At 43.7% G+C, this 72,089-nt stretch overlaps 1 protein-coding gene across 1 annotated transcript; it reads left to right on the plus strand.

Moving 5' to 3' along the window:
- The first annotated feature begins 31,664 nt into the window (after window positions 1-31,664).
- On the plus strand, window positions 31,665-37,534 carry CCK (cholecystokinin). Its single transcript, XM_042956487.1, has 3 exons — window positions 31,665-31,714; window positions 32,980-33,195; window positions 37,134-37,534. The coding sequence occupies exons 2-3, from the start codon at window positions 32,982-32,984 to the stop codon at window positions 37,265-37,267; spliced, it is 348 nt and encodes a 115-aa protein (XP_042812421.1). The 5' UTR covers window positions 31,665-31,714; window positions 32,980-32,981; the 3' UTR covers window positions 37,268-37,534.
- The last annotated feature ends 34,555 nt before the right edge of the window (window positions 37,535-72,089 follow it).

A 72,089-nucleotide genomic window follows, 5' to 3' on the forward strand; every position in this document is an offset into this window, starting at 1 on the left:
TAGCAAGGGTGCAGGGACAGCAGCTTTTTGGAGGACAACTGGGCTGTGTCTTTCTATTCGAATACCCACATGCGCTTGGAAACGCCGAGTCCAAGTGTGAGAGAAGCACTCACACACCTGCACAAGGAGGTTAAATGCCCATCAGTGGGGACACAATACATCAATAAGGTAGAATTTCCATTCAGCCACTAAATAAAGATGAAGAAAATGTATGTTAGGAAATTCTCCCAAAAACATTGTTAGCTGATTTAAAAAAGCAAGTTGAAAACAGTACTATAATACAGTATGACCTTATTTATTTAAATATCAAAACCAACGCAAAACCAAATTATTTGTGTCTATATAACTACAGTAATGTCAGAGGAGAGAAATGAGATTGGAGGATAATAGAATCAACGTGGAATTCATTTTATTAGTTTTGCTATTTTGCAATGAGAATATACTCATGTATCATTTGGGCATTGAATTTTGTCTTTAGAATGAGAACTGCCAGCCTGGTAATGCCTGCATGATACAGCTCTCCCCTCCTCTTTTCGCAAATGTCACATAAAACTCCATTTTAAGCAAAACTAGACTCCTACCGTCCTTACCCCAAATTCAGCAGTTTTCAATAAATAAATGCTCCTCAATTTGTTGCTTGTCTTTGGTCTATTTCTAAGCCCTGAAACAATTATTGCTTTGCAATAATTATCTTGTCCAGTTTTATAGTTGTTTTTGGAAAAGAGGATTTACCAACATTTTTATTGGCCATTGCTTTTTTCATTTTTACCTGAGTTTATTTTCTTTCTGAGCTAATGTTTTCAATCTATGGAGTCTATATAGTTTCCTGGAGCTGCCTTAACAAGGTACCCAAAACTGGGTGACTTAAAACAAATACAGTTTTCACAGTTAAGGATACCAGAAGTCAGAAATCAAAGTGTTGGCAAGGCCATGCTCTCTCTGAAGGCTCTAAGAGAGAATCTGTTCCATGCCTTTCTTTTAGCTTCTGGTGTTGCTGGCAATCATTGGCATTTTTTTGGCTTATAGATAGATCACTCCAGTCTCTGTCTCTGTAGTCACGTGAGGTTCTCCTTGTGTGTCTTCACATCATCTTCCCTCTGTGTATGTCTCTCTCTGTGTCTCTTCTCTTCTTATAAGAACACCAGCCATATTGGATCAGGACCTACCTTAATGACTTTTTCTTAACTTGATTATATCTGCAAAGACCTTATTTCCAGATAAGGTCACATTTGAAAGTACCTGTGATTAGGACTTCCATGTATCTTCTTGAGGTACATAATTCAATCTATAATAGTTAAATATATCAATCTTTTATCTTATGGTGCCCATGTATTGACTTCTGCCTAAGAAAGGTCTCCTTCATCCCTTTATGGATAAATATATTTTTATGATGTAATTGTTTACGTTTAAATTTCTGAGACATCTGAAATTATTTTGGTGTAAGGAATGAGGTAAAGACTTGACTTTATATTTTCCATGCTCTAAAATGGTTTATTAAGCAATCCATTCTCTCTCATTGCTTCAAAATGGCACACATAGGACCCGAGAGTCAGAGGAGCTGAAGAACTAGATGCAGTGGGAGCCCAACTTTGGCTCTGAGCCAACCTGGTTTTTCAGCAAATTGATGACAACATACATGAGAGCCACCAGGGTGCCTCATGTCCTACATTAGCCTCCCCAGTATGAGGAAACATGGTTATTCCTTCCCATCAGCCTTCTAAATTTTGTGCAAAATGTCTCTGGTGGTCCACGGCAACGTGTGACTATGCAGATAAAGGAATTCTTAGCTAGAATGACATAATAGGGTTTGAATGGAAGAATGATGTGATCTAACTTAAATTTAAAAAAAATTTAATGTTTATTTTTTACAGAGAGAGAAAGATAGAGTGTGAGTGGTGAGGGGCAGAGAGAGAGGGAGACACAGAATCTGAAGCAGGCTCTAGGCTCTGAGCTGTCAGCACAGAACCCAATGTGGGGCTTGAAGTCATGAACCATGAGATCATGATCTGAGCTGAAGTTGTATGCTTAACCAATTGAGCCACCCAGGCTCCTCTAAGTTAAATTTTTAAAGGATCACATTGGCTGCTTTTGCATAATCCAAGTGAGACATACATGTATCTTAGACCAGGGAGTACTGAGAAGTGGTCATATATTTAAAGAAGAAGCAGGGGCAACTGGGTGGCTCGGTTGGTTGAGCAACTGATTCTTGATTTTAGCTCAGGTCATGATCTTATGGTTCATGAAATTGAGCCCTGCCCGAGGCTCTGCACTGACAGCAGGGATCCTTCTTGGAATTCTCTCTCTCCCTTTCTCACTGCCCCTTCCTTGGGCTCTCTCTCTCTCTCCCTCTCAAAAATAAATAAATTAACTAAATAAATAAATAAATAAATAAATAAATAAACAAACAAACCTAACAAATTAAAAATAATAAAAGGACTTCCTTATAGATTGGATATTGTATGTGAAGGATGACTCCAAGATTTTTTTGGCACAAGCAGCCTGAAGAATGGGATTGCCATTAATGGAGGTTGGGAGACTCAAGGAAGATCCAAATTTGGGAGACTAGTTAAGAACTGGGTTTTTGGGGCACCTGAGTGGTTCAGTTGGTTAAGCGTCTGACACTTGATTTTAGCCCAGGTCATGATCTCAGGGTTGTGAGATCAAGCCCGGAGTCAGGCTCCTCACTGGGCATGGGGTCTAATTAAGATCCTCTCTCTCTTCCTCTACTACTCACGTGCTCTCTCTCAGAAGAAGAAGAAGAAGAAGAAGAAGAAGAAGAAGAAGAAGAAGAAGAAGAAAGAACTGTGGGTTGGTTAGGATAGATTTGAGGTAATTACTAGACCCCTAAGTGGAGGTGTTACAACCTTGGACTTAGAGATAGATGGTCACTACTCCTTGGGATGGAGCAAGTGTATTCCACGTGTGGGGAGAATGGTGCATAGGGAAATTTGGGTACACTGAGTGGTAGATTGTAGCAGAGAATGCTATGACTATCAATACCCAGCCTCATTTTCTTTCTTTAATAAGAAAATCCTGGGGTACCTGGGTTGCTTAGTCAGTGGAGTGTCTAACTCCGGCTCAGGTCATGATTTCACAGTTTGTGGGTTCAAGCCCAGCATCGGGCCTGCTGCTGTCAGCACGGAGCCCACTTCAGATCCTCTGCCCCCCATCTCTGCCCCTCCCTGCTTTCTCTCTCTCTCAAATAAATAACTAAACATTTTTTAAAAAAAGAAAAAAATCTTGAGTTTTAGTTGGACACAGGACTTTTCAACAAGAGTTGACCCCTTCCAGCATTCCTTTCAGCTTTCTGAAATCATACAATCTGGTTTTAGCTAATAGACGATGGCAAAAATAATGTAAGTCACCTCAGGTCATACTTTTAAAAGGAATGAGAATAAATCACACTTGATCATAGTGAACAACTCTTTTAATATACTGTTGGATTCAATTTGCTAGTATTTTGTTGATAATTTTTACATCCATGTTCATCAGGAATATTGGCCTGTAATTCTCCTTTTTAGTGGGTTCATTGTCTGGTTTTGGAATCAAGGTAATGCTGGCCTTGTCAAATAAGTCTGGAAGTTTTCTTTCCTTTTCTATTTCTTTGGAACAGTTTGAAAAGAAGAGGTATTAACTCTTCTGTAAATATTTGGTAGAATTCCTTCCCCTGGGAAGCCATCTGACCCTGGACTTTTGTTTGTTGGGAGATTTTTGATTACTGATTAAATTTCTTTGTTGGTTATGGGTCTGTTCAAATTTTCTTTATCTTCCTGTGTCAGTTTTCATAGTTTGTATGTTTCTAGGATTTATCCATTTCTTCCAGATTGCCCAATTTGTTGATATATAATTTTTCATAATACTCTCATATAATTGTTTGTATTTCTGTGGTGTTGTTTGTGATCTCTCCTCTGCATTTGCGATTTTATTTATTTGAGTCCTTTCTCTTTTCTTTTTTTATAAGTTGGACTAAGGGGTTTATCAATTTTATTAATTCTTTCAAAGAACCAGCTCCTCGTTTCATTGATCTATTCTGTTATGTGTGTGTGTGTGTTTGTGTGTGTGTGTGTGTGTGTGTATCATTTATTTCTGCTCTAATCTTTGTTATTTCCGTTCTTCTGCCAACTTTATGCTTTATTTGCTGTTACTTTTCTAGTTCCTTTAGGTGTAAGCTTAGGTTGTATATTTGAGACTTTTCTTGCTTCTTTAGGTAAGTCTGTATCGATATAAACTTTCCTCTTATAACTGCCTTTGCTGCATCCCAAATGTTATGGACTGCTGTGTTTTCACTTTCATTTACTTCCATGTATCTTTTAATTTGTTCTTTAATTTCCTGATTGACCCATTCATTCTTTAGTAGGATATTCTTTAACCTCCATGTATTTGAGGGCCCTCCAAATTTTTTCTTGTGGTTGACTTCAAGCCTCATAGCATCATGGTCTGAAAATATTCATGCTATGATCTCAATCTTTTTTACTTGTTGAGACCTGATTTGTGGCCTGATTTGTTGAGACCAGAACAGTTTGTGAACTGTTCTGGAGAATGTTCCATGTGCACTTGAAAAGAATGTGTATTCTGCTGTTTTAGGATAAAATGTTCTAAATATATCTGTTAAGTACATCTGGTCCAGTGTGTCATTCAAAGCTATTGTTTTCTTATTGATTTTATGCTTAAATGATCTGTCCATTGTTGTAAGTGGAGTGTTAAAGTCCTCCACTATAATTATATTATTATCAATTATTTTTTAATGTTTGTTATTGATTGAATTATATATTTGGGTGTTCTAAGTTGGGGTCATAAATATTTACTATTGATAGTTCTTGTTGGGTAGACCCCTTTATTATGATTTAGTGCCCTTCTTCATCTCATTACAGTCTTTGGTTTAAATCTAGTTTGTCTGATATAAGTATGGGTACTCTGGCGCTTTTTTTTTTCTTTGACATCCATTAGCATGATAGATGGTTCTCCACCCCCTCACTTTCAATCTTTCGGTAACTTTAGGTATAATGAGTCTCTTCTAGGTAGCATATTGATGGGTCTTGATTTTTTATCCAATCTGATACCCTATGTTTTTTTATAAGAGCAGTTAAATTCATTTATAGTTTTTTTTATTTATATTCATTTATATTTATATTTATATTTATATTTATATTTATATTCAGAGTAATTATTGATAGATATGAAATCAATGCCATTGTATTACTGGTAAGTCATTGTTTCTGAAGATTTTCTCTCTTTCTTTCTAGTCTTTGTCACTTTTGGTCTTTATTTCCCACTCAGGGTCCCTTTTAACATTTCTTTCACAGCTGCATTAGTGGTCACAAACTCCTTTAGTTTTTGTTTGTCTGAGAAACTCTTTATCTCTCCTATTCTGAATGACAGCTTTGTTAGATAAAGTATTCTTGGCTGCATTTTTTTCCCATTCAGCATGTTGAATATATCATGTCACTTCCTTTTGGCATGCCAGGTTTCTGTGAGGAGACCTGCTGCTAACCTGATTTGTCTTCCCTTGTAGGTTAGGGATTTCTTTTCCCATGCTGCTTTCAGGATTCTTTCCTTATCTCTGTATTTTGCAAATTCTACTATGATATGTCTTTGTGTTGGCCAGCTTTTGTTGATTGAAAAAAATTTTTTTTAAGTTTATTTATTTATTTTGAGAGAGACAGAGATAGCATGAGAGGTGGAGGGGCAGAGAGAGAGAAAGAGAAAGAGAATCCCAAGCAGGATCTGCACTGTCAACACAGAGCCTGATGTAGGGCTCAAACCCACGAACTGTGAGATTGTGACCTGAACCAAAACCAAGAATCTGACCCTTAACCAACTGAGCCACCCAGGCGTCCCTAGCTTTTGTTGATTTTGGTGGGAATTCTCTGCCTCCTGGACTTGGAGGTCTGTTACTTTCCCCATATTAGGGAAGTTTTCAACTATAATTTTCTCAAATAAACCTTTTGCCCCCTTTCCCCTCTCTTCTTCTTCTGAGACTCATATGATATGAATGTTATTACGCTTTATGGAATTGCTGAATTTCCTAAGTCTACATTCATGACTCAATATTTTTCCTTCCTGCTTCTTTTTGGCTTCATTATTTTACATAATTTTATCTTCTATATCACTTTTTCACTCTTCTACTTCGTCCATCCTTGCGGTCATGATATCCAGTCAGTTTTACATCTCAGTTATAGCATTTTTATTTTGGCCTGACTACTTTTTAGATCTTTTATCTCAGTGGTAAGGGCGTCTCTGGTTTCTCTTACGCTTTTCTCAAGCCTGGCTTGTATCGTTATGATTGCTATTTTAAATTCCGGTTCAGGCATATTACTTATATCTATTTTGATTAGCTCCCTGGCCATGACCTCTTCTTGTTCTTCCTTTTGGGATGAATTCCTCCATCTTGGCATTTTGTCTAGGTCTCTGTCTCGTGTGTTAGGAAAGCCTGTGGCTGGTCCTATTTCCACTAGAGCTGAAGCTTTTTAGCACTCTATGATCAGTACACCTGGTGCATGCAGCGGGCTCGTGATGGTCTTTTGGGGAGGGGCCTATTGCTGCTCTAGCTCTTAATCACACTTATTATAAAAGGCACCTATAGAGTTCAGGGGGCGGGGCTTTGTGTAAGAGGCTCAAGCCTTCTCTGCATGTGCTATACTGGGCACTGAAGTCCATCCGTGCTGATGGGAGGGGTGAAAAATGGAAACACCCCAATCTCTTCCCTGCAGAGGGGAATTGGTTCAGGAAGCCCTCACAGAAGAGTGAACAATGTCCCATTTTGTTTCCCAGGCTTCTGTCACATCCCTGACTTCACCCTGTCTGCATCTGTAGTACTCCTGTGTTTTATCTCAGGCACGTGGCTGGGTTTCAAAACTCCAAATTTGAGGCACCAGTGTCCCTAAAATGAGAGGTGGATCCACTCTGATCTTCTGGTTGAGGATCTCACCATGCTATGGCTGGTACTGGTTTGTCCCAGAAAAGCCATCACATGACTGTGCAGAGGCTTGGATTTTATGATGAAGCACAACAAAAGCTGGCATCCAGGTTAGCTGCCCTCAGCACATGTATGCTCATATGCTAATAAACAGGGCAACTCAATGGTGCCTGCCAGCTCTTTTGTCGCCTGAGAAGCAGTACCACCTCTCCCAAATCCACTCCAAGAAGGGGAGCTGTCTTTCCCCACATGACCCAGAGGATCCTCAGAGCACTCTGTCTGTTCCCAATCTTCTTCCTTCCTTCTTCGCAGGAGCACTGATACGCTCACAAGGCTCCTCCTGGCTCTGGGGTGGACTTCTAAAACTTCAGCTCCACTTTGTGTAAACGAGATAATTAGCCCCTGTGATTTTCCCAATCAATGGTTTTGGGGAAGTGTTTCTTTTGTGTAATCCCTTGTGTGCTGCTTTCTCTCTGTTTTTCTCTCTCTATCCTCTCTCCATGATCAGGGATCCCTCCTTTCCACACTACCTGTGATTCTTTTCTCCCCCAAATCACATCTCTACACCTCCTACCTTCCACAATGTAGACTCTTTTCTCCCTCTAGTTGTGCAGTTTGTTCTCTCAGTCCTCAGATCGATTTCCTGGGTGTTTAGAATGATTTTATGATTATCTAACTGTGGTCAGGGGATGAGGCAAGCATAAGGTCCTCCTACTACTCCACCATCTTAACCCTTCTCTCCATAGGTCATTTTTCTACATAACCAAAGTATCAGGATCATAATTAACAAAGTTAGTAATAATTTCTTAATATGTTATCTCATATTCATTCCATATTTGTATTTCTCCAATTGTCCCCTAAATGACTTTTAAACTAATTTTCTTGAATCAGGATGCTATTCTGATCCTGATTCAGGATCCTGATACAAGATCCATTGTATTTGTTGTTATGTCTTTTAAATCTCCTTTCATCTATAACAACCTCACTCCCCTTTTTATTCTTTCATGACAGTGACCAATTGAAGACACATGGTCAGATGTCCTATAAGATGACTCATCTTTTAAGACTAAAAGTCAGTTCTAAAATTAGGTTAAATTTTGGGGCAAGAGCATGTCATAGATAGCACTGTGTACTTAATATTACGTCACATCAAGAAGCATAAACAGTCTGGCTATCCCTTTATTAGAGATGCTAAAATTGTAAATTTATTTCAAAATCACTTTTTAAAACAATATAAAATAGGTAAGAAAGGTGAAAAGACATTGGCGTACTTTAATCCAATAATCCAATTCATGGAACTCTGCTTTAAGGGAAAAATGAACCCAAAGTTTTATGAATATATTAGGCCCTTACCTGTTTTTAAAAAACTGGAAATAATATGAATGTTAAACAGTAGTAACTCTGATTTATTCATTATTTTATTTAATATTTATTTTTCTATTACTATGTGTTAGACACTGGGTAGGGCCTAGGAACTTAAAGACCAATATGGTATGGCCCCTACCTCAGGATCTGCTGGGGGACCATGCAAGCACATAGACATTTACTTCATAATGTGAGGAAGACCATATGGGGGAAATTTCCCATCTTTAATGATTTCAGTACACTTCCTTCAGTGCCCTTCCATCTCCCCAGATCAGGAGGCATTCATAGATTTCCGATTCATTCGACATTAATGCCTAATATAATTGCAACATGGTTTTATAGAAGATAAGCAAAATGATTTTTCAGGTAACACATATTGATCACCTATAACCCTGAAACAATGAAGAGTCCCAAGATAGGAGAGATGATATTTGTTCAATAACAGAATTGCATCCATCATGTTTTAATGGCCTGAGAGAGAATGTAGGAGGGGAAAATGAGCATGGTTTATTTGTAGATGTAAATCATATCAGCTTTTAATGATTTTTTTTTGCTGTCTCCAAACCTAAAATTATGTCCCAAAGCTTACTCCATGGCAGCGGTGGGTCATATGTACTGCACCACCAGTCCCAGGGTAGCAGCAGGACAAGCACACAGGCGCAGGTGTGTAAACAGACCCATGTTCTACATCAGAGGACTTGCACATGCTGACCCTTCTCAACACAAAGGTTTACTGCCACAATCTCAAAGTAAAGATTGTCAAGTTAGGCTATGATATTTTTAAATGTTCACCTGTTAAGCTACCCTTCAAAGTTTTTTTCTATAAAACACTTTACAACTTTATGATTAAATCAGACCTGAATGAGAATTTAAGGTCTTCTTAGTCCATCCCTTTAACTTTTCACTGGACCATGACTCAGCCCATAAAGTAAGAATTTATTTTATTTTTTAAAAAATCAGAAATAATGATAAATGCCTCAAGGAGTAATTTCACCATTTCTGCTACTAATTGGCTCTGTTATTTACAGACGTTGGCATTTAAGGGCACCCTCCTGCTTTTCTTGTGCTTCAGTTTAAACTTAGTTCCTTTGGTTCTAAATCTTGGCTAAGATTAAGTGCCCAGGATCAGTCCCTTGCCCACTCTCATCCTCCACTTTATCCACCTAATATCCCTGGCTCTACTTGGCTAACTCCGATTGCAAAATATCCAAATCACTTGCCACCACAGGTTAGCATATGGTTCATTTTTCAAGGGACTGTGAGAGGAAAATTTCTAGAAATGTATGCTGGGCACAGAGCCTCTGCTCCCAACTTGACTAGCTCAGGGGACCTTTCCCCACCTGTTTTGAGGAGGCAGAATTGTCTTATGGAGATACATTTTTAACCTACTTTAAAATTCTTATTAGCAATTCCAGAAAATGGAAACAAATCTATAGTGACAAAAACAGATCAGTGGTTGCCTGGGGATGGGGAGGGAAAGAGGAAAGGGACACCAGGAAACTTTTGGGGGAAATGGAAATGTTCATTATCTTGATTGTGGTGATGGCTTCAAGGTTGTGTGCATATGTCAAATGCGATCAAGTTATACATGCTAAATATATGCAGTTTATTGTACATTAATTATACCCCAGTAAAGTTTTCAATGAATTCTTATTAACTCTTAGTTCAACTTCTTTCACGCCCAGCCTAATTGCAGAAACCCTGACTTACTAATTTTCAAAGCCAGATCCCTCAGTCAATACCATGTTCCTTCAATCCCCAGGGCTGGAAACCACAGCAGTAACATCTTGACACAAGCCCTGCTATATAAATCACTGTTAGTTCCCTGTAATCATGTGATCATTTCACTATCAATGGGGCTCAAAAAATTAAGTTGATTACAGTTTGTTCCTGCCATGCTTGCTGTTCAGCTGTGTGTGGGCTGCTCTGTGACATTGGAGGGGCAGACCTTGCTTAGTACAATGAATATTTCATAGATGAATATTCTGAAGAGTACATTCGACTTTATGTAAATGGACCATCACCCCCATCAAGACCTCCTCAAGGCCATGACTAAGACTTGTCCATTCTGAATGTGTTTGGTGCTTTGGGGCTGCTTTGGGGTTCACCCAGTGTCTCCTTCCCAGCAGTATCCCAGCTGTGTTTTAAAAGGAAGACAATCTAAGACTCTCTCTTCCACATCAGTCCCCACCAACCCTTTTCCTCTCTCCCCTTCTTGAGGGAGGAGTGAAGAGAGATTGTGGGAACACTGAGCATCTCAGAACAACTCCAGAGCCTTCCAGAGCAAAGACTCTGATCACATTTAACTCCAAGCCAAGGCAGAAGAGAGGAGAAGATTAAAAAATACATGTATCCACATCTGAACTGCCTTTTCCAAGAAAGAGTGTGGGTCTTTGGTTCTAATCACAAATAACTTTCCTACCCCAGGGAAAAAAAATACTTCTTCTTCCATTCACCTGGGTAAACTAGACAGGACAGAGTTTTTAAAAGTCAGGTTCGGACTTAATTAAATGTGACAGAATCCTGGCTCAAAAAAAGCCTATATAGAATAGGAATTTATTGACTACTGTCACTTGGAGATCCAGCAGTGGGTCTCCTCGGGAACAGATGGATTCTGATGTTAAAGGGTGCTGTCTGGCCTCTGTCTCTTTCTCTCTCCTACCTCATTCTCAATCTTCTGTGATGGCTGCATTCTCAGGCAGACTCTGGCCTTTTCATGGAAGCATGATCACCCACAGCTCTTGATTACAAGGATCCCTAATGACCCTACTTTATATATGTGTATATAAAAGGCAGAGGCCAGCAATTTCTATGGTAACATATCAAGTCTTACAGAGGAACTCTGATTGGGTCTGCTTGAGTTAAGTGCTGATTTGTGAACCAGTCACTGTGACCAGAAGAATGGGGTGCTCTGATTGGCCCGCCCTATTGCCATGGGCCATCCATGAAGGAGGGAGTGAGGTGGGCATCTAAACCACATGACATGGCTTTTCCACAGTAAAGAGAAACCCTGTTAGCAGAACAGGGAGAGGAGATGGCATTCTGAGAAGCTGTCACAGTCCACTAGAAACAGAAAGAGAAATTGTTGGTGGCCCAACAAGAAAGTCTGTTATCAGAAGAAGAAGAAGAAGAAGAAGAAGAAGAAGAAGAAGAAGGAGGAGGAGAAGAGGAGGAGGAGGAGGAAAAGGAAGAGGAACAAGAACAAGAAGAAGAAAAAACAAAAAAAAAAACCTCTCCCACTTACTGCCATGTGGAGAGTCACAGAATAGAACTGTCTTCTCTCTTGTGAACCTTCATGATTCTCATGCATCAAGGGGGGGGGGGCGGGGAAGGAGATTCTTCAACTTGGTGGAAAGGCTAATGCCCTGCCTTTGCCTGTGCTATCTTGCTTCTGCAGCAGGAGGAAAGGCCATTGGACTGCCCTCCCCATTCACAGGAAAATAATGATGCCAACTTGTAATTTATTCGGAGCAGAGATAAACTCGACCTTCACAGAGAAGAAAATAGCTCTGAGTGGGGAAGTATTGATGAATGAAATGTCATCATTCTTGGTCTTGACCTGTAAGATTTAATATATAGTAATAGACATTCATGGAGGAAAGGGGCACCTACAATCACCTGCTGTTATGTGACGGAGGTTTATTTCTCAGAAAGCCCACAGTTTGAGATTCTTTACCCCCTCCCTTATTCAGTGCTATTCCATTTAAAGAAAGGAAAATTTAGCTGATATTGCTGTGATTCAAAAGCAAGTCCAGTTTTAGCTAAATCTTCTACTGTTACCATTGAATCCCTCACTCCCTTGGTTCCAGCTCTGTCATCTATTGGCTACATGACCTTGGGCAAGTATTTTAATCTCTCCAAACTTCTTCTCTCAAGGGCATACCATATATTGGACAGTCCTCTTCAAATTGATCTATAGATTCAACACATGTCTGATCAAAATCCCTGAAGGCTTTTTTTTGTAGAAATTGACAAACTGATTCTAAAATTCATACAGAAATACAAAGATTTAGAATAGCCAAAACATTTCTGAAGAAATAAGGTTGCACTGGGTGCTTTTTGTTTTTCTAAGAATCTCTTCTTACCTTTAATGTTCTTCAGTTTTTCTCAGAAGCGTCTATATATGGATTTATCTTTATCTCTCCTACATGGGTTTTAGTACTCAGTGTGAATCCAAGGACTTATGCCTTTCTTTAGTTCTAGAAAGTTCCCAGCATTTCCTTAGACTATTACTTTTCCTTTCTAATTCACTCCTTCTGGAACTCCTTTTAGACGTTTGTTAAAGACTCAGTCTAACTTCTTTTTTTGTGTGTTATTCTCTCTTTGCTAATTTCTTGTTTCATCCTTTATGACTCCCTTCCAATTGATTAATATTAGGGTTTGGTCTATTGAGCTTTTATTTCAATGACCATATTTTTTTATTTCTAAGATTTCTAATTGATTCCTTAGAATATCTACCTGGTCTTGTTTCATTTCTGTATGTTTTGTTCAATAATTTCTTATTTTTATAACTATTTCTTCATCTCCTGAGAAGTCTTAATCTAAAGTCATTTTCAGATTACTCTATTATTTTTATTTTATCTGGTATGAATTCATCTCTTGATTACTGATTTTACTGACTGCCTTTCTTAGAATTCGTTTTTCCTAATGTGTTTTTTAATTTATTTTTAGCTTATCTTAAATTGATCTGTCTCTTCTCTTTTTTTCTCCCTCCCTCTCTACACCTCAAGCTCGTGTCTTCCTGTTAACTGGTCCACTGATGCCTCCACTTGGCTTTTCAGGACACCTAGCTCTGTCTGATATTAGAGATTTCCCACATCCATTTACATAGGCTTGGGCTAGGTCCTGGCTGTGAAGTTCTGCCTTTCCACTTCCCCTGTCCTGGGAAGGTAGATTAAGTAAGCCATACCTCCAGGAAATGATGGAATGAGAAATTTTTTCTCACCTCTTTTGTAAGGCAAGGGAACGCCAGCCAAGTCTGTGGCTCCCACTGGTAAGCCTGGTTCTGGTGAGTAACCTTGCATGGTGCACTTGTAGGTTCCACTCCCGTGAATGATGTGAACTCCTGTCATTGCTTGCCTCTGTGCCCGAGAGCCTGTATCTTTAGCTTCAGTTTACTATTGTACATTTCTGTTATGCTCCTGGTCTATGGATATGTAGATTTTGCTTTTCATTGAAGGTATATCTTCTAATTTTCCCTTTTTGTTTTATCTATCACTCTTTGGAGAGGAAGGAAACCCTCAAACGAAAACTAACAAAAGAGAAACTAACTCCCCCAAGGTCATAGAGCTAAGAGGCAAAACCAAATACTGACCTCCCATCTCTATGACTCTCAAGTGGATGCTTGATCCACACCATCACAATTACTCATTTTTTTCATTGAAAAATGTAGTTGTTCTTCTATAGCCACCTAAACATAGATGATCTCAATGTCTTCACGAATTATTCATTATTCATTTAGGTAACTTTATAAATCTTAAACAAATTTAGCAGAGTAGAGTATCGGTCCATTGAGACTCTAAATTGCCATAGTAAGTATTTTTTCCAGGTGATCTACCACATTGATGACTTGAATAAATGACACTAATTGCAATTAATAATGATATTTTTTGTTATACCAATAGCACCAGTCTTTGCATGCCAGGCACTTAGACACTGAGATAGAAAAGGATATAAAACATGGTTCCTGTTCTCAGGAGCTGGGCAGACAATACCCTAATCTAAAAATTCATATAATACATTAAAAGATAACTAAAAGGAAAGGTAGGATAAATGTATGATGGTCTAGGGTGACTAGGTTGCACCTTGTTGCACTGAGTTGATGAAAGTGAAAAAGAAGTTTTAAGAAAATGGCACCTTCACACCTACCTGCATGGTTTATTCCATTTATCCCTGTTGAAAAATGTCTGCTTCAATTGAGAAATACTGCAGTACAACTGTTTCTCCAACAAACTAATATTTCTGCCTGGCTCAACAGTCAGTAATTTTATTAAGGTATGATAAGGTGGCCTAATATTATTTTATTAACCCCTAAAGCCAGAACGCAGTCTCAGATAGCATCTTCAAATTATGAGTAGCATAAACAACGTGACCGACTTTAATTTCAAGGAACTTCCCAGTCACCTAAGGTCATGAAATAAGGAAGTCAGTGAAACTGAAATGTTCACCTGAAAAAAATAACACTGCACAGTCCTGACAGCTGGGGAACAAAGAGAAGAATGTGAATCTACATTTTAAATAAGAAATTCCCCTCAAGTTGAAGATGACTTTAAGTGTTTTCAAATTAAAACCAACTTAAGGAGTCGAATCAGATTTTGTTGGTGGATTTTTCCTTCTTTTCTCTGTCTGTTACTTATTACCCTCACCATCGCCACTTTCTATTCACCTAATCCCTACTCCCATATCTCCTCATAGAGGGAAATGAGAAGCTGAGCAAATTCAAAACCTCTGGATAAATATTACATAGATTTTTTTACCATTGCTTTTACTTTGCTGGTTCAATCCAGAAAACAATAAGGTACCTAAATCAACTGTTTGTCAAAATGTGAGCTAAGCCCATTAGTGAGACATGAGGGTTCACAAACTGACTCCAAATTATAAGTCCTTTCTTCAGTTCTAGGAAAAGCATGCTCTACCGGAGTTCTAGCCAATTTGAAATAATAACATAGTTCTTCGCATATGTAAGTCACTGAGAAGGACGTTTTACGGTTCTCTCATTTAATTCTCACAATAGCCCAAAAGGGTAGGCACTATTATTATCATCATCCTCATTTTACTGATAAGAAAACTAAGGGTCTGAGGGGATAAATAACTTGCTCAAAGTTTCACAGCTAAGGGGAAGAACCAAGATTTGAACCCAAGCAGTCTGGGTCCAGAGTTTGTGCTCTTCAGCACCACACAGTATTTCCCTGGTAATTGAGTTACCCAGAGCCATGTCTTAATAGTTTCTATTGCTTCCATTCCCATTTGTTTCCATTTGCAGCTTACCAATCTATTCACTCACTCTGTCAGTTTTTCCTTTTAATCCTTACACATATTTTAACAACTCTTAAAGTCCCTGTCTTCTTACCTGTCCATTCACTAATTCCCATCAGTCTTTTCTTTTAAATCTTGAACTTATTTGTAATCATTGTTTTAAGCCTTTTACTGCTGAATTCCAACATCTGGGTCATTTCAAGATGTATTTCTATTTAATGCTTTTTCCATTGATTGTGGGACTTATTTCCCTGCCTCCCATATCTGGTAATTTTTTTTTACTATATGCTGAACATTGTGGATGATACATTATAGGAAGCCTGGACTATGTAATTTTCCTTTAAATAATGTTAGATTTTGTTCTGACAAGTGGCTAAATTACTGGTGGATCTTCTTGATCTTGTCAGGCTTTGATTTAGGCTTTGTGAAAGGCGCCCAGTTATGTTCGTGTTCTGGCCTTCAATCTAGGATGTATTCCTTACTCCTAAAGTAAGATCTGAGGTCTCAACTGAAGGTTCAAGGTGCTCAGCAAGATCCCTGAACTCTGGCTACATGGAAATCCAACGTTTCCCAGCATGTCACAGCTTTCGGTATCTATTTGGTCCTGTCCTGCACATACCCAGCTCACACTGCTCCCCCTTGTGCAATCTCTCCTACTTGGCATCCCGCTCTGCTGACTCCAGTCACCCAGCAACCCCAAACTTCATTCCCTGCTTTCTCCACACAGGAAGACCTTTGTGTTCTACTCGGACTCAATTTTTCTGCTCCACTCTGGAAAGCACCCCCAGGCATAGGGTCGGAGAAAATGGAAGTTTCTCCTCTCAATAATCAGAGTCTTGCATGGCCTGCTGTCTTGTACTGAAAACAGTTGTGTCATATATTTTGTCTAGTTTTAGAATTGTTCACAAGAGGGGCCAGTGAGCAAAAGAAGTGTGCCTTGTGAGGACAGTGTGTGCCTGGTATTTGCTAAGCATTTTATATAATATGCCAAATATATTTTCCAGGCAATGCCAGCATTTGCTGCTAATGACCTATTTATGTGTCATTTTCAATATATTATATTTAATACACTCTAAGACTATTGGTTGTAATATATACCATTGTTTTAGGAACACTGAAGCAAAAATGCTGTTGATTAAACAGAATTCCTTGATAGTCATCCTGCATGATGCATACATCAGTCACAGCAATCCCTTGTTGCTTTGAAATTTCTTTCATCTATTCTAAGGAATTTGGCAATCTCTCCTGCCTTCAGTTGCACAGCTTAAAGGGTACTGGGCAATCATTTTGTTAAGTATCCCAATACAAAATGCAGTACAGCTTTGCCCGCTTGTGGGTATCTTCCTTTTTATGACCTATGTGAAGTACTTGACTATGGTTTGCTGAGAAAATAGGGAACTGCAATAATTTTTCCAACAGCAAGCTTATTTGCTTCATGGACAACATCTCTAGGTTTTACTACTGTTTCTGTGCCCTTCTATGCACACAGTAACTTTTCATTTCAATGTCAATTGTAGTGTAACCTTTCCGAAGACATTTTAAATAGTGTTTAAAGCCAACATGCATAGGGGTGCCTGGCTGGCTCGGTTGGTGGAGCACGCGACTCTTGATCTCAGGGTCGCGAGTTTGAGCTCCACAGTGGGTGTAGAGATTACATAAGAATAAAGTCTTAAAAAAAAAAAGCCAACACGCATACTGCAGCAATGCATACTACTCAGTTGATATGGCACCAGTACGAACAACCAAGGCTAAGGTTGTGCATCCGTGTGCAATGACAAGCACAGGCCAAATAGTCTCCAGTGATTATAAGATGCCATAGACTGTAACACATGTCCGGATTTCAGAATGTTAAAGTGTGAAAAAAACATGTACCTCATAGAATTGATAAAATATTTACACATAAATTATGCACACACACACACACACACACACACACACACACTTACAGGACATAAAACCATGTCTAAAAGGAAGTAATTTGCTCATAAAAGGTCTTCTAATTGCTGTTCCCATTTTGACAACTTCAAGCACACTTCAAAGTTGCATCACTGTTGATCCGTTAGTTGGCCTAGTTTTGCAAATTGGACTACAATTTAAGCACACTTCTCATAAAATGAAAGTAATTACAGTGTGGGCCTTCTGAAGGCCATGCCTTGCTCTCACCACACACACCTGGTGAGAAGAGTGTAAATCATCCTAAATGCGTATGCCCTTTGCTGCAGGGATGGTGAGAGCTGAAGGTTGCCTTCTCAGGTCCGGTGATTACTGCAGAAGTCCTGTCCCAAGGAGGAGGGGGAAAGACACTGCTCTTGGACTCATAGCCTCCCTTGGAAGCAGCACCAAGGCACTTCCAGGTTCTAGGCTGCAAGGACACTGCAAATGAGCACAGTGCTGTACCTTCTCCCCCACCCTCAATGCTGGAAACAGACATGAGTGATATAGGCTCTTTAAAACTGGCTTTCAGTGCATTTAACTTTTTAAAATTTTTTAATGTTTTATTTATTTTTGAGAGAGAGAGAGAGAGATAGAGTGTGAGTGGGAGAAGGGCAGAGAGAGAGGGAGACACAGAATCTACAGCAGGCTCCAGGCTCTGAGCTGTCGGCACAGAGCCCGAGATGGGGCTCAAACCCATGAACTGCAAGGTCATGACCTGAGCCAAAGTTGGACACTTAACTGACTGAGTGAGCCACCCAGGTGCCCCTAACTTTTTTAAAGTTGGAAACTATTTAGGCAAGGTGAGAGCTTATATCCCATAGCCAACCCTAAAAGTACAACATCCTTTTTTCTTTTTTCTTTTTTTTTTGTCTTCCAATTTTTTAGAAAATTTGTTTAAAAGGTTTGGGAAATCCCAACAAGCAAAAAGCATGTTTTAATCTTCAGTGATGGTGGCAGCAGTTGGCATACACCATGTGCTGGTTATGTGTTATGTTAGGACTCGTGCGCCTGATCTAATCCTGACAGTGACCAAGAGAAGTCGCCATTATGCTATTCATTTTACAGAGAGAATCAGAGAGACACAGCAACACAGGCAAGGTCACACAGCCAAAGGGGGCAAAGCAGGGATTTAAACCTGAGATTTTCTGACACCAAAGTCTGTGCTCTTATGATTCAAAGAATGTTTCTCCCCAGCCTCTCTATTCAAACCTCTTCCAAGTATAACCTGCTATCTCAATGAAAAATAGGGACTGTCTGACCAGGTGAAGAATAAATGCTAAGCTCACACCTCAGAGCACAGAGTGAGTCCACAATTGGCAGGAAGCGCCCTATCCTGGACGAGGCAGAGAAGCTCAGGTGGCAGGCACTTCATTTTCCAAACACAGCAGGCTTGGTCCACACCTGACTCACCAACATCCCACAAAGTCTGTGAGCAACCAGCTTCCCATTTCCACTGAACCTCTTAAGCTAATGTTAGCCTTAAAGGGAGATATGAGATGATGCCCCATTGTGCTTCGGCCACATTGGCCTCAAATGTAAAAGGCACAACTGGAAAATTCAGTTAACTGTGAGCAGGGAGAGGGACAGGCCCCAGGGGTAAAATGGAGGGGTGGGGCACCTGGTTAGAGAAATAGTCTTTCCTAGATGCCCTTACTCTGGCTTGGTCCCAGATCTCAGGTTCAGAGAGAAGACAGATGCCAGCGAAGAAACTGGAGTCACAGGAATGTGAAGGTCACTACCAGAAAGAGTTCCTGAAGGGTCTGGTTTTGCGGTAATTTGTTGCACAGCAATGGATATTGGAAGGGCAGAAGGCAGGCAGGCAAGAAGGAAGGCAGGAAGGCAGGAAGGCAGGAAGGCAGGAAGGCAGGAAGGCAGGAAGGAAGGAAGGAAGGAAGGAAGGAAGGAACAGGGGAGGGAATGGGGGAAGGAAGGGTTGGATTCAGAAGCTATGATAACAGCCTAGGGAAGAACCCAAGAGGACCCAAACTATAGGAATCGAGAGGGGGCAGGGGGACATCAGCTTTGACGTGGCCCAGAAAGCTCAGAGTCTCTAAGCCCTGACAGACATGCAAATAATCCAGCAGCCAGACTTTCCACTGCTAAAGCTTTCCAAGTTGGGCAACAAACCATCAGATGTTTTGGTCCCCGCCCCAGATAAAGGTCTAGTGTTTGTAACTTCTCCCCAAAAGGAAGAGTGTGTTTTCATCTCCAACAATGATCGGGTTCTGGCCACACAGAGGCTCCACTGACCTCAATGACAAGTCCTTCACAGGAGTGTTTCTGAGGGGTGGCTGCTGGGGGGACAAATGCAGAAATGTGCCAAGCCGGGAATGTGATGCAAGTCCTGGCTGGGTCTGGCATCCCTTCCCGCCTTTTCCTACATTTCCATCCATTCTTGTTTCCCTTTTATAATGATTCAAAAATTCATTAATTTTATGTAGACATAATCTCCCCTCACCCCAAAAGAGATAATAATAATCCTGGTTTTCCCAGGACACTCCTAGTACTTGATAGCAAGGCAGCGGCTTAAAAAGAATAGCCTGTTGGGGCACCTGGGTGACTCAGTTGGTTAGGCGTCTGACTTTGGCTCGGGTCATGATCTCACGGTTTGTGGGTTCAAGCCCTGCATCGGGCTCTGTGCTGACAGCTCAGAGCCTGGAGTCTGCTTTGGATTCTGTGTCTCCCTCTCTCTCTGCCCCTCTCCAACTCATGCTCTGTCTCTCTCTCTCTCTCAAAAATAAAATAAACATTACCAAAAAATTTTTTTTAAATAGCCTGTGAAATGACTCTCTCATACCATTCAAATAATTATAGTGAGCCTCTCCTGGGATTGGGATGTCCTTTAGAGTATCTGTGGGCAGGGGAGGGACTTGGCAGTAAGTATGGGGGCTCCTTCCCTTCCAGCAGAGAGAGGCTTTGCAGGTCTCACTCAATCATACTTAGCTGATAGCATGGGTGTGCAGACTAAAAGTTACCCATCCAACAACCAGAAAGAATGAAAAGGCATGTTTGCATAGCTCAGTGGTGGGGGGATCTCAAAAGGAGCTGGCCCGGAAGGCTAAGTTTACCTGGAACTGTCCAATGGAGCCACAACCCTGCCCCACCTCCCCCTCGATCCCACTCCTACTGTCTCCACTCCATGGAATTCATTCTAGTCCAGTATCCTGATTTTGCCACATGAGAAGCCCCATGACTTTCATCATCACCTGCTGGAGTGAACACCGTCTCTGTTCTACCCAGGTGCCCTTGGATCCCTTTTGTTTCTTCCGTGTTCCCCTGCCCCAGCTTCTAATGGCTTCCACTTATGGCTCTAGAGGGCTATGCTCAAGCTACTGGAGTCTCTTTGCCTTCACCTCCAGAGAACCAGAAGTGCCAGTGAGTTTGCCTGCCCTTAGCCAATGACTGACAGGTGCAGGAGACATCACTAAGGTAGGGACATCACTGAGATGTAACTTAAATGCCAGAGCTCCCTTGCAGGATCAAATGGAGGCTAACTTCTATGGGGCTCTGTTTGGGATGCACCCTGCCTTGGCTTCCCTCATTCCTGCCCTGATTCCCCCACTCTCCTACCAGATGCATTACTCAGGTCGGCTTCGGGGAAGCCTGGCCAAGACATTTCAGGAGCTTGTTAAAAAGCACACCTTGGCCCCACCTTCAGAGGTTCTGATGCAGCAGGTCTAAGATAAGGCCCAAAATCTGCCTTTTTAATAAGCACCCCTGCTGATTCTCAAGCATGGGGTCAATCAGTGGACTCTACACTGAGAAGAACTAGTCCAAAACAAGTGATTCAGACTCAAGGAAATGTGCACTTGGGGTTTCTCATGTGGTTTGATGGTCCTATACATGGATGAGAGTCCTGATGCCGAGGTGAGGCCACTTTCCATGCAGCAAATCCTTTGCCAAGTTGTATAAAAGGAAGTTTCTGCAACCCGTTAAGATAAACCCTAGTGTCCACGTCCGCATGTCAGCCTCTAATAAATTCCTTGAGGCCGACGCCACTCCCTTAGTTACCACAGCATCCCAGGACTGTCTCTTAGCCACACGGTCCACAGAGAGTTTATTGCCCATGATGGGGGTAAGCATGAGGAATATTTTTAACTCTGGAATATGACTCTGATGGAAGCTGAAAATTTGACTGTCATAATTTGGGTTTTCCCAGAAGTAGACCTGAGCAAAGGCTTTGACGGCAAGTGGTATACTTGGGAGGTGATCCCAGACAGCACAGGGGATGGAAATAAGGGAGTGAAACAGAGCAAGGAAGGCAGCCACTTGAAAGGTGCATTGTTGGGCATGGTACCACTAAGGGCGAATGGGGCTGAACCCTGGTGGGGACCTATGACAGCCAGCGTAGAACATGGCTTAGGTGAGAGAGCTGGGGATGTGTTCATTGCTTCCCATGAGTGGCTGGTTGAGGGCTGCTCCTGGGGACCATTAATCCCCAGCACTTAAAGCCCACCTCTGATGGCCGAGAAGACTCCTCCCATCACCAGGGAGAACACTCGGGCAAAGAGTCACAGGGGCTAGGAGCTGGAAGTCAGACTGACCCAAAAGGCACCCATGGCATCTGATGAAGCATCTATATTAATATATGAGGGCGTGCCCTGGGAAGGCAAGTTCTTTCCAATTACAGTGCCTATTGCATTGTCCTTAAAAAAAAAAATTTTTTTTAATAATAAAATAAAATAAAATAAAATAAAATAAAATAAAATAAAATAAATAGAGCAAGAAAACGAACAGTTATGGATGGAAGAAAAAGAAACACAGCCATATCATGACACCAGCAGCATTTCTCTAGACGAAGCCTTTAGGCCCATCTGTATCTTCCCAAGGAAAGCAGATTGCTTTGTGAGTTCCAGGGCTTTGGCTGGTGACAAACCCAGCTCCTCACTTCTGAATTTCCCAGCTGTGTGTACAGCACAAGCGAATGCCTTTAGCAGCCTGGCAACTCTTGCGGCAACTAGGGTTGCCAAGAAAGAGCTGCGCTATCACTCCTGCTCTCTGCATCCATGATTTCTCTTTAAAATTAGCATCTTGTTATACAAGGGTCGTCCACGGGGAGCCCAGAATAAGTCTCCCAAAACTTGAGCTTTAGCGGACTTGAGCTTTCAGTGCGATTCTTCCTCCACTTTGACTTCAAAGGAGCCACTGTTCGCAGAGAAGAGAGTGAGTGATAAAACTCAGGAGGCTTAGCGCAAATCTGTGTTAGTGACCCAATCCGAAAACACCTCTCACTTCTACTCCCTCCTCCCATCAGTATCTCGTCCTGAGACAAGTCTTTTTGTTCCAAGAAGAGCTGAATGTGGGAAAAGGCTGAAAATGCAAGTTCTCTTGTCCCCAAGACCTCACCTCCACTAAGGTTTATCCCACTGAGAGTTCACACCATTCTAGGAAGTGATTCCTACATGCCTTGTGTGACAGTTGTGCAAACACAGAATCATGACACCAAAGTGGCTTGCTCTGCCTTGCACAAACCGTGAGCGGGAGACCCAGGACTTACAAAGTTCCCAGGGTCGGAGAGGAAAGATCACAGTACTCGCCATAAGAAAGAGGATGTGTTTCTTGAACGTTTCTCCAGGCAAAATATTTGTACCCATTGGTGCACACTTCCCCCCAAAGAATAAGAACAAAATGGGAAGGCCTGCATGTTTTCACAGTTCAGGAATGTAACGGGATCTTTCCTCAGGTTTGCACTTAGGGGCTGCAGGAGACACTGTTGATGCTTCACCCATGTCCCCTCAGCCCACCTGTACTCGTCGGCAGCTGCTGGGGACGGTTCCTGTACAGGCCGGTGGCTATCCACATCGAGTTCCTGCATCTCTATTCTCTGCCCTACCCCCAACCCATCACAGAACCCTCAAGCAATAGGACATAGGAGTCATGGATTAATGCTTCAGTGGTACGATGGTGAGAGGTGTTTCCTATACGGCTGTTCAGAAGGGCCCCAGCTAGACCGAGCCCCAGTTTCCTTCATCCATAACCTCTTTATTAAGCCACATTTACTTGACTTTTCTCTCTTCCCAGACTCATTTTCCAGCCTTCTCAGTTCAGCAGTCTAGGATGCTCTCCAAAACACACTACCTGCATCCAGGTCTTTGTCTCGGGGTCTGTGTTGGGGGGTGGGGAACCCAAATGAAGGCAGACCCAAAATATAAGCCAACGTTCTTGCTCAAAGATTGAATCTCTTTCAGCTCCAGAAACTTACATAAGAAACACAATCTGGCAGATAGGATCACATTCTCACTCCTTTTCAAGTCTTAGGCAGCCCTGGGCCCAGCACCCCAAAACTCCCCGCGCAGCTGGAGGCCCGTCTGTTGCCAGCCATCTCTGGGGAAGTTACAGAAGCTGATAAACAAACTCTTTCCTTCACTCATCATCCTGGGTGCTAGGAAAATATATGCACAGATCCCTCATTTCTAGGCTGCCAATTTTTAACATTTTATTGCACTTGCTGCAGGTTTGTGCTATTCCTTAAGGAATGAAAATCTAAATAGAACTTTTTACATTTATGGTACAAACTCTCGCAGTTCAAATACCGCCGCTTTTTAGCATGAAATGATTTTTTCTTTGGGCTACTTTCCCGTCAACATGCCTTTTGGACGTTGTTCAATATTATCCCTGCACAAAGCAGCCCAAACTTGCTTTTCCCAAAACCCCAAATATCTGCCCACCTCCGTACTGGCATGTGGGACCTCCCTGTCCATCCTCGGATCTCAGGCTTGTCCACAGAAGTGAGTGCAGGTTGGATGGTGTGGTCAAGCCCATTAGTCAGTAGCAAGGTGAGGAAGAAGGGATGTGTACTTACGTTCTCTCTGCACTACATCCTGACGCCCTGCCCTCCACACACCTACACACTCCACCCCATCTTTCCAGGGTCCCTGCCTTCAGTCCCTGCTCCCAACTTTTGCCCTCTTACTTTCCCCTGATTGAATGAAGATAGCAAAAACCATCATGCTTAGGCTTTAAACGTCCAAGTTCTTAAGTCCTGAATCCCAACCCCATCTGACTCAACACCCACTTTGGACAAAAGATACTACTCCCTTTGCTGGGAGTTACATTTTTAACTCTTACAATACACTTAAACACATAATATTTTAAAAATCAATATAATGCCCCAAATATAACATACTATAGAGAGAAAGTACATTACATAATATAACAGCAAGTTAGAATAAAATGGTATGTATCTCAATATGCAAATGGTCAGGCACAGCTAACTAGAAGAGGAAATTGTCAGATGTTTGCACCTACTTAGAATGAGTAAGTTTGGTCTTAAGACAAGTAACACATTTTGCAACTGAATTTTGTAGCCATTTTTCTCTGCATTGATGATTTGAACCAAAGGTTTAAGGATATAAGGATTTTTCTAAGGCAGCTAGATTCATGGGCCAGTACAGGTATGTAGAGGGAGCTCCAATACCACAAGCAACCTTGGGACTTGGTGATACAATTTTTCAAAATGTGGGCTCACATCATCATCATGGGCTTTATTCACCTACTTGAGTGTCTAGTGGGTCAGTCAACATTATGTGCTTGTCTATCCAGGGGCTTGCCAGACACCTAGACATCCTGGCCCCCATTCCCCCCAGTACCAATAGACACCCCCATTACTGTACTCAACCCCCCCAAAAAAGTCCCCATACATTTCCCAAACATCATCTAGAGGGCAGTACCAGCCATACTGAGAAGCGTTGCCTACACTTTGCCTCCTACACATGCTGGAATTCAAACAGACCTGTCACTCAAAGATTGAACCCAGTCATTCAGTGAGGTCCGCTCTCCACCAACTCAGAGCTAATGCTCTCAAGTGGTGGGTGTGGCTGAGGAGCTGGCCAAGTAGCTGGAGCTGAAGAATTAATAAGCAAGAAAAGATAAATATGCTGTCCTTGACAGTTGGGAACAATTGCCATGCAGGGGAACTTGGCAATATTTATGAAATGTTAAGTGTACAAACCCTTTAATTCTGCAGTTCTACTTCTACGAATTCATGCCGTAGGTAACCTTGTGCATGTGCAGAATGATGTATGTTCAAGGAGCTTCTGTTATAATTGGAAAATACTGGAAACTATTTAAATTCTTAACAATAGGGCCCTGGCTCAATGAATTAAAGCACATCCATGTAAAGGGCTATTCTGTAGATATTGAGGTAGAATTATGCCAACAGTCCAAAGTGACCTCAAGATATATTTTAAGTGAGGGGCGCCTGGGTGGCTCAGTCGGTTAAGTGTCCAACTTCGGCTCAGGTCATGATCTCGCGGTCCCTGAGTTCGAGCCCCACGTCGGGCTCTGTGCTGACAGCTCAGAGCCTGGAGCCTGTTTCAGATTCTGTGTCTCCCTCTTTCTCTGACCCTCCCCTGTTCATGCTCTCTCTCTCTCTCTCTGTCTCAAAAATAAATAAATGTTAAAAAAAAAAAAGATATATTTTAAGTGAAAAAGGTGAAGTAGAGAACATTATGTACTATGTGCTTATATTGGGATTGTGTGTGTGTGTGTGTGTGTGTGTGTGTGTGTGACACTTATTTGATGCACTTGTATATGCGTGGACTCCCTTTGGAAGAATTTACTATAAACTAGAATCACTCTTTGCCTCTACGGATGGTATAAGGATGGGGTGAGGGTAAGACTTCATTTTCATTCATTTCATTTCAGTTTGTTTCGTTTTGTTTTGTTTCATTTCATTCATTTCATTTCATTCATTATTTTCTACCTTTTCAGTTGTGAATGATGTGCATTCAATACCTATTCAAACCTTCTAATTTTATTTTTATATATTTATTTTTAAATGTTTATTTCAAGAGAGAACGAGAGCACACATGGACACAAGCAGGGAGGGGGAAGAGAGAGCGAGAGAGAGAGAAAGGGGGTGCTCTGGTGAGGGAGGGGCAGAGAGAGAGAGAGGGAGAGAGAGAATCCTGAGCAGGCTACATGCTGTCAGTGCAAAGCCCGACATGGGGCTCAATCCCATGAACCATGAGATTGTGATCTGGGCTGGAATCAAGAGTTGGATGCTTAACTGACTGAGCCACCCAGGTACCCCTAAATTTATTTTTCAAAACTAAGAGCTCTCCCCAGGAGGGTTGCCCTGGGACAGCTGTGACCCCAGGCATTAATTCAAAGAAGGAAAAATGGCCTGCACTGGGCACCAAGTGGGCTGATAAGGCGGGACGTGTCCCTGCTGGGAGCTGAGACCACTGAGGGACACACTGTGTCCTCTGCCGTAAGGGGCCCCAGCTCCAGAGGGAAGCTGGATTGGCAGGATCATAGAACTTGAGTCTGCTTATTAACTTTTCCCAGGTATAACCATAGAGGCTTCTTTTAAAACCTTCTACAAAGGGAACTGAGCCCAGCGACAGGTCTGAGGACAGTGGCAGCCTGTTTCCCCAGCAAGTACTGTTCCTCTTGTCTTTCCAGTATGAAAAGTAAAGACTTATTCTGCGTGGAGATCAGTGACTGAGAGCTGAACGCTTCTCATACTTGTTACCCATTCATGAGGCAACCTCCCATTTCAGGTGGCTCTTACATCCCTGGCGAAAGAAATGGTGCTGAAGACAATTCCTGTGACCGTTTGGGAGTCAGTGACCCAGCCGAGAGCCAGCAAATGGCTTTTCACTCACCACCAAGCACCTCATACAACCAGTCTACTAAACTATAAGAGTTGTTTGCACCGTAAATGTTTATTGATCACTTAGCATGCGTCCAGCACATAAGTCACAGTTCCTGTCCCCTGGCATATGGGTCAGTGAGCTAGTCATATAGACGAAGAGGTCAGTCAACAGACTTATTGAGCAACTGCTATGTACCAAGCACGGTTGTAGGAAATTAAGATAAAATATGGTAAGCTCTAACACTGAATGTTAGCAAAGTGCTAGAGGAATAAATCTGCAGTGTCACATAACCCCTCAGTCCTGACCTTGAGAGTGCCTGCAGGCCCAGCTTCCCATCGCCAGCAGCTGTAACTGTCCCTGTACGGGCTTCCCGTGGGAGCTAGAAACCCCTTTGACCCACACACACAGTGGGCCAGAAGCACTAGGGAATTAATTACCGCCCTTCCTCCGGGAACCAGCCTCAACCAGTGACTGCATGGAGTTGATGTATAAACACCCAGCTCCCTCACCCACTCAGGTAAGATAACTCTGAAGTACGAGTTCTGCACTCACCCGAGGGGTCCCCAGTGGGATTAACTACCACCCAAAAGTGTCCCTTGACGCTTATCATTGTGATGGTGCTTACTCACAGGCTGTTTTACTCACCTGTTGGTGTCTGGGTCTGTCTTACCTGACAGGACCTTCCTCCCCAGATTTGAGGGATTCCACTGATGTTACAGAAACGCCAGTGAAAGAGGAAGATATTTTCCACATGCAGCTATGGTGCAGCCTGCTATGGGCTTAATGCGTTTTCCCAAAATCCGTATGCGGACGCCCTAACCCCCAGTGTGATGGTATTAGGAGGTCAGACCTTTGAAGATAATTAGGTTTAGATGAGGTCATGAGGGCGAGGTCCTCATGATGGAATTAGTGCCCTAACAAGAACAAAACCATAGAGCTTGCTGTCTCTGTACCACGTGAGGACACAGCAGGAAGAGAGCCCAAGAAAAGAGCTCCGACCAGGCCCCCGGCCATGAGGGCCCCCTGATCTGGGTCCTCTCGGCCTCCAGGCTGTGAGAAATAAATGCGTACTATTTAAGCCACCCAGTCTACGGTGTTTTGTTATAGCAGCTCAGCTAGTCCCCTCGGCTCCCTGGTAGTTATTCCCACCTCAGCCATCAGCTTCTCTCTTCTCTATGGAGAACTTTCTCTGGCCCTGCAGGAGCAGGGAGGCCTATTCAGAAGTGAAGGGGGAGCTGACACCCTGGAGAAGCCTTCAACCAACGGGCCACAGGAGCTGGTGAGTAAATGCCCCAGACTCTCCTAGCCTCAGGTAGTCACCTTCCAAGAGATATCTCATAGAGCCCCCAGTGGGACTGCTCCACACCAGGAACCCACTCATCAGCATGCACCAGACTGTTTTCTCTCTCTCTTCCCTGCTCCCTCGAGCTCCCAGATAAACCCCCTGTGCCCAGGTGCTTGCCTCAGCCCTGCTATTGTAGCACTCAAACTAAGACAAGACGTTCTAGGGAACTCATCATTCGGGAGAGGAAGCACTCTTCACAATGACCACAGCTACTTCCTTCTTTTCAGTCAAACTGTTCCAGGTCATAGCAGATGACACTGGCTCCGTGGGCCTTTGAGAAGTTCCAGGACAAATAATGGCATTTCTAATACATGTTCGAGGGGAAACACTCAAGACCCAAAATAGAAGCCTTCAAACCAACACATCAGGAATCAGAGCAAAGAGTCTCCTGACTTCTTTCAAACGGGGGTTACTTGTAACAAGTTTAAATTCTGTGGATAATAAATTAGGAGGCTCTAGTATGTCCCTGTAAATGCCACTGAGTTTTCTACAAGTGCAAAATGGACATATGTCTTTGAGATCCTTCCCGTGGCTAAAAATCCTACATTGAAGTGATTGCATCTGTTGCAAGGACCACCCGCTGGAGACACCTCCTTAACTCTAAACAGGACTTCACTTAACTGCTTTTCAGCACAATCAGATGGAAATTTCGAGATTCTAAAACCAGTTAAAGTCTCACCACTGCTCTGTCTCAAATGCTACATCTGGATACGGCTTCCATGCTCTCAGCCCCCTGCACGAGGGGAAGGACCCTCCACATTCTGGACCCCAGCTGGTGAGTCTTGCTCAGTGGTAACGGGGTGAGGGTTGGGCAGGTGGGGGACAGAGAGGGCACTGCTCAGGGCTCATTCTCAACGTGCTCCTGGACTGCCCATGCACAAGCAGTGAGTTCAATCTTCTATTAATTAGACTCATTACCTACCTCACCCTCATATCCCAAACCTGCTCTCATACCTGAATTCCTTGTCTTGGGTAATTCTCCACACCCTCCTCCCCTGGCTCACGACATGGAGCCTCGAGGTCAGCCTCAGTCACCCAGTTTCACTGCCTCCACAGGCTTCTCGAACACCAAGAGGTTAATAGTGGCTGTTCCGGGGTGATGGAATTTTTCCTTTTTTCCCTACTTTTACTTATTTTCTGAATTATCTCTGATGAACACATTACTTTCATAATGTTTAGTATGTTTCATAATAATTAATAGTTTCATAATGGGTTATATCCTAAATATAAATCTATCTTGATCCCTCCTGGCCTTCCTAACAGATCCTGACTTACGGTCTCCCCTCTCACTTGGAACACCTTTCACATCACAACCAGACTCTTCTTTCTGAACCCGGAGCCTCATTCCTTCCCTCCCCCTCATCAAAACATTTCTCTGGGATGGTGCCCGACCTCCTCCACCCAGAGGGTCCCCCAAATACATCAGAATCACCAGGGGGTGTATGTACGTTTACTTGTTTTTTTCTGCTCCCCCATTATACTGTCATCATTGTTCATACTGAATCCCCAATGCCTGGCACAAAGCAAGGGTTCAATAAATATTAATTATTAATGAAATGCATGGAAGGAAGGAAGTTAAGTAACCGGCTTACCATAGGGAAATTCTACAGCAGTGGTTCTCAATGTATGCTTGGGGGCCACCAGGAGGCGCATCATGGGGAACTTGCTAGAAATGCAGACTCTTGGGCCTCACCTCAGAATCAGAAGCTCTAGCGACAATTGAACAAGCCCGTTATGTGATTTTTAAAAAAATTTTTTTAAAACATTTATTCATTTTTAATGAGAGAGACAGAGCATGGGTGGGGGAGGGGCAGAGAGAGAGGGAGACACAGAATCTGAAGCAGGTTCCAGGCTCTGAGCTGTCAGCACAGAGCCCGACCTGGGGGGGCTCCAACTCAGGAACCGCGAGATCGTGACCTGAGCTGAAGTCTGGCGCTTAGCCGACCGAGCCACCCAGGCGCCCCTCCATGATTCTGTTTGATAACAAGTTTATGTTCCCAGAAATGTCTTGGCCACGGTCAGGAATAAAACTAGTCTCTCCAACTGAACTACACAACCTTCGCAGCAGACTCGTGGGAAAACATTTTATCTGCTGCCTTTTCAGAAACGTTTCCTTTAGGTTGCAGAAATACTGCAGCGTCTAGAGTTTAGAAAGGGGGAGGGGTGCAACCAGAAGTGTCTCCCCCGCCCCCCACCCCTGCCGCCTCGCAGCGCTCCCCGTGGTCCCGCCATCTCCGGAGCCCCACAGCTGAGCCCCGCAGATGCCAGTTTTGAAAGAATCACTTCCAAATCCTCTGGAGGGAAAGGAGAAGAGGAATGGAGGGTCCCGGGACGGGACGAGGGGTAGACGCGACCCCCCGGGTCTCAGGCTGGGAGGCCTCGGTGGCGAGGCGGTTGGCGGTGCCTTTCGCGGGGACGCGGCGAACTCGAGCACCAACGCAAATGGCTTCAGGTCGGCGACGGGCTTGGGCACCACGGCGCCCTGGCGCCGGTCGCCTGGCACACGAGCCAGGGGCGCGATCGCGCAGGGAAGGACGCGGGGCGGCCTCGGTGCCTCGTTGCCCCCTGCGGGCGTCGAGTGACCCCTGCTCGTCCAAGCCGAGCAGCCCCCGCTGGCGCGGAGACCGGGCCCGGGCGTGGGCGCTCGGCGACTCCGGGAAGGTGGGAGCGGCGGATGCCGTTGCCGGAGGGGAACGCGGAGCGGGGGCTCTCTGGGACGCTCGCTGGCGCCACTTGCCGGCGACCGGGAGCCGCGCGCGCCGCGAGCAGGAGCTAATTCAGCCCCGGAGGAAAACACAGCCCTTTCCCAAACTCTGAGCAAAGCCGTGTGGTGTCATCCCCACTTTACAGCCGCGTGAACAGAGGTTGGGAGTCCAGGAGCCAGCTCCGGCCGGAACCCTTTTCACTGGCCGGGGAACACAAGCCCTAGGAATCCTGGAGAACCTCCAGGGCTTTTCCTAGGACCGCGAAGAAGACAGTGAAGACCCCTCCCTCCCCCTGGAAGCCCACTCACTGATCCAAACATCCAGAGCGCAGCCAGGGAGGTTCCGAGGGGAGCCAACACCCCTCCAGCTCAGAATTACACTTCTGACCCCCAGCCCTGTCTAGTCACCCCACCCCACCCCGCCCGCCGCGTCCCCGGTTCCCTGGCCGGCCCCTGCGGTCCCCAAAGCAGACTAAACTCTCCAGCAGCTTTTCCATCCTGGAGGAGATTCCCCACACCTAGGCTTCCCACCCTAGAATGAGAAAGGGAGAGGGAGCGGGACAGATCTGGGAGAGGAAGCTCCCCCCCCCCCCGCCCCCACCGACAGAGAGGGGGGCGGGACACCCGACACCAACTCCACAGAGCCATCGCCCCCTCTCTCCCAGGAGCCACTTCAATCGTTCGTCGCCCCAGTGGCCGCCCCGGAGCACGTGTTGCTGCCCGTCTGCGTCAAGGCTGGCTAAATAGATGACTGGCTAACAGCGCCGGGAGGGGCTATTTAAGCAGCAGCCTCCTGCCGGCCCACCCTGAACTTGGCTGGGCTCCCCGCCGCTCCGGTGGAAACGCGAAGCCAGCTGCGTCCTACTCTGAAGGTAGGTTCCGCACTCTCCCGCGGGGGATCCAAGTGTTCAGTTGGCTGAAGAATACTGTCTTCAGTTTGGTACGCTTTCCATTTTTCTGCTTCCTGTGCCTTCTTTCCGACAGCTCGAAAGACCTTGCTCGAGGTCGGAGACAACAAGGAGGTCTGGGTGGGTACAGCTGACAGAGAGACTTCCAAGCGCCTGCTTTGTTCTCAGCAGCACGCAATGCCGGGATATCTATTTGCTGGGATTAGCATGCAAAGTGGGGTTTGCTAGATGTTGCACAGAAGTGCCAGGTACTTTGCAATCTCTTCAAATAAACTACCAAGAGGTTTTAAGATTTAAACTCATTTTCTAAACGTTGCAGAAAAAGTCAGGGCTTTGGGGATCGAAACGTGCGAGTGTTACCTGCTCGTGGATCCAAGATGCAGCGGAGTTTTGCCAACGACTGAAGACGGAGCGCATATTTCTGATTTTGAAAAGCCATTCTTGTGGTTTGCGTGGTGGTTTACTGCCAATTCCCATCTACACCTTAAAGAAACTTTATAAATATGGCTTTTATTTATTGTTCCCACATTTTATTATTTTTTTAATTTCTTAACGTTTATTTATTTTTGAGACAGGGAGAGACAGCATGAATGGGGGAGGGTCAGAGAGAGAGGGAGACACAGAATCTGAAACAGGCTCCGGGCTCTGAGCGGTCAGCACAGAGCCCGACGCGGGGCTCGAACTCACGGACCACGAGATCATGACCTGAGCCGAAGTCGGATGCTTCACCGACTGAGCCACCTAGGCGCCCCTACTGTTCCCATATTTTAAACTGCGCTACTCATTTTTCGCCGTTTATGAAAGCTTTTTAGCTGTCAAGGATCTCATTTCTCCCACGGAGTCTTCTCTCCGGCTAATTTTCCCATCTTTAATTAATCTCTTGCTTTTCCAGTTAGAAGACAGACGCTTTAAGAACACTTTCTGGCACTAAAGGGAAACAGAAGATTTTCCTTCTGCTAACCAGGGCAGAAGACAGGGTCTCCGTCCCATACCGGGGCACCGGGTGTGGTTCCCCCAAAAGACAAAAGGAGCGCGCTTGGAGCTCCCGTCGGCGCTTGGCGGCGCTTGGCGAGCCCCCGTGCCCTAGAGCTTGCGCGAGTGTGGCGGGTCTGGAGCCCCGCGCGTTTGGACTGAGCCCCCTTTTCCATAGCCCAGGTGCCCCGACCCTCCGCGAGAGGCCGCGACGCCCCACCTTTTCGTTCACGTCCCCTCCTCTTCGCTCTCCGCAGCCATGAACGGAGGCGTGTGCCTGTGCGTGCTGATGGCTGTACTGGCGGCGGGCGCCCTGGCGCAGCCGGTACCCGCGGCGGACCCTGCGGGCCCAGGGGCGCAGCAGGAGGAGGAAGCGCTCCGGCGGCAGCTGAGGGCCGTGCAGAAGGTGGACGGCGAGCCCCGAGCGCACCTGGGCGCGCTGCTGGCCAGATACATCCAGCAGGCCCGGAAAGGTACGGATGCTCATTCATCTGTGGGGTCCTTATCCCTCACTTCCGCCCCCGCGCGGGGCTCCCAATCCCGACCTTCTTCCCTAGCGTCGGGCGGATGGAGGTGCGTGACCTCTCCAAACCGAACACAGGCCGCGCGTTAGGCTGAAAGGGTTTTCACTTTCTTTTCCCAATTGTACTGCACCGGGCGGTGTGGTTTTCTGGACGTCCTTTGTAGCAAACCGAGAGCTAGTGTGGAAGATTACATTTATTGGGGAAAACCGTTTTTAAAAGCTTTCTTGAAACTGACGTTTGGTACGTGTTGCTGTTTAAGCTCAACACCACATTATGAAGACGTTAAAAGGTAATTGCAGAGCAAATTACGGACTCAAAAAAGGTTTTCAGTTCTACTACATACCCTCTACTGAAAATGCAGAGGAATCTGAAGCCACTCTGACGCTGACACTTGAAAGCCCCCCGGCAGGAAAGAATCAATGCTGAGAAAACGTTTGAGTTCTGACTGCAACCGTTGAAAAAGAAGTGACAACGTGTCAGGTTTCCCAGAAGAACGTAACAGGAGGAAAGAGTCAGGAGCAGTTTTGAGTTCCCCTCGTCAGTGATTTCAAATGATCACCCAATAGACCCGTTTGTTTTTATTTTGCTGTTGGAGAAATGGTCCCAGTTGCAGCAGGAGCCCTCAAGCCACAGATTTCTCAGCATCAAAGTCTTTCTCCAGGAATAAGGTGACTGGGGGGCTCACTAGCTGAGTGCCATGCTATCAACCCTGCCCCTCTCCTGGGCCTGTCTCATCTATAAAGCAGGGATGAGGCTACAGTTCCCCTAGGTCCCTTCTAGCTCTTTGTGTGATTCAGAGGGAGGCTCATTCGTCCGTATGCTCCTTAGGAATCATGATGGGGACTGGGGCATTTTTTTTTCTACCAACTTGTTCCACAGTGACACTTATGGTCGACACAGGCTGTGACGCAGTAGGCTAAACTGGACCAACACGGCTGGACAATAAACCACAAAAAATGCTGCTGGGAGGGGGAGGGAGGGGGTCCTTTCCCATGAGGCTCCCTTACCCTCTCATGTGCCGGGACCTGGATTTGAAGCTTAGCTCGTGGCTTGACTAGACAAGGAGGAAATGATGGGCTCAGCTTTCCAGAGTCTCTGATGGTTTCATATGAAGGTAAGATTGGGACTTTTTGACCAGGGGAGTTCAGAAGGAAAACAAAAGAAAACAAAACAAAACAGAAGATGATGTGTTACATTTTGTCCTCTCTTTGAGAAATTGTCCCAGCTACCGTCTTCTGTTTTGCTCTCCAGCTAATTGAATCGAGAGATGTGGAAATACGAGTCAGATGGCAGAGGAAGTCTGAAAACTTTTTGAGTTCTTGCTGATTGTCTGCATCAAGATAAGTTAATGTCTGTCCTTGGAGGTAGGCTGAACTTCAGCCAGACCAGTCTGAAATAGCGTAGGTTTTTCGTTGAGCCATAATCTGGAGCCACCTCCCCACCTTAGGGAAAAAACCACCAGAAACAGGTCCGGGAAGGAAGCCAGTTACCACACCATTTCCCCAGAACTGACATTGACAGCGGCTTTATGCTACAAATAGCTGGAAGCTTCTTCCCGGCACCTCTTCTCAGCCACCTTCTCCCTTGGCCTTCAGCCTGTGGCACCAACCACACCTACGTGGGAATGGCAGCCTCTGCCTCCCCTGGCTGCTGACACCCACCACGAGCACTGGCTAGGAAACAATCAGACTCGTCTGTTTGACGAATATGAACCAGGGATAAATATTTACACCTCGACAGTTTCTTTGACTATTCTACTATTTTGATTATCGTGCTGGGTATTTACTCAACTGTTGTGCTTAAAGACCCTAAACGGGATAATGCACTCTTTGAGGAGTGCTCAAGAGGTGGTCATTAGGGATTGTCTGCAAAGCTTTCAGTGACTGAGGAGAAGCAATTCTATTGAGGGAGCACGGGGACATATGGCATACACCTGCCCCGTGCCCAGCAAAGCTCTCATGCTACAGCTGTAACACCTGTACGGTTAGCCCCCAGCAGCCCCGTGCAGTAAGCTCGCTTATTCTTCGTCACTGTGGGAGCCAGGACTCTAAGAATGCATAAGCCACATGACTCCGCACATCTAGGCCGACTCTGCACGTCTGAGAGTCCGTCCAGGCCCTGCCCTCCCCAGAAGGTCCAGAAGCCATTCAGCTTCCCATTCGGGGTTTTCAAGTTTAAAGGAGCCAGGTCCTTCACTTCCGTTCCATAAACCAGTTGTAAGTCCCTACTCTCGTCTGCACTGGGGAAGTGAGCGAGGACCCCGGGAGATGCACACGCTGTGAGCGCAGAGCTGTGTGTGGAATGGGGAAATTGAGGTGTGTAAGGAGCACAGCCACCAGGGCTTAACGTGGTGCCCCCACCAAGAACCCAGGCTGCTTGTGCCCGTGGAAGCTGCCACTTCGCCTCATTAACTGGAACTTGGGGCCGTGCCAGCCTTTGGTGGGGGTGTTCGTCCGCGGCAGGTGGGAAGATGGGCCGTATTTCCATGACTGTGTACAGATAACTGGACTGCAGGGTTTTTTTGTTTTTATTTTTTTAGTGTGAGGACTAATCTTTTACCTGGAAGATGTTGAGCAATTCGATAGCTGGGGCTCTCTTCCTTGTGCATAGGCTGGAGATATCTGCAAGGGGCTGGAATGTGCAGGATTGACTCTCGGATTCCAAGGCCGGGAAGGGATTGAGGTGGGGTGGGGGGCGGAAAAGAATGGGTGGGGACATGGCTCTGTATAATTGTTTCTGGTTTTTAATTTAGCTGGCTTTACTTGGTTATCCAATGAGACAGAGGAACTGCTTCTGCAAGGTCATGTGTCACTAAATAAGCCACGGTCTGTCTGACTCTTTGCAGCCTGAGGGCGGGAGTTGGCAGGGGCAGCCTCATACAGAAGGGCTGAATGCCAGCGTCACAAGCAGTGGGGACGCAGTGCACTGATCCAATAGGAAGTATGGGGTGGTCTTCCATCACTGTGCTCTTAAAGTCCCCTGGGCTTGGCCCTTCGAGGTCCCTGAGGGACTTACTTGCCTCTTGGCTTGCACAGAAGAAGGCCTTCTACCGATTTCATACCCGGGAGGCCTCTGTCTGTGACCCTTGGCCTAGGACTATGTCATGTCTCCCAAGAAACTGCTCCTTCGTGTCCCTTCTCCCTCAGTGTGAATTATACATGAGAGTCATCCTGTTCCCGAGGACTTAACTCCAGTTCCAAAAGGCCCATTTCTCATTCAGTTATTGCATTTGGATCAAAAGGGCTGAATTAAATAACTTCCTTATTGCCTTTCTGCCCACTCTTCTGTCAGTTACTGACGTAAGATTTTATAATCTGACAGTGTGCCTTTCTCTCAATATCATTTTTTTAAAAAGAAGGTAGCTTTAAAATTAATTTTTAAATGGTATTTGTCTAGTGGTAGGACTTGACTCCATTTTTTTTTTTAACCATTCTAACATCAAAATACTGTAATTGTGTTACCTTAACAAGAGTCAAGTATGCTCAGGATATGAAGGAGTGAACTTCAGGAATGGGTTAAGTACCAAGAAAATCCTTGCTTGACGTCTGCTGAGGGCCAGCTACGTAAGAGAAAACACGCTTCAGGGGTAGAAAGACCAGGCAGGTCCCAGCTGTGAAAGGCCACGGTCAGTGAATCCGCTTAAATCCTTACAGATTAGAAACCACAACCATAGCCAGCAAATATTACCCTCCCTGCTTACACAGACCTGGGTCCTTGTCTTCTCTGAGATTTTGGGCCAGCAGCCCCACTGCTTGGTAACTCTTTGATACCTTTAAGAAAGTGCACGTTGCAAATTGTCTGGCTTTTCCCATTGCGCTCCTCTCAGATTGAATTGGTGCTGCTCCTAGATATAATGGCCCTGCTTCCTCTTCCCCTGCCCTTCGTAGCTCCTTCTGGCCGAATGTCCGTCATTAAGAACCTGCAGAGCCTGGACCCCAGCCACAGGATAAGCGACCGGGACTACATGGGCTGGATGGATTTTGGCCGGCGCAGTGCTGAGGAGTACGAGTACCCGTCCTAAGGGCCCCCACCTTTGTCAGCAGCCAGGAAGCAACCTCCTGGCTCAGAGGAGGCAGAATACGAAAACAATGACACTCACGACCCATTGTCTCTGAAGTTTGACGTTTTGAGTATTTATTAAGTTTTCAATGTGAAAACTATGTCCGTGATCTTGTTCACTACCACCTCACCCCTCACCGGAATTGTATGAGCGGAAGACAAACCGTTTTCCTCGTCTGTGACGCCTGGTCCTAAAGTGTTGCTATGCTATTAAAATGATTTCATCCTGCCCCCTAGTTCCCTGTGTCTGTTGAGTGCAAAGGACTCCATTTAATCCTCGGAACCTTCAAGGAGGGCCGCCCGCTACACGGTGCCTGAGGACAAATCCCTACGGTAGATGGTCCCAGAGAGGGCTTGGGAAATGAGGGCGGGCACGGGGCGGACTCCCCCGCTGCAGGCAAAACGGCCGGTGGAAGGGCCTCCTGGGTCAGCTCCATGGCCCAGCCCTGGCCACCCTGGGCCTGGGGCTCCAGCTGGGCTCCACTGCAAGAAGAGAACGTGTCGTGCTTGTGGTGAACACTCATTCGCCTGGGTAAAGACCAGAGAGGCAGCTCGGGATCCGTCCCAAGGTGGAGCCTCACCGTCTTCCCGTCCCCTCAGGAGGCATCTACCCCATCCCACGCCAGGGTTTCTTTAGGTTCTCTTGGCCTTTAACCAAATTACGGAGCAATGCTGTCCGTGCTTCCACATACCTTTGACCCCTCCACGGCCCTGTGGCACAGAGGCTATTGTCCTTCTTTTAGAGACGAGGAAACCGCTCTGAGAGGTGGAAGGGACGGGCCCACGGTTCCCCAGCTAGTGAGATTCACAGACGATCACTCCTAGGGAGTGTGACCCCCAGCACCCCAGCCCTTCCAGACTCTGGAGGGCACATGAATCACCAGGGAAATCTGGTAGCCCGCCCCTTCTGATGCGGCAAGTCTGGCCTCGGGCCTGAGCAAGCTCCCGGGTGGTACCAGTGCTGTGGGTCCCGACCACACTTGGGGCTGCGCGGTCTACAGGGGAGCCTGTGATTACACTCCTTTGGGTCTCCCCGTATCCCAGAGACGTATTTCAGGGCCGGCCGGGTGATCCTGGTAGCCCTCCAGCACAGAAGCTCTCCTTTCTTGGACCCATCCCGCTGGTGGGTCTCTGCAGGGGTCTGTGAGAGAAACTCTTTCAAGAGGACACCCAGAGACAATCTGACACCAGCCACCCACAGTGCAGCCTTTCTGTGCCTCCTGGCCGAGGCCTCCAGAAACCTCGGGTTCCAATCCAGGAAAGGCCCCAGGTGGCCTCATGCAGTAGGACACGCAGCCCCCAAGGGAACAGACGTTGGGAAGAACGTTGGCACATCTATACCTGGTCCTGGAAGGGCCGCACTCAGCCCGGGGTCCTCCCCAGGCCCTCAGTGCCATCTTTCTTGACACCAGAAGGCCACCGGGAAAGTCCTCAGAGGAAGACTGGGTCCTTGCATTCTTTTTTTTCTTTTTTTAGTGTTTGTTTATTATTTTGAGAGAGAGAGGAAGAGAGCTCACGTGGGGGAGGGGCAGAGAGGGGGAGACACGGAATGGGAAGCAGGCTCCAGGATCCGAGCTGTCCGAGCTGTCAGCACAGAGCCCGATGTGGGGCTCGAACCCACGAACCGTGAGATCGTGACCTGAGCCGAAGTCGGACGCTCAACCGACTGAGCCACCCAGATGCCCCTGGTCCTTGCATTCTTTAACTCGAAGTGAAGTCAGAATTCAGTGTAAAACTGAGACTCTGAACGGACAACACATTATATTGTCCCCTTGTGAGCCATTACCTCATTCAGTCCCTACAATTTGGTCTCAAAGACTGCGTCAGATCTCAGGGGTCCCAGCCCTGGCTAAACACCCAGCTTTAGCACAGAGCACACACCTCGCAAAACAAGTTTTTTCTGGGTGTGTGAGAGATCTTGGGTATAGATGGGGATGAGTGTGTGTGTGTGTGTGTGTGTGCACGCGCGTGCGTGTGTGTTGGGGTGGGGGATGGGGAAGGATTTGGAATTGAATATTAAATCAGCAGCAGGGAATGGGTGACAAAGGTCTGATCTGACCTAGTGATTTATAAATCCTCAGGGAAGTAGATGGTCAAATATTTTCAAAGATACAGACATGGGCCATACGAATATAAACGAACACATGTCAAAGATGTCATTTAACTCATTAATAAAGAGACCACTGAGAGGTCGTATCATTTCAAAGAAGAATCTGCAGGACAGACACATGGAGGCATCAAGAATGCTGAAATGAGGGGCGCCTGGGTGGCGCAGTCGGTTAAGCGTCCGACTTCAGCCAGGTCACGATCTCGCGGTCCGTGAGTTCGAGCCCCGCGTCAGGCTCTGGGCCGATGGCTCGGAGCCTGGAGCCTGCTTCCGATTCTGTGTCTCCCGCTCTCTCTGACCCTCCCCCGTTCATGCTCTGTCTCTCTCTGTCCCAAAAATTAAAAAAAAAAAAAAAAAAAGAATGCTGAAATGAATTTGCTGATAGATACCGAGCTGGTTCGTACCCTTAGGCCAGTAGAATGTAATGTTTGGAATAATCTGTTATCCGGGACAGAAATTCCCTATATGTTTAGGGGACGATATTCACTTACGTTTCTATAGACAAGAATTATTTGCATGACTGTGGTTTCCTATGGCTTTCAAAGTAGCCCCATCAGAAACACAGACCTCAACAGCATCGGATCAGTGCCCAGAGTCCCACTGCAAGGACACCCACGAATCCCCTTTGCTCTTCAAAGTCTTTCGCAGTTCTTCCTCATCCCGGAGACAGAAAGGAAAAGAACGTTTTCTCGCTCCTCTGGGTGCAGGACTCCGTACGAGGGGCCTCGTGGGCACCATCGCAGGACACTGTCCCGATCCTGCCAGCGACGAGGACCCTACCCTTCAAAGAGGAAGCTGGAGCTCAGAGAGGCCAAGTGACTTGCCACGCACAACATGGCGACTCCAGGGTTGAAGCGGTTGGTTCTGAACTTCTCATGGGGTCACCTAGAGCCACCGTCTGGCAGAGAACAGGCTCGGAGACTCATTTGCGAGCGGTGTTTGCGCGAGTCTGAATTAGACTGAATTAGCGTGTGTGGTAATTTGCGGGGGGCGTTGAGGGGACTTGACAGAGCACAGTGAGTGGGGGTGGGGAACCTGAACATCCGTCCCCTGTCCCTCTTGGTGTCACCACTGGATTCAGGTCAGTCCCCTTCTAACTGCTGTGCGCTGTGCTTGTCTCTGTGTCACTTGCTGACACAGGGACCTCGGAGCCAGAACATAGAACCAGCTCTTCCTTAGCCCTTCCTGGGGGATCACATCGGGCTTCTGCAGCCGAGCTGAGCAAGTGTCACAGAAGAGCCGGCAGCCCCTCAAAAGCCACGATACTCCCTTCCTCCCTCCTCACCCTCCCCTCCCGCCCCTCCCCGCTCACTCCTCTCTCCCCTCAAGGGCCCCTCTCCATCCCCCCCCTCCTTTGCCAGCTGCTTCTCTTGAACCCCTTCAGCTTGCCGGGCCTGCACCCGTTTCTGCCGTTTGCACCCCAGCTCTGCTCATTAAGCCCGCTGGAGGGCTCCTTTTGCTCGATCCACTGGAATTTACACATGGAAAAGGCCAGCGGCTATCATCCTAGCTCAACACGCACCCTCCCCTACCCCGACCCCCATTTTATACATGACAGACCCACTCAAGAGCACATACTGAGTGAGTGGCAGGACCTGTAAGACCTCTCTGGAATTAGCTCCTTGCCAGGCCGAGACATAGGAGGCTTCCCTGCTGGCTCCTGCACTCCTCACACCTCTAGACCTCTGGTTTAAGAGGCCCGACCTGGCCTGTCCTGACTGGCGGCCATTCAAGTCTCAAAAAGGCCAGCAGCCACTGAGTGCACAGGAGCCACTTCCCCAAGATTCCCTTTACCAAAGTCTGACTGTAACATATTTCTCCTGTAAAGTGAGAAAATCTTTACCCAGTGCGCCCCAACCTACAGATGGCATCTTGGTTCTCAGATGCAGCCAATCACAGATAAAGGAGAGGGAAGATGGGAGAAGGATATCCTACGTTCATTCTTTTAACAAACAACACAGAAACACCAGCCCCCTTTCTTGTCTCAGGTTGACGAGCCAAAGGAAAAGAATCTTGACCGCTTAGTTAGATTTCCAGGTACCTTCAGTTGTCTGGTTTTTTTTTTCAACAACTTCAAATGATTGTGAGTTTTGAAGATACATAAAGCAGAGGTCAAGCCAAAAAGAGGAAAAATTGTTGCCTCGCTAATTTCCCCTGGGCTCTGGGTTCTGAAAGGATTTATTAAAATTATCTGTTTTGTCTCCTGCTCTAAGATGTGTCCTCCCAGAGAACAGGGGCAGGGGGCCCCAGGTGAGGACGTACCTGCCAGGGTCCTCCACTTTATACGAAGCCCTCGTGACAGACCTCCCCCTAGACATATGGTCATTATCAGTCCCACCTCTCTGACCTCGTCTTTCACCACCACCCCTTCATTCACTCATTACACTACAGCCTTACTGTCTTCCTTGTTATTCCACGGAAACACTAAACTCGCCCCTGCCTCAGGGCTTTTGCACGTGCTGTTCCCTTTGTCTGGCTTGCTCTTGCTCCAAAAAGCATGAGTAGACCTTTCAGCTCATTCAGTTCTAACATATCCTGCTCAGAGACTGCCCTGACCATTCTTTTAAAGAGCTCCTCCATTGTTCTCTATCCTTTTCCTTTATACGGTTCTCTGGCTGTTTTCAAGGTATTTTCTCTGTCTTCAGCTTTCAGTAGTTTGTTTACATTGTATCTGGGTGTGGATTTCTTTCAGTTTAACTTGTTTGGGATTTGTTCAGCTTCTTGAATCTGTAAGTTTGTATCTTTCGGAAACTTGGGAAGTTTTCGATCATTATTTCTTCAAATACTTTTCCAGCATCACATGCTTTCTTGTCTCCTCCTGGGATTCTGATGACACCAACATTCAACCTTTTGTTGTTGTCCCACATGTTCCAGAGACTTTGTTCATTTTTTTCTCTCTGCGGCTTACCATGGATAATTTCTATTTATCAATCTTCTGGTTCCCTCACTCTTTCTCTGTCATTTCCTTTCTGCTAATGAGTCCCAACCAGTGAGTTTCTTAGTATGGTTTTGTATTTCTCATTTCTAGAATCTCCATGCAGATCTTCTATTTCCTTGCGAAGATTTTCTATTCTAACGTGTTTCCAGGATGTTTGCGATTGCTCATTTGAGCACTTTTAGAACAGCAGCTTGACAGTCTTTGATAATTCCAACATTTGTGAAATCTCATCATTGGTGTCTGCTGATTGTGCTTTCTGAGAAAAAACTGAAAATCTCATGGTTCTTTGCATGCTCAGCAATTTTGAATTGTATCCTGGACAATTTGAACATTGCATTATGGATCTTGTTTAAGTCTTACAAAAAATGTTGATATTTTTGTTTTAGCGGTTAGGTCCCTAACCTGGTTAGGGTCAGTCTACAAGGTCTAGCCCACCTTCTGTGGGGTATGGTTCTAATGCAGTTCAGTTTTCAGTCAAGTCCAATGAAGTTTCCTGGTTTGGAAACTCTCAAATCCCCCAGTGACTGCTGTGGGAACTGAGCTTCTCTGAGAACTGAAGTTCTCCCATCCAAGTACTAATTTCCTGACCGGTTGGGATCAGGCATTCAGGGTCGTAGGCTGGTAGACCATAACTTAAATTCTCCAAGTCTTTGATATGCTAATTAGGACCTGATCCAGACATGCAGGGCTCGGGAGTCCGTAAACAATGATACAGACTCAGTTTCCTGAGCCCTTCCTTCTCTGCAGTCTCCCCTGCCCTTTTCAGTTCTGCGGGTTCCCCTTTTGGGTCTTCCACCCACTTCCATTCAGGTCCCAGTGGCAGGAGAAAAAAGCCGTGGGGGCTGGCCTCACCCTCTTGGGATCACAGCTCCTCTGATCAAAGAGCAGGTTCCCCTTGTTCAGAGTTTTGGCTCCTACTGATTTCATTACTGACTGTCACCACCGCGGTGTGGGTTTGTCTGGGAGCTGTCGCGTGAGAGAACAGAGAACGAGAAGAAATAGAAAACCAGGGAACGCTCATGCTTTCTGGGCATTAAGAGCTTCCTATGTCACTCCTCAAACCAGAACTAACAGGCATCTCCCGGAACTGTCCGTGCCCTCGACCTCACTTCCGGTTTCTAGTGCATTAAGCTTAAGAAAGGCATCGCCTGGAGCCATCGGGGATTTTCCCCTGCCTTCTCCCAGCCTTCTCTCAGTCTGGCACTTCCTACTGGAACTATAGGATCTAGATGTGATGTCATCTCAAGATGTGCCCAAAATTTGAAACCCAGTCATTAATGGCATCAGGCTATTCTCTAAGAAGGGGTGGCTTATTTTATTATGTTAATTTTGACTCATTTAATGTGACTCCCAAGAGGCTTCTGGTTGGGAAAATCTCAAGAAAGGACAAGAGTTGCTGCCGTGTGGAATGTTACATCTAACCGAGTCCCAAGGCCAGCACCTTTTGTGCCTTTTCCTGCCCATGGCTCTCACGCTGGTGTGGGCGAATAGAAGCAGGCATTGGCAGTAGTTCAAGCCTTACCTGCCCAAACACCTGTGGACCACAGCCAGCATGACTTCCATGTGTTCGATCTCTAAGTTCCTTTTTGGCAAGGATTCAGCTACTCCCTTACATCATCTTGTCTGGTCTGTTACAAACCCTTCACTGGCTTAACACGCGTGGAACTACACCCGTGTGCCAGGCACTGTGTTGACATGGCAGGTACAGAGACCCAGCCAGCTGGTAGAGTCATGAATTCATAGCGCAGTGCACCAGGAACTGACAGGTAATGCGCAGAAGCTAGGAGAAAGCAGTGTGGCTGAATTAAGGGGCCAGCCAGCCGGGCAGCTGCCTGAGGGTGCCAGTCTCTGAGTGACATCGAACCACCACCGAGGCAAGTTGGAAACCAGGTGTCAGTGAAGTTCTTCACGCTGAATAACTTACCTAACTGGAGAAATGGAGGTTTGGTGTCACCCCTACAGAAGTCAACAGCGCCCTCAAGTGGACATTTAAAAAACCCACGCACACCTCTGGGTACCAAGCATCTCTTCAAAGAAACAGTGGTGCCCATGTTGAAACCTGCAGGATCAGGCCCATTTCTCCTTCCCAACCTGCTGGTTATCTCAACAGTTGGTTGAAATTTTAAAACCAGAGGATTCAGGGTACGGGGGCTGTTTTCTAAGAATGGAGATGGTTTCTTTTATTATTTTAATTTTGAGCCTTTAATATGTTAGGTTTGGAAAATCACCCAATGAAACTGAAGAGAGAATAAGGGCCACAAGCAAGTGAAGTGCTTTATGTAGAATTAAAACCAAGAAAAATTAAGTCTCAGATATATCGTGAAGGCGACTTGGTAGCTATGGTTACCTCTAATTAGTGAGTACCTTATGCTTTCCAGATCTGAGTGGAGGAAAATGGAAAGGAAAAATAACTTCAAATAAGTAAACACGTTAATTTCCATTGGGTGCATGTATTCTTGCACTTTGAACATAAAGGATGAGATGTAAAAATTTGTTCTCTTCACCTTCGCCTTCTGTGTCTTCCTTGCATAACGAGGACTCATAAGCCCAAACTGGGGGTCAAGGAAGTCTCCTCGAAGGAAGTGGCACCAGGGTGCAGGACAGGCAGCTCATGGCAGAGTCAGACCTACACAGGAGTTCTAACTGTGGCTGAATTAGAGTGAGTATACGCAGTATCCGAATGAACTCCTGTTCTGGGCTGGACCCCAGGGAAGGGTTGGATCTGGCTGTGGTCCCCATCAGGAACGCCCGGTTGGAGGGTCCATAATGACTTGGACTTGCACTTGAACGGAGGGAAGTCCCAAGAGAAGGTGATCTGGAGTCCAGTCAGGTGTTCTGAGAGAAGACACGACACAAAAAACATACCCACATTTAAAGGGAGAAGTGAAGTGGGGCAACCATGCCACATACTTCAGCCATCTCATCCCTACCAGAGCTGAAGCCCCATCTTCGATCTGACCCAGCCTCCAGCTGAATTCAGGCTGTCGGCAGAGGGGAAGGCTCCTGTCTCTCTGAGGGACTTCTCCACTTCAAAGGAGAAAGATTTCATCTATAATTAATGAGCTCATAAAATGGGTTTCCAAGGAACACTAGACACAGCATGCAGATTTAAATTCTTATTCTCTTCCACTGTCCGGAAAAGAATTGTGGGATTGGAATCTGGATAGCACAAACTTTGGTCTGTGTGGGAAACCCCTGAAGTTGTTCACTTATTTTTTCACCCTTTCATTCAAAAGCTATTTACTGAGATGACCGTGGTCCGGACACAGAGCTAAGCACCAGAGACATGGCACTAACATCGGGCTTTCACATTCTAGCCAGAGGTGACAAATCGGGTCCAGAGGCAAAGATTTAGGCAGCGTTTCCCCTTGGACACCTAATGGATACCTCAATCTCAATAAATCCAAACTTGGACTGATGACCTTCCCCTGCCCCAACCTTCTCCAGCTACTGCCTGGACTCCAACTCCGTTGATGACAACCCCATCCCTCCAGGTGCCCAGGCCAAAATCTCTGCAGTAATCTGTGACTCCTCTTTCCTTCACGCTTTTCATTGAAAACATCGACAAATCTACTTGGCAATGAGAAAGAATGAAATCCGGCCGTTTGCAGCAACGTGGATGGAACTGGAGGGCATTCTGCTGAGTGAAATAAGTCAGGCAGAGAAAAATAGATATCATATGTTTTCACTCATGTGGAATTTGAGAAACTTAGCAGAAGACCATGGGGGAGGGGAAGGGGGGAAAAGTTACAGAGAGAGAGAGAGGCAAACCATAAGAGACTCTTAAAGACTGAGAACAAACTGAGAGTGGATGGGGGGTGGGGGAGAGGGGAAAGTGGGTGAGGGGCATCGAGGAGGGCACCTGTTGGGAGGAGCCCTGGGTGTTGTATGGAAACCAGTTTGACAATAAATTATATTTGATAAAAAATAGTTTTAAAATGTGACATCTATATATAATGGAATATTATTCAGCCTTAAAAGGGAATGAGGTTTTGACACACGCTACAACATGGATTGACATTGAAGACGTCATGCTAAGTGAAATAAGCCAGTCACAAAAGGGCAAATAGTGTATGATTCCACATATGCGAGTAATCCAAGTCGCACAGACAGAAAGTATAATGGTGGTTTTTAGGGACTGGGTAGAGTGGAGAATTGGGAATTAGTGTTTAACAGACACAGGATTTTCAGTTGGGAAAGATGAAAAGGGACGGTGTTTATGGCTCTACCACAATGTGAATGTGCTTAATGCCACAGAGCTAACTGTACAGTTAAGAAGCTCAAGTAGTAAATTTTATATTCAGTATACTTTGCCACATTGAAAATAAATTTTAAAATGTTTAATTAAAAAAAAAAGAAAGAAAGAAAACATCAACAAATCTTGTTGGCTTCACTTCAAAACGCCTGGGTGGTTCAGCCAGCTAAGCAGCGGGCTCTTGATTTCAGCTCAGGTCATGATCTCACAGTTCGTGAGTTCGAGCCCCACATTGGGCTCTGCACTGACAGCACAGAGCCTGCTTGGCATTCCCTCTCTCCCTCTCTCTCTTGGCCCCTCTCTCGCTTGTGCTCCCTCTCTCTCTCTCAAAATAAATAAACTTAAAAAATACTTTATTAAAAAGCCAGAATGTATTTAGAAGCTGCCCACTTGTTATGACTGCCACTGCCACCAGCTTGCTCAGAGCCATGTTACCCCTCACCAGCATTACTGGAACAGCCAGCCAACTGGTACGCCTCTTCTACCCTACGGGTTCTATACAGAAAGACACTAGGGTTTATAAGCAGCTACAGAAACCAGTAACCGAAGGGTTAACCAAACTACTCGAAGCGGCAGCCCAACAAGCACAGGTGCAACTCTTTACCCAGACCTTTTTCTTTGCCTTTAAATATCCCGGACTCTCCTCCTTTGGGGAGGCAGATTTGAGTTTGGTCTTATCTCCTCGCTCGGCTGCCTCTGGAATAAATCCTTTCTTGTGGCGTCCTCCATGTTTCCGTGACTGTGTTTGCTGTGTATGAGAAGTTGGATTCATTTACAAGTTGGGTGACCCAGTCAGGAGCTCTTTGGCCGTAGCTTGTCGGCCCCCAGTTGGTAACTGAAGTCCAGTGACTGGTCCAGCCAGCTGCCTAGGCTCTCTGTCCTGGGGACCGTGCCCAGGACCCCACCCCAACTGGGAGCCACCAATCGCTGGTGCTTAACTGAACTCTTTTGGCCAAAAATGGTTTTTGGTTTCACTACGGACAGACGTCTCTTGGTAAGTATTTTGTGTTTGACGACAGGTAAATTCATTTCTCCCTCCCGTTCAGCTGCCTCCAAGTAGGGAGTTTGGGTTTTTTAGGCTCTTTTTCTTGCTTAAGAAAAAACTGATTAAGGAGCCCTTTGATTCAGTTGCTGGCTTTTAGGGAGGAACTGGAAACCAGGAAGCCATAGGTTCAGTTGGTGATGCTCCAATTTTTGAGGAGGAACCAACGCTCGTAGAGGTCTTCTGGGCTTCATTCAGTTTGGTTGTTGCTTCAGCTTCTGGTATCTTTGAATAAAGCTAGCTGTCTTCCAACTGGAAAATGGGAAATGACGATTTATCCCCACATGCTACCCTTTGGGCTGTATTCTACAAAATTGTAGTCTTTTGTTTGTTTGTTTGTTTTTTCAACACTGCTTGGCTACAATATTCATTAGGCTCTGGAGGAAAATTACAAATTAATGGATCCATAAATTATAATACCATCTTACAATTAAACTTGTTTTGTAAAAGGTAGGTATTTGGAGATCGAGTTTTCAAGATTTGGTTTGCATCTTTTTTGTGTATTTCTCCATATACGTTGTAAATGTGAGAGATTTTCTCTACCTCTGGAAGGTATTAAAAGAGCTTTATTTAGTTGGTTTTAAAAAAGCACTTGTAAGAATTAGGCATTCTAATTCAAAGATAGAAACTAATCCAAAAGTCTTAAAAGTTCATATGATCTGGGAAAATATTTGCTATGAAAGCTAAATTAAGGTTGGTTTAATTAAAATGGATACGGCTTTAGAATTATCAACATTAGATTTAAAACTTATTCTGTCCATACTTAAAATCAAATAAGTTTATGTTATCTCCATTGCAAAAGTTGTCAGAAAAGAGGGGGGGAAGCCCCTTAGAACTTTGTCTAATGCCTTGTGAAGTTTTAGAAGTAATCTAAGAAATACAGATGTAAATAATTTAACATAATTACGACTACTGAATGAGGGGGAACAACTCTGTATGCAAGGAAAGTGAGACTGGTTGTTGAGAAGGAAAAGTTAGGACAAAATCTGAAAAAAAAAATTGTAGGTTTGGGAGAAGGAAAAAGTAGTTTTGTGAGAAGGGAATCTTTGGAAAGGAATTCTGTGCATGGTCAGGACTAAGATTATGTAGGCTAGTATGTGTAAAAAAAACAAAACCAAAAACAAAAACGAACAAACAACCAAAACAAAACAAAAAATTTCATTAGGGAGTGATCACCACCTGGGGAACAGAAGGGAGCGTGAGAGTGATCAGGCAGACGTTGAGAAGTGATAGGATAGCAAGAGAACCCTCAACTGATTCTCCGAAGAGGTCTAAAAGAATCCTCCTAAATTGGGATGAAAGGGTTGGATTTTTATGACAGTCATTGGATGTGGCCACCTGGGAAGAAGGCATGCCCTTGGTAAGGCAGCTGTCTTCAGTCAGGGCAATCCCTGATGGCCTCTGAGAGTTGAGGCTCATTGGCAGCATTCCTACAGCTGAAGGTCTTTGATTCCTGACGGGGATTCTAGTCCACACATCCCAGCACCCGCTCCAAAAACCCAGGTCCATGCAGCCCTCTGGATGTCCTTGTCTTGGTAAATATATCAACATGGGAGATAGGGCGAGAAAAGGTGGGACTGCACACATTTTTTTAAAAAAATTCATCCTGTTGGAATGAATAAGTTTTAATATCAGATGTATGTTGGTGTAAGATGTATACCAATCTATTAAAAGGACACTCTTCTTACATAATTGGTCTAACTTGTAAACAAAGGTTTTTCTTTCACCTGCCTAGAAAAACAAAGCTTCAATTAAAAGAGCTACGATTTAGGGGCACCTGGCTGGCTCAGTTGGCAGAGCATCAAACTCGGGGTCTTGAGTTTGAGCTCCACGTTGGGTGTAGAGATTATATAAATAAATGAGTGAACGAATAAATGAACAACTAGAACTAAGTTCTGTTAGCAACTACGTAACCCACTGCATTTGGCTTTAGAATCCCTAACTGCCACCTCGGCTAAATACATAATTGAGTATTAAGCTTTGTCATCTGTAATCTTATTTAGGCATGTGTTTCAACACCTGGTATTTCAGACAGATTTCTCAAAATTCAACTTCTAAACGAAGTCATCTTGACTAATTACACTTGTTTGGTATGTCAAATTACACGGGAAGCATTGCCAAGTAAGGGCTAATAGACCTTTTTAGGTTATATTCTATGGGTGAATGCTAGAACTGTTCGAGCAGTTATATAGAATTCCTAAGGCTTTGATACATCCTATATAATGTCATCACTTATTCTAATTATTGAAATGTGGTCACAGAATCTCCTCGTTAATTGCATCATAATGACAGAGGTCTCTGATACCTAAAGATTCTAAAACCAGAATTTCTGGAACAAATGGAAAAGCTGTATTCAAACAGACTTCTGTTTGACACCTTGCTGGTTCTCTAACGTTTGCTTTTCTAAATCTGAAGCTATGACTTACAGAAATCTGGTAAAATACTCCTTTGAAAACAAATACGGAACATTTCTTTTTCTCCCTATTTGATCCCTCCCAGAATTTAGAAAGTCTAGTGAGTATGATCTTCTCATGGCAATTATTTATTTGCATAAGTTCAATAAGAGTCTGGTCTCCTTATGTCAGGACATAATTGGAAACACTGGTTTTAGCATGACTTTGACTAGAATGCCATATTTGAGAGAGATGTGCATAAACTGATACAACCAGACAGTTTTAAGTGATAAGGTTGCCTTTATGGAGCCAATGAAGCCCCTTGGAAAAGAATAAGCCTGGTATCTTGCTTATAGGGTTCCCAGTAGCCTTACCAGGTAAGTAAAGAAGGCCACTTTCTGGCAGGTGCAGGAATCTCAGGATATTTGGGGGACCTCAAGAAGAGGCCACCAGACCTCACTTGTGATACCTGTCTTCTTGAGGTCAAGTATTTGGCTTGGCTTCTTAGCCTCAAGAGGCTGTTAAAAGTTTAATCTGAAATTCCTTATGAAAAAGTACCTGCAAAACCGATTAAAAACCAACAACCTGTATGGCCAATCACTATTCTTGCTGTGCTTATGTAAAAAAGCCAAGTTTATTAAAATTAGACTAATTTTACAAAGTAATCTGTCTTTGGGAATGAGGGTGGTTTTAGAGTCTACTTCTGATAACTGTCCTTGAGTGTTTGTTTACCTATACAATTGGACTGGATCCCAATTTCCTGAATTCTGGGTATGACTCTTCAAACTACCATTTGCAAGTTTCTCCCATCCTTTTCACTTGGAGTCAATGAGCACTAAAACTGCCTTCTCCAAAGCCCTCCAAACTGAACCTGGACAATGTGATACAGACTTCAGAGAAAAATTGCCAGAACAGCCCATGCCTGGACAAACCTCATGCCTGTTGCTGCACTGACCACTCAAAGATCACCAGAGGCACACAGATACTGGAACAAGTTTATTCCAGATATTCAGATTTGCTGTATCTGCCATTAGAAAATCCAGACCTTGAACTGTTCGTAACACAAGCAGTTTTATGGATTAAGGATAACGAAGAGCTGGGGGATGCAGTGGGGACCCATCAGCACCTGTCCATGGTCAATGACCCCAGAAATCAGACTGTTTGCCTAAAGGAGAAATAAAGAACAAAAATCTTGATAATACAGAATGTTGGGTTTCCACCTGGAACTGAAGAGTATTTCTAATGAGTGCAGAAAGTTTTTATCCCTCTAACTCTGATCTTCACTATGGCAAGTTGTTACTAGAATGGTCATTGTCCCAATTTCCTCAAGAATAAGAAGTGACCAAAAGACAGTGGGGATGGAAACCAGTAACCATAACAGTACTAATCTCCGCTGCCGACCAATGAGCACAGATGCAACTGTTGACCCAGACTTTTTTCATTTGCCATCCCTGACTTCCTCAGGAAGGTGGATTTGAGGCTTGCCCTCTTAGCTCCTTTGGCTGTGTCTCCAATAAACCTTTGTCTTTCTACATGCTTGATGTTTTCGTGTAATTGTCTCTGCACATCAGGCAGATAGACTTTGGTTCATTTATAATACTAAAGTCCTTGTTTCTGAACAGATCGTGAGGATGTAGTTGATAATCATCATTTCTTTTATTCACCAAGCTGCCCACATTCCCTGCCAACCAAACAGGCATAGCCACCGGGGATGGTTCAGATCTTCCCCAGGTGAAAACTTGCACTATTTTCACTGAGTAAAGAATTCTGCCCAGCTGAGGACAAAAGAAACATGAAGTAGGTGGTGTAGGAGGAAGGAAGTCCTAATTGCCAACCAGAAACCAGGACTACCACACTGGCTTTTTCAACAGATGGACTGTAGAGAATCGAACAGGTGTTGAAGACTGAAAAAGCAAAGGAAACCTGGGATGACATAGTAGCATTAACGGGAAGAAGAGCCCCACCTCTGCAGGACTGGGGGAACAAAGGGAAGAAGTTGGGATTCATTAAATGTAGAAGCTCGGCGTGGTATTGAGGAAGTGGAGCCCAGACCTCAGAGGAGAGAGCGCTACCTGGCTGTGATCACAGAGCAGTGTGTGAGTGTGTGAGTGTGTGAGTGTGTGAGTGTGTGAGTGTGTGAGTGTGTGAGTGTGTGAGTGTGTGAGTGTGTGAGTGTGTGAGTGTGTGAGTGAGAGCACGAGCGAGATGAAGTTTTGGGGAAGGTTCTGGGAATGAGGGAAAAGACTTAACTGGAACCAGCTGCTTCTTCCAGGGAGAAGAAGTGTTGCTAGTTGAAACTTATGGGAAAGGTGCACAAACAGGAAGTGACAAGCCTCACAGTGAAGCTCCTGTCAGTAGCACTTGGTGTGGAAATGGTTTGCAGAGTCCCATCCTTAGCCCCATTCATGTATAAAATGGTGAGTTAGGAGCTGAGAAACAATAGCTTAACAACTGACACGTTGACTTTATTCTTTCATATAGGATGTGTTGAATGGCTAACATTGCGATGCATCCACAGGCCCAGTGTCTCAGGACAGGGTCACGATGGAAGATCAGGTCTGCACATACCCTATAGGTCCTACACTTCTCTTTAGAGAAGGCCATGCATTTACTATTTGCGAGAGGGACAGTTGTACTGTGCTAATGGAAGTGTTGTTGCTGATGAGGTGTTTGGTTTGAAGTAAAAGGAAGAAGAGGGGGTGGACAGCCAAGGGGTGGACTGTGGGGGCTATTCAACATTCTTTTGGTCTATTCAGCACCTTTGAACATCCCTCCTCTGTTTGGGAATTCTCTACATCCCCCAAGGAGGAGCCAAAACTTTTTTCCCCCAGCCTCTTTCTGCGGCTGGGGCATGAGCTTGTGAAGCTGGCCTCATCAATCATATACACCATCAGTAGTCTGGACTACAGTGGCTCTCCTGGAGTGGGCCAGTAGCATGATTTGGAAATGTTCCTACCTCCATAGCTTCCAGCCCAGGTTCTCTGTCCTTAGGAGATTCTGTAATCTTCCTATTATTCCTTGCTTAGCCTCTTTTCTCTTTAAACCATCTATGGCAGGTTTCTCTTGTTTGTAACTAAGAGCCTTGACTGACGCAGATGGTAAGAACATACTGTTTGTTATATAACTCTTAGCTCTAAGTTTGAAATTCTTCATAAAGAAGGATTTTAAAATACAGGTGAGTGAGGATATAATGGATGAAACAAGGTCCCAGGAAAAGGAGGTAGGGGCTGAGATCCATTGAATTGGTGGAGACATGGGCCAGAGTCCAGAAGAACCCACCCTCCTTTATAACAGAAGGAGAGCAAAAACAAGGAGTGTGCCTGCAGCAATTTTACAGGTTTGGTCACAGAAAATCGAGACCATTCCTGTGTGATGAATTTTCTCTATGACAGAGGAATTTTTTGAACTATAATTTATTGTCAAATTGTCTAACATACAGTGTGTAAAGTATGGTTTTGGGGGTAGATTCCCGTGGTTCATTGCTTACATGGAACAGTCAGTGCTCATCCCAACAAGTGCCCTCCTCAGTGCCCATCACCCATTTTCCCCTCTCCCCCACACCCCCCAGTCAACCTTCAGTTTGTTCTCTGTATTTAAGAGTATCTTATGGTTTGCCTCCCTCCTTCTGTTTGTAACTATTTTTCCCCTTCCCTTCCCCCATGGTCTTCTGTTAGTTTCTCAAGACCCATGTATGAGTGAAAACCTATTGTATTGGTCTTTCTCTGACTTATTTCGTTCAACATAATACCTTCTAGTTTCATCCACGTTGCTGCAAATGGCAGAATTTCATTCTTTCTCATTGCCAAGAAGTATTCCGTCGTATACATAAACAACATCTTTATCCATTCATCAGTAGATGAACGTTTAGGATCTTTCCATAATTTGGCTATCGTTGAAAGCACTGCTATAAACATTGGGGTGCACGTGGCCTTATGAATCAGCACCTCTGTATCCTTTTCTTAGAAGTGCTATTGCTGGGTCATATTTTTATTTTGGGGGGTTCTATTTTTAATTTTTTGAGGAACCTCCACACTGTTTTCCAAAGTGGCTGCACCAGTTTGCATTCCCACCAACAGTGCAAGAGGGTTCCCATTTCTCCACATCCTCCCAGCATCTGTTGTTTCCTGAGTTAATTTTAGCCACTCTGACTGGTGTGAGGTTGTATCTCAGTGTGGTTTTGATTGGTCTTTCCTGATGAGTGAGACGTTGAGCATCTTTTCATGTGTAAGACAGAGGAAATTTTATTTGTTGAGAGTGAGGTAGAGGTAGAGTAGAAAGTGAGGAGGGGAGAAGGGCAGAAATAGCACCTAAAGAGAATGAGAGAGATAGTGACAAGGGAAATGTAGAATTGCCTAGCTACTTGGAAGGCCCAGCGGGGGTGGGAGATAATAATTTGGCATCCATGCTCATGGTTTATTTTCTCTACCAGAAGCCAGCAGTCTGATCAGGAAAAAAAGGTGAAGAGTCGAATGATCCAGAATTGGGGTTTTCACTTAGGAACTTTGTTTTGGAATGATGGGGCACAGTCTAGAAGACTGGATAGAAAGAAAAGTAACAAAATGAAGGGTGGGTGGCAAATTAAAGGGGCAGAGGAGCCAGGAGCCTAGATTCTTCTTTAAGGTCCAAGAACACATCAAAAATGGAGTCATGATGAGGCCAGTGGAGATGACGAAGTATAGGAATTGAAGGCCCAGAGCCAAAAGGGCCATCCCCATGGTGGTTGAAGCCACCCAGGCTGACAGCAAGACATAAACTGGAGAAAAAGACTATGAGCTCAGTGTTACACCCTCAAACAATGAGGGGGAATTTCCAGGAAGATGGTCAAGGACAGCCTTGTGGGGAGGGAGGTTGAGGGTCAGGAAGCATGGACTTCAACATGGCAGTGGTTCTAAAAAAAGGTAATGGGAAAAGAACAATCCAAAGGAAGTAGTAGAGAGCAAGGAGGTCCAGGGCCCTCAGGAATGTGGAGAGTGGGGAATGACAGCCTATTTCTGAGAGGGTCCTAAGGACCAGGTAGGTTTGGGTCAGGCATGGGGTGAAGGGCTGTTGAGGGTGGAAATCAACAATGTGAGGGAGTCTTTTCACTACAGAACTTGTATTCCAGTGAAAAATGGTAGAGAGGGTGTGGCTCTGAGGGAGAAGGGAAACTCCTGGGGCCATTCCAAGTCATCACCTTCTCCCCACTCTGGACGGCTGGCCAAAAGGTATAGCCCAGCTTTGGTGTCTGCCTTCTTCCTGCTCCTCCATACCATGAGAGCGATTTGCTAAGAGCAAAACTAACCATATCAAATATTTAAAATGTCCTCACTTAGCAATGGGAAATTTAATGAAAAGGTGCCTTTTACCTTAGAAGTCTTCCATACCAGCCCAACTCAAAGAGTGGTCTGTGGGCTGATGCCAGTCCGTAAACAAAATAAGAATGGAAATAGGGAATGAATGGCTAGATGCTTTTGGAGCAATTGACGTTGCCACATTATCTGAGCAGGTTACCAAGAGATGTGGACCATTTCAGGTGCAGGACTCTCAGGGGGTACCAGCAGCAGAATGGCCACACATAGTGGGACCACACTGCAACGTGTGTAGATTGTCAACCACAAGCTAAAAATATATAAAAATCTGAGCAAATTGTAAGCCTTCATTTACTTTTCTAACAGTATTCAAGTTAATTTTTAATCAAGCTTGAAAAAAATTTATAATTCAATTATTAATCAAGGTCAAAAAGTAAAATTTGGGGCCCCTGGGTGGCTCAGTCAGTTAAGCGGCTGACTCCAGCTCAGGTCATGATTTCATAGTTTGTGAGTTCGAGTCCCATGTCGGGCTCTGTGCTGACAGCTCAGAGCCTGGAGCCTACTTCAGATTCTGTGTCTCCCTCTCTCTCTGCCCCTACCCTGCTTACTCTCTGTCTCTGTCTCTCTCTCTCAAAAATAATAGACATTAAAATAGAAAAGCTGTCTCTTCTCTATAAAAGAAAAAAAAAGTAAAATTTACAGTGCTTATTTTTAGCCAGAATTTAGATTGTAAAATAAGCCCCACTGGAATTATTTGTCAAGAAACTACCTGACAAATCTCCTCTTCCTTTCCTGTCAATATTCCCTCTCTGAGGCTGGTTTCCCTGTGGTGGGTGTTATTAAAATAAAACATGGAAGCATCGTAGATACACCTTATCCCCTGCAAGGAGCATGAATGCCTATCTGAATGAGCTTGGATAAAATAATCCAACTTCTTACCACATTAAAAACTTGGATAAGTGTTCATTCCAAGTGAACATATAAATATTGATATGTAAAATCACTATAACTGTTTTAGTTACGATTGCAGAATGACGAAGTTGAGTATAATAGTCCCTATATTAAGCGTTCTATGTGCACTTTCAGTGAATAACCTGAACTATCTTTGTAACTCTTTTCCTATGTTGTTATTTGTTCTTATAGAGTATATATTTATATATAAATTCTAGGTTGGAAAGTTTCTCTTTAGAAACTGAAAGATGAAATTCATTCTTTTCTAGTAGTTAGTGTTGCTGTAGAAAAGTGAGGTCCTATTGTTTCCTTTTTTTTTTTTTTTTAATTCCGGTATCATTAACATAGTATTAGTTTCAGGTGCACAGTATAGTGATTCAATAATTCTATATGTTACTCAGAACTCATCATAGGTGTACTTCTAGTCCTCTTTGCTTATTTCATCCATCATCACCCCCTGATAACCCCCTGATAACCCATCATCACCCCCTGATAACCATCAGTTTGTTCTCTATAGTGGAGACTCTGTTTTATGGTTTGTCTCTTATTCTTCTTTTTTCATTTGTTTTGTTTCTTAAATTCCACTTAGGAGTGAAATTATATGGTTTTTGTCTTTCTCTGACTGACTTATTTCACTTAGCATCATACTCTCTAGCTCCATCCAGGTCATTGCAAATGGCAAGCTTTTATTCTTTTTATGGCTCAATAATATTCTGCTACACACACACACACACACACACACACACACACACACCACATTTTTACCCATTCATGGACATCCATTGATGGACACTTGGGCTGCTTCCATAGTTTAGCTACTATAAATAATGCTACAATAATCATAGGAATGCATATATCTCTTTGAATTAGTGTTTTTGTATTTTGGGAGTAAATACCGGTAGTGTGATCAGTGGATCATAGGGTAGTTCTATTTTTAATTTTTTGAGGAACCTCCATCCTGTTTTCCAGAGTGGCTGCACCAGTTTGCATTCCCACCAACAGTGCGCAAGGGTATCTTTTTCTCCACATCCTCATCAACGCTTGTTGTTTCTTGTATTTTTTATTTTAGCCTTTCTGATTGGTATCAGATGATCTCTCATTGTAGATTCGATTTTCATTTCCCTGATGATGAGTGGTAATCAGCATCTTTTCATTTGTTGATTGGCCATCTCTATTATTTCTTTGGAGGAATGTCTGTTCATGTCTTCTGCCCATTTTTTTAAATGGCTTATTTTGGGTGTATTGAGTTGTATTCTTTATATATTTTGGATATTAACTCTTTATCAGATATGTCATTTGCAAATATCTTCTCCCATTAAGTAGGTTGCCTTTTACTTTTGTTGTTTATTTCCTTCACTGTCCAGAGACTTTATTTTGATGTAGTCCCAATAGGTTATTTTTGCTTTTATTTCCCTTGCCTCAGGAGACATACCTAGAAAAATGTTGCTATGGCCAACATCAGAGAGATTACTGCCTATGGTATCTTCAGGGACTTTTATGGTTTCAGGTCTCACATTTAGGTCTTTAATCCATTTTGAGATTATTTTTGTGTACTGTGAAAGAAAGTAGTCCAGTTTCAATCTTCTGCATGTTGCTTTCCAGTTTTCCCAACACCCATTTGTTGAAAAGACAGTCCTTTTCTGATTGTATATTCATTCCTCCTTCATCGAAGATTAATTGACCATATAATTGTGGGTGTATTTCTGGGTTTCTGTTCCATTCATCTATATGTCTATTTTTATGCCAGTACCATATGGTTTTAATTACTACCACTTTGTAATTTACCTTGAAACATGGAATTGTGATGCCTCCAGCTTTGCTTTTCTTTTTTAAGGTTGCTTCAGCCATCCAAGGTCTTTTGTGCTTCCATACAAATGTTAGGATTGTTTGTTCTAGCTCTGTGAAAAATGGTATTGGTATTTTGATAGGGATTACATGTAGATTTCTTTGGGTAGTATAGACATTAACAATACTTGTTTTAATACATGAGCATGGAATGTCTTTTCATTCCTTTGCATCACCTTGAATTTCATCAATGTTTTTGAGTTTTCAGAGTATAGGTCTTTCACCTCTTTGGTGAGATTTCTTTCTTTTTTTTTTTTTTAACATTTATTTTTGAGACAGAGAGAGACAGAGCATGAATGGGGGAGGGTCAGAGAGAGGGAGACACAGAATCTGAAACAGGCTCCAGGCTCTGAGCTGTCAGCACAGAGCCTGACGCGGGGCTCAAACTCACGGACCGTGAGATCATGACCTGAGCCGAAGTCGGCCGCTTAACCGACTGAGCCACCCAGGCACCCCTGGTGAGATTTATTTCTATATTTTTTATGTAATTGTAAATGGGGCTTTATTAATTTCACTTCATGCTGCTTCATTATTAGTGTGTAGAAATGCAACAGATACCTGCACATTGATTTTGAATCCTGTGACTCCACTGAATTCATTTATCCATTCTAGGAGTTTTTTGGGGGGAGTTTTTAGGGTTTTCTCTATATAGTATGTCATTTGCAAATAGCAAGAATTTTACTTCTTAATTATCAATTTCGATGTTTTTTATTTCTTTGTGTTATGTAATTACTGTGGCCAGGACTTCCAGTATTATGTTCAATAAAAATGGTGAGAGTGGACATCCTGTCTTGCTCCTGACTTTAGGGGAAACACTCTTTTTCCCCACTGAGTATGATGTTGGCTGTGGGTTTTTCATATATGGCCCTTATTGTGTTGAGGTAAATTCCCTCTAACCCTATTTTGTTGAGGGTTTTTATCATGAATGGATGTCGTACTTCTTCAAATGCTTTTTCTGTATCTATTGAAATGATCATATGGTTATTAACCTTTCTCTTATTGATGTGTTTTGCAAATATTGAACCACCCTTGCATCTCAGGAATAAATCCCACTTGATTATGGTGTATAATTGTTTTTAAAATGTTTATTTTGAAAGAAAGCATGAGACAGGGAGAGCACAAGTGGGAAAGGGGCAGAGAGAGAGAGGGAGGGAGGGAGGGAGAGAATCCCAAGCAGGCCCACTTTGGGGCTCAATCTCATAAACCATGAGATCATGACATGAGCCAAAATCAAGAGTCACACACCTAACTGAGCCACCCAGGTGCCCCTGGCACAGATTTTTTTTTTTAATGTATTGCTGGATTTGGTTTGCTAATATTTTGAGTATTTTTGCATCTATTATACATGAAAGCTATTGGACTGTAGTTCTCTTTTTTGTGTGTCTTTATCTAATTTTGGTATCAGAGTGATACTGGCCTAATAGAATGAGTTTGGAAGCTTTCCTTTCTCTTGTATTTTTTGGAATAGTTTGAGAAGAATAGGTATCTAAAATGTTTGGTAGAATTTGCCGGTGAAGCTGTCTGGTCCCAGTCTTTTGTTCACTGGGAGTTTGTTTGTTTGTTTTTTCTTACTGATTCGATTTCATTGCTGGTAATTGGTCTGTTTAAATGTTCTATTTCTTCCTGCTTTAGTTGTGGGAGGTTATATGTTTCTAGGAATTTATGCATTCCTTCTACCCTGTCTGATTTGTTGTCATATAGGTTTTCATCATATTCTGTTTGTATTTCTGTGGTGTTGGTTGTTATTTCTCCTCTTTCATTTTTTATTTTGTTTATTTGGATTCTCTCTCTTTTTGATGAGTTTTGCTAGAGGTTTATCATTTTGTTGATCTTTTCAGAGAACCAGCTCCTGGTTTCATTGATCTACTGTATTGTTTTTTAGTTTCTATACCCTTTATTTTTGCTCTAATCTTTATTCCCTTTTCCTGGGTTTGGATTTTGTTTGTTCTTCTGTATCTAGCTTCTTTTAAGTATAAGGTTAGGTTGTTTACTTGAGATTTTTCTTGCTTCTTGAGTTAGGCCTGTATTGCTATAAACTTCCCTTGGGGCACCTGGGTGGCTCAGTCTATTAAGCATTTGACTTCAGCCTGCAGTTCATGCGTTTGAGACCTGCATTGGGCTCTGTGCTGAAGGCTCAGAGCCTGGAGCGTACTTCGAATTCTGTGTCTCCCTCTTTTTCTTCCCCTCCCCTGCCTTCCCTCTGTCTGACTCTTTGAAAAGTAAACATTAAAAAAAACCTTCCCTCTTACAACCACTTTTGCTGCATCCCAAAGGTGTCGAACCATTGTGTTTTCACTTTCATTTTTTTCCATGTAATTTTTATTTCTTCTTTGATTTCCTGGTTGATCCATTCATTGTTTAGTAGCATGTTATTTAACTTCCATGTATTTGTGTGCTTTCCAGATTTTCTTCTTGTGGTTGACTTCTAGTTCATAGCACTTTGATTTTTTTTTTTAATTTGTTGACTTTTTCTGTGGTCTAACATGTGATCAATTCCAGAGAATGTTCCATGTGCACTTGAAAATAATGTGTATTCTGTTTTAGGATGGAATGTTCTGAAAATGTCTATTAAATCCATCTGGCCCAGAGTGCTATTCAAAGCCACTGTTTGCTTGATTTTCTGTTTGGATGGTATGTCCATCAATGTAACTGGGGTGTTAAAGTCCCCTACTATTACTGTATTACTATCAATTATTTTGTTATTAACTGTTTTATATATTTGGGTGCTTCCATGTTGGGTGAATGAATATTTACAATTGTAATATCCTCTTGTTGGACTGTTCCCTTGATGATTATATAGTATCTTTCTGGTCTGTTGTTACAGTCTTTGTTTTAAAGCCTATCTTGTCTGATGTAAGTATTGCTACCTCAGCTTTCATTTGACATCAATTTGCACGATAAGTTCTTCTCCATTCCCTCATTTTCTTTTTTTTTAAAGTTTATTTATTTTGAAAGAGAGCCCAAGTGGGGGAGGGGCTCAGAGAGACAGACAGACAGAGAGAGAGAGAGAGAGAGAGAGAGAGAGAGAGAGTGAGAGAGAGAGAGAGATGGAGGATAGAGAGAATCCCAAGCAGGCTCTGCACCAGCAGTGCAGAGCCTAATGTGGGGCTTGAACTCAGAAGAGATCATGACCTGAGCTGAAATCAAGAGTCAGATGCTCAACCGACTGAGCCACCCAGGCACCTACCATCCCTCCGCTTTCAATCTGCAAGTGACTTTTGGTTTGGAATGAGTCTCTTGTAGGCAGCATATAGATGGGTCTTGTTTTTTTAATCTATTTGGTCACCCTGTGTCTTTTGATTGGAGCATTCGTCCATTTACGTTCAAAGCAATTATTTATACATATTTCTTGCCATTTTGTTACTATGTTGTTGGCTTTCTTTAGTGATATATTTGGATTCTTTTTATTCCTTGCATATCTATTACATATTTTTGGTTACCATTAAGCTTGTATATAACCTCTTATGCAATAGCACTCTATTAAGTTGATGGTTACTTAAGTTTAAACCCATTTTTACTCCTCCCCCTACCCCATGTTTTTGATATATGGTGTCATATTTCATATCCTTCTATTTTATGAATCCCTTGATTGTTTTTTATAGAAATATTTATTTTTAACTGTTTTTGTGATTGTGTGTGTGTGTGTGTGTGTGTGTGTGTGTGTGTGTGTGTGTTTTACTTTTCATGCTCTCACTTAAGGTTTTTCCTTTCTACCAAGTCCCCTTTAATATTTTTTGTAGGGCTAGTTTAGTGTTCATGAACTCCTTTACTTTTTGTTTGTCTGAGAAACTCTCTATCCCTCCTTCTATTCTGAATGATAGCCTTGCTGGATAGAGTATTATTGGCTGAAGATTTTTCCCTTTCAGCACTTTGAATATATCATGCCATTCCCTTCTGGCCATCAGAGTTTCTGCTGAAAATTTCCCAGATAACCTGAATGGAGTTTCCATTATATATAACTGTCTTCTTTTATCTTGCTGCTTTAAAATTTTTATCACTACTTTTTATCATTTTAATTACAATATGTTTTGGTGTGGACCTCCTTGGGTTGAATTGGGGTGGGGGGGAGGGGATCTCTGTGCCTCTTGGATCTGGATATCAGTTTCCTTCCCCGATTAGGCAAATTTTCAGCTATTATTTCTTCAAATAAATGTTCCCTCCCCATCTCTCTTCTCCTGAAATCTCTATAATGCAAATGTTGCTATGCTTGAAGGAGTCACTGAGTTCCCTAAGACTATTCTCAATTTGCATAATTTTCTTTCCTCTCCTTTGCTCAGCTTGGTTACTTTCCATTACTCTGTCATCCAGGTTTTTAATTCATTTTTCTGCTTCTTCTAGCCTGCTGTTTATACCAAGTGTATTTTTAATTTCATTTACTGTGTTTTTGATCTCTGGTTCTGTTTTTTAAAAAAATTTAATGTTTATTTTTGAGAGAGAGAGACAGAATGCAAGTGGGGGAGGGGCAGAGAAAGAGGGAGACATAGAATCTGAAACAGGCTCCAGGCTCCAAGCTGTCAGCACAGAGCCTGATGCAGAGCTCGAACTCATGTACCGTGAGATCATGACCTGAGCCGAAGTTGGACACTTAACCAGCTGAGCCACTCAGGTGCCCCTGGTTGGTTCTCTTTTTTATCTCTGTGTTAGAGTTTCACTGATGTCCTTAACTCTTGTCTCAAGTCCGGTGAGTGTCTTTATGATCATTACTTTAAATTCTCTATCAGGCATATTATTTATATCTGTTTTGCTTTGGTCTCTTGCTGTGGTTTGGTCCTGTTCTTTCAACTGGGAAATATTTTTGTCTCCCCATTTTGTCTGACCTTCTGTTTCTGTGTGTTAGGGAAGTCAGCAGTGTCTCTTGTCCATAGTGAGAAAAGCTTTATGAAGAAGAGGTCCTGTAGTGCCCTGAAGAGCAAGGTCTCCTATTCCTCAAGGTCTGGTGTTTCAGGGAGTGTCTCCTATGTATGTTGCGTGTGCTCTGCTGTTGAGTCTTGGCCTTATTCCTTCAGTCCAGTTGTCTGAAGAGGCTCTCTTTGCCTAATGTGGTATGTTTGGTCCCCCGCAGGGGTGGCGCATATTTTAACAAGGTGGGCAGTGGTCTGCTTGCGAAATGAGACCTTACTGACGCCAGAACTGAAGCTCCTGCAAAATGAACAAGTCAGGAGGTGTGGTGTTGGCAGCGTTTGCACTGATCTTCTGGGGGAGGAGCCTGCAGGGCTGGGACCAAAGGGAGCATGACTGGGAAGGGCAGATCCACCAAAGCACAGGTGGGCAGGGCTTGATGTAAGCAAGTTAGATAGCCAGTGTGGGTGCTGGTTCCTACAGATGGCTGTTGTTTATGCTGGGGTTGGAAGAGGGAAATGGTGTCTTCAAGCTCTTTTGTTCCTGGAGAGGCCTTCTCATGATCTTTGTTTCTTGTAGGCACACTGTGAGATGAGAAAATCGCTCTCCCTCCCATCTGCCTCTGGTGTGTTTCAAACTGCTGGTTCTACACTATATCTCTGTGGGCTGTTTGTCATGCTGTCTCTTTAAGGGTGAAGCTTCCACTTCCAAATTCCCTCTGGGACCTTGCGGATCCAAGCCCATCCATTTTTAAAACTCCACGGTTAGCCACCCAGGGGCACCTGGATGGCTTAGTCGGTTGAGCATCCGACCTGATGAGCATCATCATCAGGTCATGATCTCACGGTTCGTGAGTTCGAGCTCCACATCGGGCTCTGTGCTGACCGCTCGGAGCCTGGAGCCTGCTTCAGATTCTGTGTCCCCCTCTTTTTCTGCCCCACCCCTGCTTGTACTCTGTCTCTGTCTTTCAAAAATGAATAAACATTTTAAAAAATTAAAAAAAAAAAAACTCCAGGCTTTAAGTCCAGCTGGTCGTAAGAACTATGAAATTCATCCCCTCTCACTTTCAAAGGCAAGTATTACAGGGATTCATCCTCCCTGTTCATGGGCTCCTCTGCATGAAAGTCTATCTCCCACACTTCTCTGCACCACCAGCTCCCTCACCACCACAGATGGTCAAGGTCTGTTTCACTCCCAGACCCCATCCTCATCCTTCCTACCTACTTCATTGTGGCCTTTTCTTTGCCTTTAGTTGTGGAGTTTGTTCTGCTAGTCTTTGGGCCATTTTCTGGGTTATTTACAATGATATGATGACTGTTATCTAGTTGTATCCATGGGTCAGGGTAAACTTAGGGTCCTTCTACTCGGCCATCTTCCCAGCCGACCATAATGACTTTTATTTCTTTTTCTTGTCTGATTGCTGTGGCTAGGACTTCCAGTACTATGTTGAATAAAAATGGTGAGAGAGGTCATCCTTTTCTTGTTCCTGACTGTAGGGGAAAAGCTCTCAGTTTTTCACCATTGAGGATATTAGCTGTGTGCTTTTCATATATGGCTTTTATTATGTTGAAGTATGCTCCCTCTGAACCTACTTTGTTGAGGGTTTTTATCATGAATGGATGTTGTACTATATGTCAGATGCTTTTTCTGCACCTATTGAAATGATCATATGGGGGTGCCTGGGTTGCTCAATCGGTTAAGCATCTGACTTCAGCTCAAGTCATGATCTCATAGTTTGTGGGTTCGAGCCCCATGCTGGGCTCTGTGCTAACAGCTCAGAGCCTGGAACCTGCTTCAGATTCTGTGTCTCCCTCTCTCTCTGCTCTTACCCTGCTCATACTCTGTCGCTCTGTCTCTCTCTCACAAAACGAAAATAAACATTAAACATTTTTTTGGAATGTTATATGGTTTTTATCTTTTCTCTTGCTGATCTATTATGTTGATTAATCTATGATTATCAGGGTTTTCTTGCATCCCAGGAATAAACCCACTTGATCATGGTGAATTATTTTTTTAATGTACGATTGGATTAGGCTTGCTAATATTTGTTGAAGATTTCTGCATCTATGTTCATCAAAGATATTGGCCTGTCATTTTCATTTTGTAGTGGTCCTTATCTAGTTTAGGTATCAGGGTAATGCTGGCTTCATAGAATGAATTTGGAAGCTTTCCTTCCTCTTGTATTTTTTGAAATAATTTGAGAATAGGTATTAATTCGTCTTCAAATGTTTGGTAGAATTTGTCTGTGAAGCTGTCCAGTCCTGGATTTCTGTTTGCTTGTAGTTGTTGTTTTTTTTTTTTTTTTTTTTAATTACTGATAGAATTTAATTGCTCGTGATTGGTCTGTTCAAATTTTCTATTTCTTACTCAGTTTTGGGAAATTATGTTTCTAGGAGTTTATCCATTTCTTCCACGTTTTCCAGTTTATTGGCATATAATTTTCATGTCATTATTTTATAATCCTATGTATTTCTGTGGTGTCAATTGTTTATCTTTCTGATTTTGACTCTTTTTTTGTTTGTTATGATGAGTCTGGCTAGAGATTTATCAATTTTGTTGATCTTTTCAAAGAACAGCTCATTTTCATTGATCTGTTCTATCATATTTTTAGTTTCTATATCATTTATTTCTGCTCTAATTGTTATTATTTCCTTCTTTCTACTAGTTTGAGGTTTTGTCTTTTAGCTCTTTTATGTGTAAAGTTAGGTTTTTTTGAGATTTTTTTCTTCTTGAAGTAGGCCTGTATTGCTATAAACTTTCCCCTTTGAACCACCTTTGCTGCATCTCAAAGATTTCAGACTGTTGTGATTTAATTTTCATTCATCTCTATGTATTTTTTTTGTTTGATTTCTTGGTTGACCTATTCATTGTTTAGTAGCATGTTGTTTAACTTCCATATATTTGTGCATTTTCCAGATTTTTTATTGTGGTTGAATTCTAGTTTTATAGCATTGTAGTCAGAAAAGATGTATGATATGACTTAAATAATTTTGAATTTGTTGCAACTTGTTTTGTGGACACATTTTAGGTATATGGTGTTATACTTTACATCCTTTTATTTTGTGAATGCTTTGACTGATTTTTATAGTTAATTTTATGACTTTTGTGCTTCCTACTTTTCTTACATGGGGGGGAGGAGTAAAGAATGGGTTCAAACTTAACCATCAGCTTAGTATATACTGCTACATGCATAAGATGTTATATACAAACCGGATAACCACAAATCAAAAACCAGTAATAGCTATAAAATTGGATTCCTTTTTCTTTATTTTTTTGCTTATCACTAAAGAAAGCCAGCAAATTGTGAGAGAAAAGAACAAGAAAGGGAACAGAGAAGAACAGCAAAAACAACCATAAAACAACAAAGGGAAAATAAGTACATTCCTATCAATAATTACTTTGAATGTAAACAGACTAAGTACTCTAATCACAAGACATAGGGTGACAGAGTGGATTAAAAAAAAAAAAAAAAGGCCCATCTATATGCTGCCTACAAGAGTCTCATTACAGACATAAAGACACATGCTTTTCCTTCCCTTCACTTTCAGTCTGCATTTATCATGCAAATAGAAGTGAAAAGAAAGCCAGGGTAGCAATACGTATATTGGACAGAATAGACTTTTACGTATATTGGACAGAATAGACTTTAAAACAAAGACTGTAACAACGGACAAAGAAGGACACTATGTAATAATCAGGAGAACAATCCAACAAGAGGATGTAACAATTCTAAATATTTATGCACCCAACATGAGAGCACCCAAGTACATAAAGCAGCTATTAACAAGTGTATTGAAACATATAGGAAGTAATCAATAGTAAGACAATAATAGTAGAGAACTTGAACACCCCAATGACATTAATGGATAGATTACCCAAACAAAACTCAACAAGGAAATGGTGGCTTTGAATGACATTTTGAACTAGGTAGATCTAACTTATATTCAAAACATTACATCCTGAAACAATAGAATACACCTTCTTTTCAACTGCATGTGGAACATTCTCCAGAATTGAGCACATACTAGGTCACGTAGGCCACATGGTCTTTTCCTTCCACTGAAAAAGTTCCCTTTAACAGTTCTTATAGAGCTGGTTCAATTGTCATGAATTCCTTTAACTTTTGTCTGGGAAGTTCTTTATCCTATTCTGAATGATAGCCTTGCTAGATAGAGTATTCTTGGTTGCAGGGCTTTTTTTTTTTTTTTTTCCCCCTCTCGCTCAAATATATCCTTTAAATATATCATGCCACTTCCTTCTCGCCAGCAAAGTTTCTGCTGAAAAATCCACTGATAGCCTTATGGGGTTTCCCCTGTATATAATCATTTTCTTTTCTCTTGATGCTTTTAAAATTATCTGTTTATCACTACTTTCGCCATATTAATTACCATGTGTCTTGGTGTGGACCGCCTTGGATTTTTAATGGGGGCTCTCTGTGCCTCCTTGATCTAGGTTTCTGTTTCCTTCCCCCAATTTGGGAATTTTTCAGGTATTTCTTCAAATAATCTTTCTGCCCCCCTCCCTTTTCTATCTCTTCTCCTCCTTCTCCTTTCTTTCTTTCTTTCTCTTCTCTGTTCTGCTCTGCTCTTCTGTTTCCCTTTCCCTTTCCCATTCAGCTTGATGGCTTTCCATTACTCTGTCTTCTTGGTCATGGATCCATTCTTCTGCTTCCTCTAGTTTACTGTTTATTCCATATAGCGTGTTTTTAATTTCAGTTATTGAGTTCTTTATCTCTGATTGGTTCTTTTGTGTGTTTTCTATCTCTTTGTTGAGGGTCTCACTGAGGTCCTCCCCTCTTAAGTCAAGTATCTTTGACCATGACTTTTGTTTTTTTAATAATTTATTTATTTTTTAAATTTAGCATATAGTTAGCATATGGTCAGCAGTTAGCATATAGTTAGTTAGCATATACTTAGCATATAGTTAGCATATAGCAATGATTTCAGGAGTAGATTCCTTAATGACCCTTACCTGTTTAGCACATCCCCCCTCTGACAACCCCTCCAGCAACCCTGTTTGTTCTCTATATTTAAGAGTCTCTTACGTTTGCCCTTTCCCTGTTTTTATATTATTTTTGCTTCCCTTCACTTATGTTCATCTGTTTTGTATGTTAAAGTCCTCATATGAGTGAAGTCATATGATATTTGTCTTTTTCTGATGAATTTCGCTTAGCATAATACCCTCTAGTTCCATCCACAGTTGCAAATGGCAAGATTTCATTCTTTTTGATAGCTGAGTAATACTCCATTGTATATATATACCACATCTTCTTTATCTATTCATCCATCGATGGACACTTGGGCTTTTTCCATACTTTGGCTTTTGTGATAGTGCTGCTATAAACATTGGGGTTCATGTGCCCCTTTGAGACAGCACACCTGTATCCTTTAGGTAAATACCTAGTAGTGCAATTGCTGGGTCGTATGGTAGTTCTATTTTTAATTTTTTGAGGAACCTCCATACTGTCTCCCAGAGCAGCTGCACCAGTTTGCATTCCTACCAACGGTGCAAGAGGGTTCCAGTTTCTCCACATCCTTGCCAGCATCTGTTGTTTCCTGAGTTGTTCATTTTAGCCACTCTGACCAGCATGAGGTGGCATCTCAATGTGGTTTTGATTTGTATTCTCTGATGATGAGTGATGTTGAGCATTTTTTCATGTGTCGGTTGGCCATCTGGATGTCTTCTTTGGAGAAGTGTCTATTCATGTCTTTAGCCCATTTCTTCACTGGATTATTTGTTTTTTGGGTGTTGAGTTTGATAAGTTCTTTATAGATTTTGGATACTAACCCTTTATCTGATATGTCATTTGCAAATATCTTCTCCCATTCTACTGGTTGCCTTTTAGTTTTGCTGATTTTTTCCTTCAATGTGCAGAAGCTTTTTATTTTGATGAGGTCCAAGTAGTTCATTTTTGCTTTTGTTTCCCTTGCCTCTGGAGATGTGTTGAGTAAGAAGTTGCTGTGGCCAAGATCAAAGAGGTTTTTGTCTGCTTTCTCCTTGAGGATTTTGATGGCTTCCTGTCTTACATTTAGTTCCTTCATCCATTTGAGTTTATTTTTGTGTATGGTGTAAGAAAGTGCTCCAGGTTCATTTCTCTGCATGTCGCTGTCCAGTTTTCCCAGCACCACTTGCTGAAGAAACTGTCTTTATTCCATTGGATATTCTTTCCTGCTTTGTCAAAGATCAGTTGGTCATACATTGGTGGGTCCATTTCTGGGTTCTCTATTCTGTTCCATTGATATGAGTGTTTGTTTTTGTGCCATCTTGCTGTGATTTTTGTCCTGTTCTTTCATTTGAGATCGATTCCTCTCTCCTCATTTTGTCTCTTTCTGTGTGTTGAGTCAGCTACACCTCCTGCTCTTGAAAGTCGTGGGCTTATGAAGAAGGATCCTGTAGTGTCCTGCAGTACAATGTTCCATGTTTACCAGAACCTGACATTTCAGGGCTGTCTCCTATGTATGTTGCATGCACCCTGCTGTTGTGTCTTGGCTGATTTTTTCCTTCAGTCATCTACCATGGCTCCCTTTGCCTCTTGTGAGAGGAAGGTTTTGTCCCTGTTTTGGTAGGGGGCCAGTCTGGGGCCACCTTGGGATTGAGTTGAGTCAAACCAGGCATTTTCCAGAGATGCAGTAGCACTGAACTGCAGGGTACTTTACTGTGTTCTCTGAGAAGCTTTTGTTGGTGGGCAGGGCCCACAGTCAGACCAGATATCTGTCCCCAGCCCACAGCAGTTGGACTGGTGTGTGTGGTTATTTTTCCTTCTCTTTGGGGCAGGAGTCACTTTGGATGGGTCTGGCCTCTATTTGGGGCTGCTTGCACAATGCCAGGCTGATGGCATTGCTTTGGATAGGCTCTGACCAAGGGCATACTGCAGGAGAATGCAGGGGCAGCCATTCCCACAGATGTTCCTGTGTCTAGATGGGGGGTGGGGAGAAAGCTCCTTTGTAATTGGAGAAGTCTCCCTGTGATCCCTGACCCTCCAGCACATGTTCTGAGATTAGTAAATAAGTGTTTCTCCTTTCTACCCAAGGCAGGTTTTCAAACTGCTGCCTCTATGCTGCAGGGCTGTTTGATGTGCTGTCTCAAGGGTGGCAACTCCCATTTCTTCTTACCCTCCCTGCTCTCCCAGAGCCAAGCCCACTGATTTTTAAAGTTTCAAGGGGCTAAGCCCCCACTCGTTGTAAGAACTCATGAAATTATGCCCCTCTGTTTTTCAAAGCCCAATGTTCTGAAGATTCGTCTTCCCTACGTGGGTCCCCCGTGCCTGGGATTCCTGGTGTGAGGGTCTGTTTCTTCTCTCTGCTCTCCTGGCACTTCTCCAGAGCTCCCATGCATGGACAGTCCTGTGAGTTGATTTAGCTCTCTACTGGTTTTCGCCTTTCCTACCCTCTTGGACGTGGCCTCTTCTCTACATTTCACTGTGGAGAGTCTGTTCTGCCAGTCTTCAGGTCATTTTCTGGGTTATTTACGCTGATGTGGGTGTTACCTAGTTGTATCCATGGGATGAGGTGCAATTAAGGTCCTCCCATTCTGCCATCTTCCCTGAAGTCTCTGTATTTAGCCAGAGTTTACAGATTGTAAAATAAGAGCCATTGGAATGATTTGTCAAGAGATTGCTTGAAAAATCTTGTCTTTCTCTCCCGTCAATATTTGTTCTCTGAGGCTGGCTTGTCTATGGTGGGTGTTATTAAGGTAAAACATGGAAGCATCATAGATATACCTTATCCCCTACAAGGAGCAAGATTGTCAATCTGAACTAGCTGGGATAAAAGAATCCAACTCCTTTATCACATTGAAAACTTTGAGACACAGTGTTCATTCCAAGTATGTACGCAGGTATTTACCGTGGAAAATCACTACTTACAACTGTTTAACAATGATTGCAGAATGACGAAGTGTAATAGTGAGTCCCTATATTAAATGTTTTATGCATACTTTGAATAACATGCAGTAATTTCAGAATTTTACTTTTCCTATGTTATGTTCTTATATTCTTGAGATATATATAGATACATATATCATATTATTTTGAGAGAGAGAGAGAGAGAGCACGCAGGTGTGCATGCACAAGCCAGCAAGAGGGGCAGAGGGAGAGAATCCCAAGCAGGTGCCATGCTGTCAGTGCAGAGCCTGATGCAGGGCTCGATCTTACAAACTGTGAGATCATGACCTGAGCCAAAATCAAGAGTCGGATGCTTACCAACTGAGCCACCCAGGCTCCCCTTGAAATGTAATTTAATGTCTTGAATCTAATAATTTAAAAGTTGGTTTTGTATTTTCATTGCATTTGACAAATATTGGCCCATCTTGATTGATTTAAAGCAAACCAACAAACGCTTCACGACTAAGAATTGAGAAGCACCATTTTCTATGTCTGTAAAGTCCCGGTGGCTTGTTGGCTGTTGACACCTGGCTCAGTGACCCCCCCTCCCTCTTCACACCTATGTATTCATGTGGGGTCAGGACTCCAGCTTTGACAAAGCAGACTTGGGGGAACCAGAGACAGGATATTAGCTGATGAGGGTGGAAGGTACCTATTTACCCAGTTCCTAAGCCAGGTACTTTGTCTTTTTGGTGGGTCAGTTCCAGAGCCTGGGGGCACCCACTCAGAACAGCTGGGTGCATAATGCAATTACTTCTCCAGTCACAAGCTAGTACCCAAGGGCAGTGGAGGCCACTGGCTGGAAATCAGGCAACCAGGAGAGTCAGGAGTCACATGGGGCCATTGCTACACTGGGCCTTGGTGTCACAGGTGGTGAATAGAGGCCTCAGTGAGGACTTAGGGTTTATCTACTTGGGGGCTTAGGAGAACAACACCTCTGTTTTTTCTGTTCTGAAAAGATGTTCCTAAATTTTGGCCTGCCACTTGCGGACCACCTCTCCCAGTCCCTCAGTGGTGCAGCTACCTGGCCGTAGAAAATCCTGCCGCATTCTGCCCTGCTCGTGGTCGGCACCGGGTTCCTGTTTTGCTTCTCTTCCCTGGGTCTCTCGTGTCTGCTCACAGGCATTGCCAAGCCTTCATGCTGCTGGTCTAAGCTAAAGGCTCCACTTTCCCTCTCTGGTCTTAAGTTCTTTGGGACTCGAGAGCAGAATCAGCCTGAGCCTTGGGCATTAGGGGGAATACCC

Source organism: Panthera tigris, chromosome C2 (assembly GCF_018350195.1).
Source record: "Panthera tigris isolate Pti1 chromosome C2, P.tigris_Pti1_mat1.1, whole genome shotgun sequence".
Lineage (NCBI taxonomy): Eukaryota > Metazoa > Chordata > Mammalia > Carnivora > Felidae > Panthera > Panthera tigris.

Bases quoted from the DNA above. Each gene is read 5' to 3' on its own strand.
- CCK (XM_042956487.1), top strand. From the start codon at position 32,982: ATGAACGGAGGCGTGTGCCTGTGCGTGCTGATGGCTGTACTGGCGGCG. The intron at 33,196-37,133 runs GTACGGATGCTC...TGCCCTTCGTAG, and splicing joins CATCCAGCAGGCCCGGAAAG to CTCCTTCTGGCCGAATGTCC.